This window comes from Balaenoptera acutorostrata, chromosome 6 (assembly GCF_949987535.1).
Source record: "Balaenoptera acutorostrata chromosome 6, mBalAcu1.1, whole genome shotgun sequence".
In the NCBI taxonomy this organism is placed as follows: Eukaryota; Metazoa; Chordata; class Mammalia; order Artiodactyla; family Balaenopteridae; genus Balaenoptera; species Balaenoptera acutorostrata.
Genome location: NC_080069.1, coordinates 117,830,173 through 117,889,230, shown reverse-complemented (window position 1 = coordinate 117,889,230; position 59,058 = coordinate 117,830,173). Strand labels below are relative to the sequence as shown.

Genomic DNA, 59,058 nt, shown 5'->3' with positions numbered 1-59,058 from the left:
GGTTTTATCCGATTAGTAACTATTCTTTAAGCATGTAGTGGGTGCCGGGCACCTACTGTGAACAGCAGTGAGAAAGCCAGCAAGTACCCACACCCTCTAGTTAGCGGGGAGAAGTGCAAGGGAGAAAAACAAACGGGGTGGGAATGAGCTGGGCTGCGGGGTGGAACAGGACTGCCATTGGAAGTAGGGTGGCCAGGGACAGCCTCTGTAAGAAAGTGACATTCGATTAAAGACTGGAAGGAGGGATGAAGGAACAAAGGAAGGAGGTTGGCTTGGTGACACATCAAGAGTCACCCACCTCAGAGCACCTCCCAAAATTAACTTCTGTGCTGGAGAAGCCCCACTCCCAGCTGGAAGGAACTGAGGACCTGGGAACCTGGGACCCGGCCACCGTCCCAAGGAGAAGCCTGGACGGGGTTGGGGGGGGAGGGGGACACGACCAACTTGACAAGACCCAATGGTTAGGAAATGGTTTATGCCTGTTACCCTGGTAACAAGCTGACGCAAGTGGCATATTAGTTTCCTACGGCTGCCGTAACAAATCACCATGAACTTGGATGGCCAAAAACAATAGAAATGAATTCTCTCACCGTTCAGGAGGCCAGAAGCCAGAAATCCAGGTGCCAGCAGGGTTGGTTCCTTCTGGAGGGTCTGAGGGAGAAATCGTTCCTGCCTCTCCCCTCGCTTCAGGTGGCTGCCTGCGATCGTTTTCTTTTTGGCCGCACCCGAGGCTTGCGGGACCTTAGTTCCCTGACCAGGGCTCAAACCCGCGCCCCCTGCAGTGGAAGCATGGAGTCTTAACCACTGGACCACCAGGGAAGTCCCAATCCTTGGCATTTTTTGACATATCGATGCATCACTCCAACCTCTGCCTCTGTCCTCACGTGGCCTCCCTGCGTGGTGCTCTCTTGCCTGTCCAGATTTCCCTCTTTTATAAAGACACCAGTCATTGGACTTAGGGCCCACCCTCACCCAGGATGACCCCATCTTGACTTGATTACATCTGCAAAAACCCTACTTCCAAATCAAGCAACATCTGAGCTTCCCAGTGAACAAGAATTTTGGGGAGACACTGTTCAACCCAGCACAAGTGGTATATGCGTTTCACGCAAGGGCACACTTCTGTGTCTCCCTACAGCCTCTGAATGCCAGAGCCCCCCGGCACGTTCCCCATACAGTCCCCCACCAGCCAGTGGCACCGAGGGCTGTCAGTGGGGGGATGGCGACTGGGGTGTCGAGTTATTTAATGAACATTTCACTGAGCACTCTGTGCACTGGGCACTGCCTTAGGTGCTAGAGGTACAACTGCAGACACATTCCCTGTTCCCAGAAAGCGAATAAAGGATGTCCAGGGGGGCCCTCCAGCATCTCTAAGCCAGAAGGATGGGCAGGAGCCAAATCTGAGGCTGGGGAGGGGCAGCCAGTGAAGTGAAGAGAGGCACAGTGGTGTCTGGAGGTGCTTCAAGCAGGAGACAGGGATCAACTCTGCTCGACATGGGCTGAATCAGGGGAGGGCTGAGGAAGGACCAGACTCACTATCTCCTGGGGCACTGGAGACCTGTCAGAGCACCCCAAATCCAATGAACATCCATTCTAAAGAGGGGGTGCCTCCAGAAGCCCAGAGTGGGTAGCTACTCTGAGGGGTAGCTTTCTCATGTTCTCTCATGAGAAAAAGGGATTTGTAGTCTAACATGTAAACAGCCCCATGCCACCCAAGCCCAGGTCAGGAAAACCATGGCTCCGTCATCAGCTCTGAAACAACTTTATTAGAAGGCTGTTTTAAATGACAACTTCCAATTCTTTCTTAATTTGCTTTGTCACCAATTCCAGTTATAACTCTAATCATATATAACAATAAAGCTTGCATTGATCTTTGCATCCTATTTAAATTGTCCTCATCAGGCCGTTCCGGTGAATGGAAGTGTGGCTGTGCAGTTGCACGTTGACCAGCATTACTGAGCAGGGGTAGCGGGGGGCCCAGGACAGAGGGAGCCCGCTTCACGGGTACGGGTGGGGAGCCGGCCGCCCTCTCCTCTGGCCCCCACCCCAAACTCACAGTGATAGGCACCTCACTGCCTTGTCTTTCAAAAAGTGTGAATAAAGAAATCCCTCCCAGTCCAAGAAATGATTTGGACTTCCATCTTCAACAGGGTTGAGATTTCCCCCACTCTTCCTGCCCCCTGATCAAACCCTCAGATCCTAAGGCTTCCTATTCCTAGGTGCTGGCCCTGCCCTGACCTGCCAAAGGACTGTCTTTCCGTGATCAGGGCCCTTCTGCCTTCTTGCCTTTCTTCTGTCACCAGTTCCGAAAGGAATTTCTTTGGACAGACATGGTGCAGCAGCGAGAAGGGTCACTCCCACGGCCCCCTTCTTCCTCTTCCCACCCCACCTCACAGGTGTTGGGAAGGTGCAGTCAACCAGGAACATAAATATGAATAAAAAATGAACTTGAAAATGACAGGCTATTAATTAAACAAATCTATAAAAATAGTTAGGACATAACTCTGTTCAAATAAATACAAAATAAATAGGCTCCAAGCAGTGTGATACGTTGCATCAGTGGAATGTGAGGCTGGTCCCACTTTGCCCCAGTTGGGATTGGACACGAATCCCCGGGGCGTCAGAAACAGACTTTAACACGGTCAGCCAAGCCATTGGCTCTCTTTGTCTTCCCCCTGGAAGAACAGAACTTGTACATTTGTCCAGCTTGTCTTTCTGAACAAAACCCTTTTTCCAACAATACATAATTAAGGCCTTGAACACCTTTTCCTCCTCTCACCAGGGCGTGCAGACTCAGGGCAGAAACTGCCCTTCCTGCTTCAACACAATGCCCACTGCCCTCATGCCAGCGGGGAGGGAGAGGGAGTTGGTTCTGAGCTGGTGCCAGTCCTGACAGAGGCCGGGGCCAGCTCAGAGCCCCATGAGCCCCCCAGCAGCAGGGAGCAGAGGCCCTCTGGGTTCCAGGACCCATGAAGCCATGCACCAGGGCGCCAGGCAGCCTTGCCCTCGTCATGCACACGGGCATCCAGGTGCCCGTCTGCGGGGCAGCTCAGAAGCCAGACTCCTCCCTCTTCCCTGCCAGTGGCTGCGCTGCCGGCTGGGAAGTCGGGCCGAGGTCAGGTAGAACTACCCTTCCCCACGGACTGGGCGGAGAGGAGCAGCGTGGCGGGGGGAGTGGGCTGCGGGCCCTCCTCCTACCGTTTAAAACAGCAGCAAGGAAGGAAGCAAGGTGGGCCCGGGGAGGACGCTCAGCAGGCCCGCAGGCGCCCCGCGCCAATGGTCTGGCTGCGAGGACGCGATGGAAGAACTAAGCCAGCCTCCCAGCCCAGCTATTCGGCAGGCAGCACAGGAAATGTCCTGTCCCCACGCACGCGAGCCTGTGTCCTGCTGAGCCCTGGACCCTGAGGAACACCCACAGGTCTTCCCTGGAATGGGCACGAGGGTCAGCCAGGGCCAGCAGGACAGACCCAGTGGGCCTGCCGGCTCTGCCCCCACCCCTGCAGGTGCATCCCAGGGTTTTCACAGCTTGGCTTAAGTCAGCTTAGTGTTGGCACATTCACAGAATGAGATGGCTACACATCCCGGGGCTGCAGGCCCAGGATCAGCGAGTCCGCGGGCGGGCTGGCCTCCCTCCCGTCACCGCGACTGCACGCCCAGGGTGATCTTCAGGTTCTCGTACACCACATAGCTGATGCTCACGGCCGGAATCACCTTCATGAAGTTGGGAGCCAGCCCCCGGTACAGGCCGAAGGCCCCCTCGGTCCGCAGGATCTGTTTGAAGAGGCTGCTCATGGTCACCTCCGGAGCGCCCTCAATGGAGGCTGCAGGGAGAGAGGTCGCCCGTCAGGGGCCTTTCGCCAGCTCCTTCCTACATCCCAACCTGCCCGGGGAGATGGGCCCCTGGGGACTGACTGGCCTAAGACCAGCCTTACCTTGGGCCTGCATCCGGGTCCTGACCAGGGCCAGTGGGTAGCTGGCCAGCTGGCCACAGGTGCTGGACATGGTGCCACAGGCCAGGAGCACAAACACGCCGGGGTCTGCGCTGTTCACTGCATAGCGCTGCAGCCAGGCATTCTTGAGTGTCTGAAAGGGCAGAGGGGGGCGGGGATGAGCCAAAGGGCCTGCAGGCCCCAGGAAGGGAGGGCTTGTGAGGCAGTGAGAGACTGGGGGGCTGAGGGGACAGTTATCGGATCCACACAGGAGGCGTTGCCCCATCACATGGGATCCGTGAGGCCACTGTAACCTGATTCACTTGGCCTGGGCCGGCCTGGGCTGGCCTGGGGCTGGCTGGGCTCCCGGCCTGCCTGCCCTTTGTTTCTGCTGTCACTGGGGATTTCTGGATAGGATGGGGAGCAGGGATGACGCAGGGGCAGCTCCTCCCTTCCCTCCCCCGAGAGCCGGACTCCTGTGCTCCAGAGTCTGCTGGGGGCCCAGGGAGCCCCCAGGGCATCGTGCTCTGTAGATCTGCCTGCCAAGCCCCCGGGGGTACAGAACCTGGGGGCTGCCAGGGGCAGGCAGTGTGATGGGAGACCCCTGCAATGGACAGATGAGTCTGGAAGGAGACAAAGGGGGACGGAGGGGTGACACATGGCCAGGAGGGGGTTTCTGAATCTCTCCTGCTGCTCAAGGGGCCTGAGTCCTCTAGGGCCTCACCTCGTAGACGGCCAGGTCTATCCCAGCGTAGGGGATGATCCCCAGCATGTTGGGAACATAGCCTTTGTAGAAGGCGGCCATGCCCTCTCTGGCCAGGATCTTCCTGGCGCAGTCCAGCATGCCCGAGTACTGGCCTGTTTTGCGCAGGGCCATCCGGGTCTTCAGGACCTGCAGAGCCCAACGGAAGCGACGGAAGTGTGAGCCCAGCCCACTCCGCACCCTCACCTCCACACGCACTGCCCGCCCCAGGACCAACATGGCCCTCACCTCCATCGGGTAGATGCTGCTCTGGGCAATGGCCCCTGCCAAGGACCCTGCCACAAGCCTCTCGTGAATCCTCAGAGTCTCTTGGTCACTCCCAACGAGACGCTTGATCTGGAACAGGGAGCAAACAGACTGATACCCCCCAGAGACCAGCACACCTGCTCCTGCCCCGCCCTTCCTCCCGGAGCCTGTCAGGTTTAGCCGAGACCTGGTGTCCCTGGCACTTTTGATGCTGCCCAGAAATGGAAGGAACTGGCCCCCAGTGGAACTGGTTGGTGGCAGAGCTGGGGTCAGGCTCAGGCCTTCCCACCCCCCCGCCTGGCCCTGCTGTCCCTCGGGTACAAGGACTGGTTCCAGGTTCCAGGGAATCAACAGGGCAGGGACCTCATTCCAGGGGAAGCTCAGGAAGCAGCTGCTGATGGGCGACTCTCCCTGGGGAGCTGGGTCCTCACCTGTTCATAGGCCATGAACTTGATGGCCGACTCGGGGGCAATTTTGAGGACGTTGATGCCATTGCCGCGCCAGAGTGATTTGGCCCCTCCTTCTCGAATCATCTGGGTGAAGCCACCCACGATGCACATGTTGTTGCTGCGGGAGGCGTGCACCTGGGGGGGAGGACAAGCGGTCAGAAGGAGCTCAGTGGCCACAGGGCCACTGTTGCCTGACAAAGAGCCAAGATCGAGGTTGGCAGGCAGGCTCCGCCCTCGTGGTACTCTGAGGCCAGCTCGGTACCCTGAGAGTCTAACGTGGCTGCTCTAGGTCCCACTAGATTCTGCTGTGCACCTGCTGGTGCCAACCCCATGCTAAACACCTCCACAAGGACTACTTTAAAAAAAGTTGAGCTTTTTGGACTCCCTTGGTGGCGCAGTGGTTAAGAATCTGCCTGCCAATGCAGGGGACATGGCTTTGAGCCCTGGTCCAGGAAGATCCCACATGCCACGGAGCAACTAAGCCTGTGAGCCACAACTACTGAGCCTGCGCTCTAGAGCCCGCGAGCCACAACTACTGAGCCCACGTGCCACAACTACTGAACCCTGCTGGCCTAGAGCCCATGCTCCGCAACAAGAGAAGCCACTGCAATGAGAAGCCCGCGCACCACAACGAAGAGTAGTCCCCGCTCGTCACAACTAGAGAAAGCCCGCGCACAGCAACGAAGACCCAACGCAGCCAAAAAATAAATTAAAAAAAAAAAAATTGAGCTTTTTATTATGGAAAAATTTCAAACATATATAAAAGTATAGAGGATTACATAATGAGCTTCCATGAACCCATAATGAGCTTCAACCATCATCAAACCAGCCAACTGATGCCCCACCCCCCATTAATTTAAAGCACATCCCTGGCATTTTGTCATTTCACCCAAGGACAGCTTTTAATCTCTACGGAATTCCTGGGGATTTGGTTAAGAAAAACAAACTGATGAGGCAATTTGTTCGAACCCCTTAGCTTCCAGAGGAATAGAATTCCTGGGGGTGAAGTCTGGGTCACCCAGCTGGGACGGTGGGACCCCGGGTCGGGTGCCAGGCCCAGAGCTCCTCTCCCCGAAACACTCGCCTCCCTGATTCAGCACCAGAAGGGAGTTCTCATTCTTCCATACATAGGCCTCAAACCGAGGCAGGCCCAGGGGGCGCTGAGGGGCTAAGGAAAGGATGACGCCTTTTCTGAGCAGGGTTCCTGGCACAAAAAGTGCCAGAACGCAAGTCAGGGGACAAGGGGGTGACTGGCCACTGTTCAAAAGACACTGGAGTCCACTGGTGTGTCCTCAGGCAGCTCGATTTCACAACCTTGCTCCTGACTTGGGTTCAGCATAAGCTGAACCTGCCCTGTGGACGTGGAGTCGGGTGCCCAGCCAAGGGAATGGTGTCCAGGCCAGATGAGGATCCGCTTGCACTGCCCCCCACGTGGTGGCCTATGTAAGGTGCACCTAAGGAAACAGGTTCCTGCCACACCCCAGTTCTCACTGGGGTCATCTGCCCCCAGTATGGCCCCGTAATGTGACTCCTGGCTTAAGGGCCTCAGATAAAATTAGATCAGGCCACCTAGGCCAGGATCTAATGTGCAAAAGGCCACCTAGGCCAAGATCTAATGTCACCCTTGTCTAAGCAATAATTCCAATCTGATTTACTGGGTTAGAAAAGTATGGGCCCAAAGCAGGGCCCCAGATAAGGGAGGGGAAACCAACCCACCAAAGAAACCCAAGGTGGAAACCAGGTGGCTTGGGGCCTGTTTTCCTGCGTACCTGCATGAGCACCTTGAGTCTGTCCAGGGGGGCCGTGCAGGTTCTCGATACGGCCCCCGCCCCACCGCCAGCCACCAGGTGTCTCCACCACATCCCCGTCTGCCTCTCCTCCACCGTGAACTCGTCGGGGACCGTCAGATTCTCACCCACGTCAAAGATCTGTGAGGAAGACCAACAACGATAAATCTAGCAGGCTCCCGACGCTTGTGGCAGAACTGCCGGCAGACAGCTAGGTCCACAGCCTTCTGCCGCCTAGAGTGGACCCCCTACCCCTTCGCTATGTGGAGGCAGCAAAGCTCTGAGCTGTCTGTGGCCTTGGAGAGGCCCAGGTTAGAACTGAGAGCACAGCTGGAAGAACGCAGGTAGAAAACCACGCGGACAGCCCTTTTGGGCACTGCCAGGGGCTCCTGCAAGAACAGCTTACAAAGGCATTTCAGCTGAGGATCACCAGGCTAGCTGTACTGGAAGGTTCAAGTCAGGGATAAAAATTCTTCTGAAACCCGATGTGTAACCAGATCACGTTGGCAGAACATTATGCAAGGCTTCTGCAAACATGAGAGGGTTGTGCTGCCTGTGTAATGCCCTCTCTCCCAGGCGGCCTCCTGGCTCGGCAGGCAGAGCCAGTTCTGCTCCAACCCTGGGGCTGCAGGCCAGACCCACGGGGCAGCGGCTCCTACCCACAGAGCGTCCACCTAATTTCACCCAATGAAGATGCCAGGCGTCCCCTGAGGGCACCTCGGGAGACAGAGGACGAGGAGCACCTGTGGCCTCCTCTTCTGGAGTCGACGGTCCAGGATGGATAAGACTGCCACCAGGGGATACTCAGCAAGGACCAGCAGAAAGGGATGCTTGTGCATGAAGGGGGCTCACGGGCAGGGGGTCAACGGGGCCACTACCGGTGAGGGTGCAGAGCTCTGTGTGTTTCTGACCGGGGGTGAAAGAGCAGTGGGGAGGTATTCGTCTGCCATAGAGAGAAATGACACAAAAAATGGGGTGGCCGGGGGGAGAAACTGAAGAGCTCTGCTACTGGATCTCTACAGAGCAGCCCTCAGGAGGCTCTGGGAGAACAAGGAGGCTCGGGGAGAGGGTGCTTACAGTGGACCTTGAAGAACAGGCAGCACGTGGGGACAGGAGGGCATTGTTTCTAGCAGAGGGAGCCCCGTGTTTGGGGCATGGGCGGGCCGTTCAGGTTGGCCGGCATGAGGCAGATGGAGGGAGCATGTGGAGGGCTGGCAGAGAAGTAGACAGCCCTGCCATTGAAGGGGAGGTGGGCTGGGAACCCCCACCAGGATGGGGGCTAATGCTGGGCGAAGGGGACCCCATGAACGGACGAGGCAGAAACCGCCTTCCGGCCCCGGGAGCACGGGGCTCACCGTGGAATGCTTCCAGTACAGGATGATCTCAGGGATGTTTTCCACGGGATGCAGGAGGTGATAGTCTCGCCACTCGTTCCAGTCGATGGTCATCGTGCCATTCTTGTCCATGCTGCAAGACAAATGCGTGGGTCGCCCAACTGTAAACAGGCCCCATCTGTCAGCCGCACTTCCCACCTCCAGGGGAGCCGAGGGCAGGCGCGTGGCCACCAGGAAACCACAGAAGGCGCCTCTGCCCTGGAGGAGAAAAGGCCAGGTGGCTCCACATCCCACCTGGCACAAAAACGGGATTTAAGGGCCCACGAGAACCCCGTTCTGATCAGGCACAGAGGTCAAGGAGGGAGGTGGTCCCGAGAGTGACAACGGATACTTACTAGGTGACAGGGCCCCAGAAGTGGCCCGTTCGTATTCTGACAGACAGACAAAGGAGGATGCAGAGGAGAGAGGAGAAACAACACAAATAAGTGCTCTGAGCGGAGGTTAGTGACGCAAGCACATGCCACGGCACAGCACGAGGACGCACCCTCCACGCGGAGGGGAGCGAGGGCCAGAGGCTGCTGTCCCTGACCAGCCGGCTTCGGGCCCCTGGGACTTGGGAACGCTCGGGAGGACAGGAAGTGGCTCTGGGGCTGTTCTGTGCGAGTTCCCAGCACAGCAACGATGCCAGTCCCCAGGACCACCCCTGGCCTGCGGGATGCCTTTCGGGGCAGCACATCTGAGCGTTGTGTTAAGAGAAGTTCCCCACAGTGGAGGGCGGCCACGTGAGCCCTGCCCCTGCATGACAGGGCAGAGAAGGGTGTTCCTTGCTGGCCTTTCACCTACTGAAATCCCCCACTAGTCTTCTCTCTTAGCGGGTGGCTGGCGCTCAGGTACTCTGCCAGGTGATCTGTGATTCTACCACCGGGAGCTTACCAGGAACCCGGGGAGCGGCTGGTCTCTGGGAGGGGTTACTTATTCATCCCTTCCAACCACCAGAAGCCAAAGTTCGTGGAAACAGGGTCAATACAGTGAACGGCACGAGGGAGTGAGTCCAAGAAACTTTCTTTCGTCACACTTTTGTTAAACCAGACGCAGGGGCTGGCTACGCACTCACCTCTTGAGGATTTTTTCTGCCTGCTGTTCAGATATCTTGACTCCCAGGTCCCGCAGGGACTGCATGATCTCCTGCGCGTCGATCCGTCCTGGAACAACAAAGGCCGTGAGCCGGGAGCCAGCCCTGAGGAGAGGCCCAGGACCGCTGGGCCCGCCGCTGGCCCCCGGGGGCAACGCTCACCATCATTCTTCTTGTCCAAACTCTTGAATACCAGCCTCAGTTTCTTCTCGTGATCTTGGAGATAATGGACAAACTCTTCAAAGTCTAGCTGCCCATCGAGGTCTTTGTCGCCAGCTTGTACAATTTTCTATAAAACAAAAGTGAGGTTTTGTCCTTCAGCTTTTCCTGTCCCTCGTGGTGTCCCGTTCCCAGGAAACAACTGCTCAACCGTGAACAGAGGTGGCCCCATGACCCGAGACACTTCCCCTCCTCCACTCCCAGGGCCACCACCACCTGGATCCCCTAGGGCCAGCCAGAATCCAGCCAAGAGCCTGCCGCGTTTCCCTCGTGAGCAAAGAGGAAAAAGAGCCCGCAGGAGGAGCCCTTGACAGAGGCCGGCAGCGGTGGGCTTGGTACTTCCACCAGGCCAGCTGCCCGGCTCCTCTGCAGCACTGTCCCTGGTGCCAGGTCTCAGCACCACATGCTCTCTGCCCAAATGTGGGGTGGCCCCGGAGCTCCAGATTCCATCAGAAACTCTGCAGCTTGCTCTTTTTATCCCTAAAAGTGGCACTGGCCCAAGAACAATTGGGGGTGACCAGGGTAAAGGTACAGGGCAGAGCTGGCCCCTGCCAATGCCTGCTTGGCAGAAATACTGCCAGAGAGAACTCTGGAGGATGGAGAAGTGGTAAGAGCAATGGGAACTGTTCTTGGGCCTGTGCTTGATGGCGCTGCCTGTCTCTGATCTCAGGGGAGCCAGATGCTATAACCAACCTCAGCTGCCTTAACCAGGCACTGAAAAGCAGGGCAGCTCCACTTAGGAATAGTTCAGTGACCAAAGGAAGCTTTAAGAGACCCTTTCCTTGGCAGTGAGGTTCCAAAAATCTGCGCCTGCCCTTAGAGATGAGCTCTGTTCAGCAGCTGCAGTCCGTTTTGGATGCTCAGCAACTGGAACTTTTCCACAAAAGCACAAGCACTTGGTTTGTGCCCGGGGTCCTGCTAAATGCTTTATCTCTAGTAACCCGCTGAATCCTCGCAAACAGCCCTAGGAGGTGGGTACTATCATTTCCCCCATTTTCCAGAGAAGGAAACAGAAGCTCACGGAGGTTTAGTAATTTATCCAAGGTCGCACAGCTAGGGAAGTGGTGGGCAGGATTCAAGCCAGGCCTGTTGGACTCCAGAGCCACCTCCCTATAGGGTCTGCTGCCATTCTAAAGGTTAATCTCAAGAAGGTGGGGAACATACATGAGTCACTCCAACCCAGCAACACCCCAAAACCAGGACCAAAAATCTCCTAAGGAAAATGGTTATAGTCTCCCTGTGTTGCCCAATTCTCTCAGCAAGAAATACCGTCACTATCCACAAACCAATGTGGGTTTCAAAGTCTCCTGAGCCAGTGGGTTTGGAAATTGATGGACCATTGGCTAGCTGGTCCTCTCCAGATACTGTGTCACCTAACATGATCCAAAGAACAACTCAGGGATGGTGTGGCTGGAATGTGAGACAGAGGCTGGCACGTGTTCTATCAGCTGTCTGGAGTTATGTTAACTTCCTGCAGACATTTGTGCTCTCCACCAAAATACAGATTACATATAGGTTAGCACCCTAGATTTATGAGAGGAGCGGAAATAGAATCTGCCTGTCATTTAGAGAGGAGGCGAACACTAGGCACGAAGCTCGTTGGTATCTGGGTTGCTCTGGCACCAACGCAATCCATGTGCCTTGTTGGGGTGGGTGCCCGGGATACAGAAAACTCAAGGACATGCTCATGCAGCTGATTTCAAAATATTCTAAGTCGTTGCTTCTACCTCAGTCCTGTCTCCTTCCTAGGATATGCAAATCACCACGCCCTGCACACCATCTGACCTTCACTGCCCTCGTGAGCACTGGGGGACAGCACAGGATCTGATTAATGGAGAAGTTGGGGTATCCCTTTAGGAGGCAGGCGACCCCCTCAGACTCTGTAGCTGTTTCCCCATATTTAAAATAGTAATGGGGCTTCCCTGGTGGCGCAGTGGTTGAGAGTCTGCCTGCTAATGCAGGGGACACGGGTTCGAGCCCTGGTCTGGGAAGATCCCACATGCCGTGGAGCAACTGGGCCCGTGAGCCACAACTACTGAGCCTGCGCATCTGGAGCCTGTGCTCCGCAACAAGAGAGGCCACGATAGTGAGAGGCCTGCGCACCGCGATGAAGAGTGGCCCCCGCTTGCCGCAACTGGAGAAAGCCCTAGCACAGAAACGAAGACCCAACATAGCAATCAATCAATCAATCAATCAATCAATCAATCTTTAAAACAGTAATGATTTCTGCTGCCTCCTGCTCCAAAGAGACACCTAGGAAGGTCCCCTCACCCCTGCCCGTTGGTTTGTTTCACCCAGGGCACAGCCCTGTCACCTCCAGCCTCCGCAGCCACGGTTCCAACTCCTGGGCCTCCAGTGAGGGGCCTCTCCCCTCCCCTCCTGCCCCCCAGCTCAGAGAAAGCAGCTAGACTGTGCCCCCACTTCCTGGCCCTGCACTGCTTAGAACCCCGCCCTCCGCAAGAAAATTCCTTTCCATCTCCCACAAGTGCCTTCCCTATAATTCCAGCCTTCCTTGGAAGTCACATGAGAGCCAGTCACTCCCGTGACGTACGTAGCCCTTTAGCCGCCTATAGTTATGCGACAGCTGGGGTAAAAACTGGCACGCTTAGAAATGGGGGGGGACCTTTGAGGTATGCGGACCCTCTACCAGCTCATCCATTCACTCAACCAACACTGATGAAACGCCCGCTGCCTTCCGCGGTACAGACCTGCTTCCACTGGCGGTAGGTGGAGAACTCCTGGGAGGGGATAAAGACACTGAGTTTGAAGATGGACTTCAGCTCGGCGGGAAGCCCCTTGGACTCGAAGTACTGGAACTCGGTCTGGGCCTCCCCGATGAGGGGCACGTACAGGCACAGGCAGAGCATGCTGGCGGGAGCTGTTTCAGGCGGCGTGGATCCCGGGAATGCTGCCCGGCCCAGCACACTTGCACAAGGTACCCTGGGACGCAGCTGTCATTGGCTGCCTCCGCCCTGTCCTTTCACTTAATTGAAAAAAGTCTGCTCACTGTACCTCCCGCCCACAGCCAATGAGCACAGAGCCTGGCAAGGAGGCGTGCGTTGCCCGAGTGCAGAGGGATAAAGATCAGGACTGACGTCACCTGCTCCCCAGTTAACCCTTCGGAGACGGGCAGAGCATTCTGCCCTGCCCTGGGATCTGCCCCAGAAACCTTCACCCTCTGGCTGCCAATCCCTCCAAACAAATAGCCTTTGGCCTGTTTTTCCACAAGGTCCCCAAACGCGTCACACAATACAGTGATTTCTCTCCTTGGTAAATCATTCCCAGCAGAAAAATAAGTGGAGGTAGAGAATGAATCAATGCTCACCTGAAACGGCTCCGTTTCGCTGTGAGGGTAGAAGTCAGTGGTGGGCGGGGGGGGGGGGGGAGTAGTCCTGGAAGTAGCCCCTGGGGGGGTGGGGAGGGGTCTTTCACTTGCAGGGGAGCTGCCCCTCAGCCGGCTGCCTGGGCCACACGGCCTTCCAGGTACAGCTCTGGCTGGCTCTAGTGACCTTCCCCAGGCCACCCTGCACATGAGCACCCCCTCCCCTGTAGGCTTTGCCTGGGGACCCCACAAGCACCGAGAGGCTGAAATGATGGGGGCAGGAAGAGGACATTCTAGGCCACAGGTCACTGTGCCGGGGCACTCCGGAGCAGCACCAATCTGGGGTCAGCCTGGGCCTCACTTAAGATCCACGGACGTGGTCTTCAGAGCCCACATTCATTCAGGACACTCTAAAGTTCAGTGCATCGGAGCTTTCTGGCCTACAACTGTGCTGCTCATTACTTTTATTTTATTTTATTTTGCCACGCCACGCAGCACGTGGGATCTTAGTTCCCCGACCAGGGATCGAACCCGCGCCCCCTGCACTGGAAGCGTGGAGTCTTAACCACTGGACCGCCACGGAAGTCCTCAATTTTAAATAAACTAAAATTCAATGAAAGTAAAAATTCATTTCCTTGGTCGCATGGCCACACGTTATTTCCATCATCACAGAAAGTTCTACTGAGCAACACTGCCCTAGAATGTCCCTTTTAGGTGAGGATGAGAGGAAACTTCAGGTCTTGGAGAGTCAGGATCTGATCTTTATTTAAGGGCCATCCTGCCACCTCCACCTCATTCCTTCCCAAGGAAGGTGTCAGATTCGTGCTGCAGAGGAAGAGCCCACGTCACAGAGATGATAAAGGAATCCGTCTCGCCGTGTTCCATCTACAGTGCACCACTTCCTAATATAGACGAAACCTCACGACCAGGATGGATTAAAAACAGATGGATATCATTTGGAGATCCACCAAAGTAAAAGGAACTTCTTAAATTCACTAAAAAGCTTTTGGTTAAGAACTTGAAAAAGGTTCTGAAAATAAGATGCTGATGCTTATATACATCATTATGAAACAGATTTTAATAACTTATATGATATTTCAGCCCTTCTAAAAGAGATCTGATGGTGAGTCTGTAAAAACAGGTCTTGGGCTGCTTCATCCATCCACTAGGGAGGATCCGATGAGGTATCCAGAGGCAGCTCAGGATTATTCAGGCAAATTCCTGCCCAGACTCCACCTAAATCCATGATACTCAGCTGTCTCTTAAGCTACCCAATCCAGAATGTCCTGCTTTAGGGCTATTTTTACGTACATCTTATCTCAACTGCTGGGGTCCTGAAGGCAGGGCCTTTGTACCTCACGGAGGTGCTTGACATAAGCAGTTTCTGAATGAATGAATGAATCGTGCTTGGCAGGCCTCTGAGACCCCAAAAAACAAACATGACCACTCTTGATGAAGACAGTAGGTTTGGTTTCCCAAGTGCCAGCAAATAGAGTCCTCAGGGTATTTTGTCCACCTCAACTCAACAAGATACTGTATTATTATTTTTATTTTAAAGGAAGTTCACATTTATAAATAAAAGAGCTGAATTTTAAATGCTGATCTTCCTTTTTAAAATTATTCATGATTGCTTCTGAAACGAAAATAAATTACACAGATCTGTTGAAGTGTCTCATTTCAATGACAACTGCAGTCCTTCCAATACAAAATGGCAAATATTTTGACTGAATAAATAAGTTGTTCAATTGGAGATGTTCCTTTCCTACTAAACTATGTTTTTCAAATAATGTTGGTAAACATAATTGTACCATTGAGGGGTTTTTTTTGGTACCATTGAGTTGTATGATGTATTTACAAGACAAATCTGAGAAGAGATCTGAAAACAATACCAAATGAAAGTGAAATCAACACTCAATATATAAGGAACAATTATTAAAGCATTATCAAACAAGGGCAACTATCTTCTAGAATAAACAGAATGGAATGTCCTTGAGTATAACAGAGCTCATTACTCTACAGACCAGTGGTATCACAGGGCCAGGAAATGTTCTCTGAAGAGTTCTGCACGTGCTTGTCAAGACGTTATTTTACAATGCTTACATTAATTCTATTCCAATGTTAATCTTAAAAAAGGGCTCCAACGTATTTCTATTTTGCAACTGTGTTTGAGTCCAACAGAATGTCTTCATTGGACAAACGTAAACTGGCGTTTGCTTATTTATTTAAACCACCCATCTTCCTGAGTTGCATAGGTCATGCAGAACTCTGTTGTCACACAGAAACCTTTACTTCTCAGTTGAGCCAATCTCCAGGCACCTGGTGTCCAAGGCAAATGCTCTCTCCCTGGAATTACAGACACTGGGCCCCAGAGGGGCCCTGGGGTCATCTCTGAATCTCTGAGATGAAGAAACAGACCAGGAGAGGCCACCTGGTTTGCCCGGGCCCCAGAGCCAGCTGGCGGAGGCTCACCCAGAGCCTGGCTCCTGTTACAATGTTAAAACAGCATCCAAGCCTGACACTGCCATAAAGAGATTTTAGAATTCAGCTTCCAAAGAACACTTGTCAGCCTGACCCTGAGAATTACAGTGAGCAGTACCTCACATGGGAAGGCAGCAGTTGCGGGGGAGTAATTTTAGCCTTAGCTAAAAAAAACCACAAAAAACTGTATGTGTTACAGCTCTGAACACATACGTGAGAAATACAAATAAGGAAGAAGAATATGGTAGGGCTCAGGACTTCCCTGGCGGTCCAGCGGATAGGACTCCGCGCTTCCGCTGCAGGGGGCACAGGTTCTATCCCTGGCTGGGGAACTGAGATCCCGCATGCCACGTGGTGTGGCCAAAAAAAAAAAAAGTTCATAAAGCAGGGCTTGTGCTCCGTTCCTGATGTTTCACACCAGCTCCCGGTGCTTTTGGATCCCCGAGTAAAGTGCTCTCTCCCCCTCCTGCCATCGACACGTCTTCTCTGCTATCTTTACCTGTTCTAATTTTGTGACCCAGATCTACTTTTGTTTCCTTTCTTCCAATGTCCGTTCCTGTAACAACTAGTACTCAGAAACAATGGCAGCCACTCCAGATGCCTTAGAATTCAGTGGCATTCGATTTCCCTTAATCTGCTAAGTAGCAGTTCCTCTCACAAGCATCTTCTCACCCTCAGATCTGCACATGCCCCCACCCCACCAGCTTTCCTTGTTCTACCACTGTTTCATGCCAAAGATTCCCGTAAGTGCTGGAATACCATGAGTAAGAACAGGGCAGGTAGAGTACCTCTGGGAGTGTGGCATTAGCTCATACAGTATTTCCACCGCCCCCCCCCCCGCCCCCCACCAATGCCTCAGACCAAGCCAAAAATATTAATATATTGCCAGCATCCAGCTATTCTAGCCCCACCCACCCGTAAGGCCCTCGAGCCTCATTTGCTGCTGTAGCCGTAGTGTCATTTGATGATCGGGTTGCCATGACAGCCCAGTGGAGCCGGTTTCCAATGAAACCTGCCTGCACTTGGCAATCAGACACACAATGAGCAAAATTCTCTGAGCTTCTGAGAAGACAGCCCCTCAGGATTTGAAAGCTTGAATGCCGCTCAGGGCACCTCCCACTCCAGACTAATGGCTTTCTTCTCCAACTGCAGATCGACTGTAAGACAAAGATAAAGGGGGAAACTGGAACAGTTCCGACAATAAAAGCTTGCCGGAACCTGACTCACCAGCAGACATATTTAAGAGAGAAGTGAGAGTCGAACAAAGTAGCGCCACTGGGAAACTGAGAAGGCTGAGAACCAAATTGAACGTCTCTACGAGGTTTCCATGAGGTTGTGGCAGCGTCTGCCGGAAAGAAATGGCGAGCCAGGTCCCACCGGCCCGCGATCCCAACCTCCAACCCCTACCTTACAGAGCAGCTGCGCTGGAAAAGGACGCACGCTGCTGAAACACTCTTCCAGTTCTTAGTCTGTCTGCCTTTAAAGGGTCCACACCGCCCAGATGTGCTTTCTTGCTTGTTTCAAACCAAACCAGCTGACGCACCTCCCTCTTGGGGCTCCCCACACCCCCAGGCAGCTGATCCATCTCCCTTCTGGGGAGAAGTGTCAGTGAGAGGTGTGGGTCTCAGGTTCAGCCTGCCTTGCTCCCGATTCTGTAGGCCAGGAGAGAAGCCGTTCAGAACAGTCCTGATGCCAGGCCAGCCCAGGGGGAGGGCTGGCAAGAGGTGCCAGTCGGTGTGAGTCTGGGAAGTGGAGCAGTTAATTATTAAAGTCAAAAGAGGGTGAATTTAAAAGGAGCCAGCCAGCCCCTTAAGCCCTTGGCCATAAGGCAAGCAGGTCTGGAGATAAAAGTTCCTCACAATAGAAAACGCCACGGCCATTTCCGAGCTCCTGTAAAATGATCAAAAGGTAGAAAGCGACACCTGTCACATCTCAGGCACAGTACAGATGCCGAGACCCCTGTCGCCCCAGATGAGCCCATCACAGACTAAGGATTCTCCTCAATGCTTAACCTGAAACCACTGCAAAAGTTGTTGCATCAAAAGTCCCTCCCACTTAGCAAAGGAAAAATGAACATCCATTTCTTAAATGCAGTAGTTCAATTCAGCAGAACCTTTTGTGGACTCTACAGTGTGCCACACACAGGGCACAATCTCCTTCCTTTTTCCAGTTGATTTTTATCCTGAGAAAGGAGAAAAGATTCAAAATAACCAAGCCTCAGGAGGTGAACAACGTTCTTCTACCACAGGCAGGAGAAATCACAGCCAAATAGCCTTTCTGTTCTAATCCTGAGAACTCGACTGGTCCCATTAAAAACGGCTTTCTTAAGGGAAGGTGAGGGCAGTACATGGCAAAGTTCCAGGTAGACTGAAATGAAATCTCACCTCTACCCCTTCTTAACTGTTTAATCCCTGGCAAATTACTTAACCTTTCTGCACCTCAGTTTCCTCATCTGTGAAATGGGGGTGCTACCACTTACCCTGGTTCTTGTGAGCTTCAGATGACATAACCCATGCTCAGGGCACGAGATGGATGGAAGGCCCCGGCGCTCAGCAGACCCGCAGACCCGTGAGGAGCACCGGCCTCCGTGCACTGAGACTCCAGCCTCCACTCTGCCTCATCGCTCCCTTTCTCCCAGAAAGAAAGGCAAGATGGGTCCCCTGCCCACCAAGGCAGAGGGTCTGACCTTTGGGATGCAGGGCAGGCTGGTCCTCCCCAGCTCCCGGCAGCTGGGTTCACCTTTGAAGGTTTGCTCTGTTGCCCGCTGAGCTCTGTCCTCCCTGTGCTGTTTAAACAGGCTAAGACCTAAGACACGGTGTAACTGTTTGTCCCTGCCTTTCAAATGGCTTTCTGGGGCCAAAGAGACAAATCCTAAGGTAAATCTTCCATTGCATTCAACCTTCCTTCTTCAAATGGCCGCACTGAAGTGGTCACAATAGGGTAATAAAGCTTTTGCAGTGGCCACAGAAAGATTCTGGACTGGAGCTGGGCTTCTTCATTGTCTAACACTTCTCCCCAGGCCCCCGGTACCAAACGGATTCATTCATAAGTCCTCTCTTCCTCCCCCACACTCCAGCTTTTTCCAGGAAAATGATCCTAGGCTTAGCCTCTAACCTAGGAGGTCCTCTCGACGTTGCCATTACCTTTGGAAACTGCTCTGCGGGTCCGACCACCAGCAAGATGGTGGGTCTCTTTTCCGTGGCCTCAGCCCTTCCGTCCTGTTTCCCCAAAAAGCTTGGCATCTGGGCTCCCCGCGCCGGAGCCGGGGTGCCTCTGACTTCATTCCCGCTCCCCTCTCTGGAGCCTTGGCACCTGGCCCTGGGGAAGAAGCTAGACAGAAAATGCCACAGCATCTGCAACATCACGGCTTCCTCCCCACGTCGCCGACGGTGACCGTTCACTTTTGAGGAGGGATGTGACCACAATACCAAGGGTCTCTGGCTACACAGCTGCTTGGAAGACTAGCCTGGGGAGTTGTAAGGCTGGCAGCTCTGTATGCAGTGGCTGTTTCCTGCCTTCTCAAATTTGCTAGCACTGCTGTCGTGCCTGGCCTGAGAAGCAGCTCACTCTGAAAGCCCCGCCGGGTTGCTGACAACGAGAGAGCAGCTGGAGCTTCTTCAATAAAAACTCACTTTTGCAGGTGGACGGTGATCAAATGCTTGGCTTTTTGAAAAAAGGAAAAAGCGATAGCCCAACAGACCTCTCCCGGAGGCAGAAGCAACTTCGAGCTCCCAATTATTCCGCTGTCCTCGCTCAACTAATGATCATCACGCAAGTGAGGAGCCGAGCATCCAGCCTGCATTCTCACTGCAGCAGGGCGCGGCCAATCACCTCTGCCGACACTACCGAGTTCATTATCCCTACCAGCAACATCCCTCCAATCACAGCCGGCTGATTCCCTGCATGCAGCCGGCAGTTCTGCAGGGAGGTGCCCGCGGTAACCTCCAGAGGAGCTTCCAGTCTCACAGAATCCACCTTGAGCTGGCTGGTCCTCAAGAGTCCAACTTCCTTCTCTCCACCTGGCTGTTTCCGGGATGACATTCCCCATCAAGTTTAGCACAATCAAGAGATCCTGGCAACACTTCCTAAGACATCTAGCAACACTTTCCCTTGTTCCATTATCCCATTCTCTGCAACTGTGTGTAACACAATGCACACCATATCACAGCCACTTCTCTGTGTCTCGCTCTACAAGATGAACTTCCTGGGGACAGGGACCAAGTCACAGATCCTTCTACCCCTAGTACCCAGAACCAGGCACAGATGAAGTCTGTGGACTGAAATGAGTAAATGATCATGAATAAAAGGGAATTAATCTTTGGTCATTTGTTTCTTTTTTTTTTTTAAAGGAATTCCTTTATTTTTATTATTTATTTATTTATTTATTTATTTTTGGCTGTGTTGGGTCTTCGTTTCTGTGCAAGGGCTTTCTCTAGTTGCGGCAAGCGGGGGCCACTCTTCATCGCAGTGCGTGGGCCTCTCACTATCGCGGCCTCTCTTGTTGCGGAGCATAAGCTCCAGACGCGCAGGCTCAGTAGTTGTGGCTCACGGGCCTAGTTGCTCCGTGGCATGTGGGATCTTCCCAGACCAGGGCTCGAACCCGTGTTCCCTGCATTGGCAGGCAGATTCTCAACCACTGCGCCACCAGGGAAGCCCCCTGGTCATTTGTTTCTTAACTTACTGGAAGACAAATGCAGTGCCGGGTCATCCCTCACAAAGGTAACCCTTTGATACGGTGTTCACAACCATTATTTTAAAAACAAACACAGCATGAAAAAAGTTTAATAGACTGTGTTGGGGAGAGTATGGAGAAACATATACCCTCATACGCTGCTATGAGAGTGTAAATCAGTATAATCTCTCTGGAGAGCAATTTAGTCACAGCTACCAACACATCAAAAGCACAAACGCTCTGACACAGCAATTCCGCTTTTAGTGATTTATCCTGCAGATATATTTGCACATGTGGGAAATCACATATACATATGTGATATATATGGGATACATACGTGTGATAAAATATAAGGATATTTTTTGCAGCCTGATTTACAATAGCACAGGTTTGGAAACAATGTAAAGTTCTTTAGAAGGGGAGTAGGTCGTAAATTAATGCACAACCACAATGGAGCCCTAGGCAGCTGTCAAAAAGAGTAAGGCAGCTCTACACCTACTATTATGGAATGACTTGAAAATATCTTGTTAGATGAAAAGAGCAAGGTGCAGAAGAAAGGGGATAGTTTGCTGCCATCTATTTCTAAGCTTGTGTACGTGAAGAATCTCTCTGGAAAGACAAACTAAAATTGAAGAGACGGTTTGGGGTGGGGTGGAGGTGGGGAACTTGGGGGTTTGGAGGAAGAAAGATAGATGGGAGGTTTATTTTCATTGAATATCCTCTTATATCTGGTGAAACCAAATCATGAGCATATATGACCAGGCACACGTGTGCATACATACAACCGTTATTTAAAAAGAAAACACGACAAGGGAAAGCAAGACAGCATGCTTGTTTGAAAGCTGAGGAGCCTGCATCAGTTGCCCTCTCACTGGATATACAGAACAACTTTACCTGGAAGCAGTTTCGTGTGTTGATTAAGTGTCTAGTCTTTGGATCTAGACCCCAGGTTCAATCCTGGCCATCACTTACTGGCTGTGTGATCTTGGTCAAGTTACTTTACCTCTCTGTGCTTTAATAGCCTCATGTGCAAAATGGGGATAGTAACAGAACCGTATCATTACTTCACAGAGTCGGTTAAAGACTACATGAAATAATGTACAAAGCTCTTAGAACATATTAGCTATTTTATCTAGAAAATGACTGTGAGGGACTTCCCCGGTGATCCAGTGGTTAAAACTCCACGCTTCCACTGCAAGGGGCATGGGTTTGATGCCTGGTGGGGAAACCAAGATCCCACATGCTGTGTGGTGCAGCAAAAAAAAAAAAAAGAAAGAAAAAGAAAAGAAAATGATTGTGAGTTCAGGGTCTTCCCTGGTGGCACGGTGGTTAAGAATCCACCTGCCAATGTAGGGGACATGGGTTCAAGCCCTGGTCCGGGAAGATCCCACATGCCATGGAGCAACTAAGCCAGTGTGCCACAACTACTGAGCCTGCGCTCTAGAGCCCGTGAGCCACAACTACTGAGCCTGTGTGCCACAACTACTGAAGCCTGGGCGCCTAAAGCCCGTGCTCCACAACAAGAGAAGCCACTGCAATGAGAAGCCCGCACACTGCAATGAAGAGTAGCCCCTGCTTGTAGCAACTAGAGAAAGCCCACGTGCAGCAACAAAGACCCAATGCAGCCATGAATGAATGAATGAATGAATAAATAAATAAATAGAAAATGATTGTGAGTTCATAGAAATAAATAGTTTTAATACTAAAGAAGAGCCAGTCCAGAGCAAAAATCCCTATATAAATAAATAATCCTTTAGTGAAAATTAATCTTTTTTTAGGCACTGAAAATCTGGTGAGTTGGGGGAGATGGTGATGTTTTAGGCCCCCATCTACAAACGTGAGATAAATCCCTTATTGAGTAGGTTACTGGCTTTTCATTTAATGGACTACTCTGTACCACGGAACTGAGTTATGAACTCAGGGGGGGTTCTAGCCAAGATGGAGTAACAGGAACCAATTCACCTTCCTGCCTGTAACAACTTAAATTTCTGAAAAAACAAATTAAATTTCTGAAACCCAGTGATAAAAAGGAAAATCTTAAAAGCACCTTAAGAAAAAGACCCATTACTTACAGAAGAACAAAAACAAGAATGACAGGGGGCTTTCTATCAGAACCTGTTAATCTAGAATTTTATACTTAGAAAAATACCTTCCAAAAGGAAGGCAAAATATATGAGAATGGTTTTCAAGACACTGGACATTAGGCAACGAAGGGCAGTGATTCCTGAGATTTCTAAACATATGAGCCCCTCAACTGCCCAAGCTTCCTGCCTGAAGTTTCCAGGCTATGGTGCAGAGAGTGGGTACCCAGCAGAGCCCAGTAGTCTCCCTATGTTGAAGAGAAGGAGCTGGGAGGCCAGGACAGCTAGAGTTTGCAGGACAGAGTACCAGAGAAGACGGAGCTACACAGAGAGCAAGCTCTGGAGCTCTGCTGAGGGCCCCCAAAAATCAGAGCAAGTGAGTATGAGGAAAACTGCCTGTGGGTGGGGAAGGAACCCGCCAAAGGCATCACAGGGCTAAGAATAGTTCCTGTTCCCACCAGCTGGAGTGGAAAACCTCATAATATAGGAAGGTTCCTCAGAGGGTTTTGCCTCAATAGTGGGGCAAAACTGGCCCTAGACTAAATGCTGTCCTTGCCTGACTAACAAAGCTTTAAAAAGCAGGCTCGGAAAGGGTCAAACTGTTTCCGAATAACCGCATCCCAGAATAAAGCTCAAGAATATTTATAGGAATACAAAGATATCCAAGCTAAAAATCCCATAAAAAATTAACAGCCTAATGCAAAGAAGCATGAAAACATGACCCATGATGAGAAATCAGTCCACTGAAACTGATCCAGAAATCACATGTATGATAGAATTAGTACACAAGGATATTACTAGTCATAACTGTATCCTACATGCTCAAGAAATATCAAGAACGTTAAATAGAGACATTGCAGATACTCTAAAAGAAAACTACAATGTTTGAGACGAAAAACACACTGGATGGTTTTAATAGCAGATTAGACAATGCAGAAGAAAAGATTAATGAACTCGAAGACACAGCAATAGAAACTTTCCAAAATGAAACACAGAGAGAAAAAATAAAACAATACAAAAAAATGAAAAATGCATTAGTGAGCTGTGGGAGAACTACTAATAGACTAATATACACCCAACTGAAGTTCATGGAGGTGGGGACAGAAAAAATATTTAAAGAAATAATGGCCAGATTTTTTCCAAATTTATTAAAACCTACAGATCCAAGAAGCTCAGCAAACCCCAAGCATAAAAAAACATCAAAACAAAACAAAAAACTATACTCAGGCACATCACAGTTAAATTTCTGAAAACCAGTGATATAAAGGAAAATCTTAAAAACGCCTTGAGAAAAAGACCCATTACTAACAGAAGAACAAAAACAAGAATGACAGGGGGCTTTCCATCAGAAACTGTTAATCCAGAATTCTATACCTAGAAAAATACCTTCCAAAAGGAAGGCAAAATAAACACTTTTCAGACATACAAAAGCTGAAAGAATTTACCACCAGCAGATCTGCATTAAAAGAAATGTTAAAGGAGTCCTTCAGACAGAAGAAAAATGATAACCAGATGAAGAATGGAATGAAAGGAATGAAGAGCACTAGAAATGGTAATTGTGTGGGTAGATAGAAAGAACTTTTTTCTTATTATTTAAGTCTCTTTCACAGATAAGTGACAGTTGGGACTTCCCGGGTGGTGCAGTGGTTAAGAATCCGCCTGCCAATGCAGGGGACATGAGTTTGATCCCTGGTCTGGGAAGGTCCCACATGCCATGGAGCAACTAAGCCCGTGAGCCACAACTACTGAGCCTGCGCTCTAGAGCCTGTAAGCCACAACTACTGAGCCCACGTGCCACAACTACTGAAGCCTGCGTGCCTAGAGCCCGTGCTCTGCAACGAGAGAAGCTACCGCAATGAGAAGCCCGTGCACTGCAATGAAGAGTAGCCCCTACTCGCCGCAACTAGAGAAAGCCCGCGTGCAGCAACGAAGACCCAACACAGCCAAAAATAAATAAATAAATAAATTTTAAAAAAAGATGTGACAGTTTAAAGCAAAAATAAAACAATGTATTGCGGGTTTATAACATACGTAGAAGTAAAAATGTATGAGAATCATTGCATAAAGGCTGGGAGGAAAGAAAAGAAAGCATACTGTTTAAGATTCTTAAACTATTTATAAAGTGGTATAATATCAGTTGCGGTAGGCTATGATAAGTTAAAGATGTATACTATAATTCCGAAAGCTACCATTAAAGAGAGAGAGAGTTATAGCTAGTAAGCTAACAAAAAGACAAAATGGAATGATAAATAATATTCAAGTGACCCAAAAGAAGGCAGAAAGAGAAAGGGAACACAGAACAGATGGCGCACATAGAAAACAAACAGTGAGAAGGCAGATTTACACCCAACCAAATCAATAACAACAGATGTAAATGGTTTAAACATCTCAATTCAAAGGTAGAGATTGTCAGGTTGGATAAGAAAAGCAAGATCTAGCTATACGTTGTCTATAAGAAACACTTTAAATATAAAGATACAAGTGGGTTAAAAGTAAAAGAATGGACATAACAATCCTAAATGTTTTTGGACCACATTACAGAGCTTCAAAATACTGGAAGCAAAACCCAACAGAACTGCAAGGAAAAGGAGACAAATCCACAATTATAGTCAGATCTTAACACCCTCATCTCAGTAAATGGTGGAACAAGTAGGCAGAAAATCAGTGAGGACATGGAAGACTGGAACGACACTAGCTATCTACCAACTTGACCTACCTGGTCTTTATAAAACACCTCACCGAACAAGACTAGAAAGCACATTCTTTTCAAGTACACACAGAACATGTTCTGGCCCATAAAACAAGCCTCATTAAATTTAAAAGGATTCAACTTGTACATTTGTCAAAAAATGTTTTTTGACCACAGTGGAAATTAACCTAGAAATCAATGACAGAAAGGTATCTGGGAAATTCCTAAATATTTAGAGACGAAATAACACAATTCTAAATCATCCATGTGTCAAAGAAGAAATCAAAAGAGAAATTAGAAAGTATTTTGAATGGTGTGAAACCACAACACAGCAAAACTTGTGGGATGCAGCCAGAGCAGGACTTAGAAGGGAATACCTACATCAGAAAAGAGAGGTATCAAATCAATGACCTCAGTTTCCACCACAAGAAACCAGAAAAGAACAAATTAAACCCAAAGTCAGCAGAAGAAAAGAAATAATAACTAGACAAGGAAGAGACCAGGCCTTATTTATCCTAAAATCTTCCTTGACCAGCACTTAAGACAGCGATCGATGAAAATCTGTTCAATTTGCATACTTTGCCAATATTTTTATTTTAAAGCACCTTTGATTTCCTTGTGGGTTAACGCAGTACATCTCTTTCCTTACACCACAGCATTGCCTAAACCACCAATATCTGGTAGAGATCATTAGTTTCTTTTGCTATTACTATAATACAACTCCACCTCACTTAACTTTCTTGGGTATGAGGGACCACCCATATCCAGAGACAGGGCTGGCAAGTATGACCCTCCAGTAACTGTAGATTTATAAACATCCACAGAACCTGGTTAAGCTGAGGGTAATCACCTGCAGAAGCAACCCACTATTCCAAGAATCTAGAAAATAGAGACTTGGGCATAAAACTGTGTCACAGGATCTCCCGTACTTTTCAGAGAAAACAAATTCTAATGGAATGAACCCCCGGTGGGAACCCATTCCAAATTATCCTGATGAATTGCCCAGGGTATAAAAGCCCCTGGGACATCACACAGAAGGACAACTGGAGATTCCCGAGGGCATCTTATAACAGGGCAGAGAGCTCTCCCCATGTCCGTTGTTTACAAGTTTCACTACCTATTACCCATCTATCTATCTTAGAATTACAATTAGCATTCAGAAGAGATGTTGTCAAAGGGAAGACCACTAAGACTTTCTTTTTTAACTGAAAAATGAAGTCAGATTTTATTTGACAGAGAGCCAAATGGATTTGATTTGAAAATGAAGACTGGCTTGGCCAATAGGTTATATGGAAGGCATTTTCCATAAATTGCATGAGTCAAATCTGCAAAACTCTAAGGTTTTGATCAAAACCAAAACCAACAAACTAAAACATTTAAGGCAGATACACAGTATGCCAGAAATTATATCCTCTGAAGCTATTAAACATATGACAAAAATTTTTAGATGTCAACTTAACGTGCAACGGGGTACACTGTTTTTTAAAATCCTCTTCGGGGACTTCCCTGATGGTTCAGTGGTTGAGAAACTGCCTTCCAACGCAGGGGACACGTGTCCGATCCCTGGTCGGGGAACTAAGATCCCACATGCCGTGGGGCAACTAAGCCCGCGCGCCGCAACAAAGATCCTGTGTGCCGCAACGAACACCCGAAGCAGCCAAATAAATAAATAAATAAATTTTTTTTTTTAAAAAAAAGAATGAAAGAAAAAAATAAAATCCTTTTCGGATGGTACAGGAGCAAAAGAGTTTGAAGGATATCTTTATACGTTGGTAGTAACGATTTGTTATTTCAAAGGCACCACTGTGGCAGCTGACTATCCTCTGAAATGAGTCAACTGGAGAATTTAAACACTTAGATCCTGGGTGCTGTCCTGTGCCGTCCCATGGCAGCAGGGGTTTCAGGATGTCAGGCAGGACTATGAAACAGCCTCATGCCCTCGACTCAGCCCACAATTAGACAATGAAGAGGAGCCAGGCACCAGCCTCGTTTGGCACTGAAGACGACAAAACTGCAGTAATGAAAAAGGTGAAATCCCCTAATCTATTTCCATTTTAGGAAGTAAACCCAGAAAATCTAGCTTTGGCCAAAACTCCCTGAAGGGGACTCCTGTGACTGTGGAAAAGAGAAGTGCCCCACAGAGAAAACAGTCTCTTGGACGCTTATTTATTCCTGGTGAAAAGCCAGTCTCCATTGAGGTCCCAAGTTCAAGATCAATGCCCGCTAACAAAGATGTCTGTTTCTTTTCTCTAAAAGAAAGTTAGGGGCTTCCCTGGTGGCGCAGGGGTTAAGAATCCGCCTGCCAATGCAGGGAACAGAGGTTCGAGCCCTGGCCTGGGAAGATCCCACATGCCGCGGAGCAACTAAGCCCGTGCGCCACAGCTACTGAGCCTGTGCTCTAGAGCCCGCGAGCCACAACTACTGAAGCCTGAGTGCCACAACTACTGAAGCCCGTGTGCCTAGAGCCCGTGCTCTGCAACAAGAGAAGCCACTGCAATGAGAAGCCAACGCACCGCAACGAAGAGGAGCCCCCACTCGCCACAGCTAGAGAAAGCTCGCGTGCAGCAATGAAGACCAAAGGCAGCCCAAAATAATAAATAAATTAAATAAATAAATTTTAAAAAAATAAAAGAAAGTTAGGGGTGTAGAAAATTAGCCTGATTTTAAGTATAGGATTTTGAGATGTAGCACGTAAATTAAAGATCTGTAGAAACAAGAGACCGCGTAGAAACACAGCATAATTTCTCTTCTTTTTCTGCTCTTATAGGAGCCTGATTCTCCTTTCAGATTAGATAGATGCCAAGGGGGGCAGGGGGAGAATATGGTATCGAGGCCGGCATGTAAACACCACCCAATCACCTTAAATGATCAGAATTTCCCAACCAACCCAAAATTGACCAGTGGGAGCCAAACCACTGGTACATGTTCAGCCTACTTGTGGCAGCCACGCTTTCCTTATTCGCTCTTTCTCTGCTCCCACGTGAAAAGGCAAACTAGCAGATTTATTATTAAAGCAACACTAAATGTTTGTGGTTTCTTAAAGCTGATTTCAGGATCGCACTCTAAAACTGAGATCATCTGAATGAGTGAGAATGGAGCTGTCACCAGCTGCTTACTCTGTCTTGGGGGAGGACCTCAGAGAGAAGAGCCCAGACACAGGCATGAAGCCCACCGGATGGACAGCTGCCTTCAGCAAACATACATCAGAGCTGCTCAGGGTGTGAAGGGCAGCTCGGAGAATTCCGTGTAAGAATGACTGGTTTATATCGTCAGCACTTAGAAACAATTCAGAAAAGGCATTTTTTTAGCTGTAGATCTATTTACCAGATCCTATTTTTACTGCTTATATAGGTTAAAGAAGAGACTCTAGCAAAAAAAAAATACATCCAAGACATAAAGGAAAAAAGGAAAAAAGTTAACCACGTCCATAAATGCATCACCAAAGGCTTTTATAAGAATGTAATCTCTCCCTGCTTCTGTAAGACCCTGGACAAGTCATTTAATCAGAAGCAACGGTGGGGAAAGGCCAACAGGATGGTGAAGGTGGGCACAGTAGCGGGTTGGTTTTAACCAACAGGACTCTTCAACTGTGTCATACCAAAGACAAGGATTCAACACTTTGTGCTTATTCTGGGTGATCTAAACCATTCTCTGCCCTTTTTTCCCCCTTTTTTTCCATCACTGGCATTTCAATTTTTTTTTTTTTTTTTTTTTTTGCGAGTTTTCTCACACAATGGAGGTGGTTTTCCCTGTGTTTGGTAAGAAGAGTCACATCAGACTCCAGCCCAGGAGGAGGGAGGGCTGGAGGAAAGGAGGCACAAGGCCAGGGGTAGATGGAATGTGGAAAGCTTCACAAAGCAGCAGCAGAAACAGGGACAGCCACCGGCTCCAGTTTCCCCTGGACCCTGGGAAAATAAGCCATGACTCACCTCCTTTTCAAGCTTCCCGGCCAAGAGTTTAAAGCAGATAAGAAGCTCCTTCTGTCCTACCTTTGTTATTCATTTATTTTAAAGGAAGGCGCACTTTAAGACAACAAATTCTTTTTTTAGGTATTGTGTTGAGTCTTTTATAGCCCAGAGCATACCTACCTATCTTTTCAGGCCCTGTTTCCTGAGCACCATTGGGGGTCTTAAAACGCTCAGCTGGTGTCATGGCACAGATACTTCCTTGTCACAAACAGTGAAAATAAAGGTCTCAAAGTTTTTATATTATTATTATTATTTATTTTTATTTTTTATTTTTTTTGGCTGTGTTGGGGCTTCGTTGCTGTGCGCGGCCTTTTCTTTTTTTTGCGGTGAGCAGGGGCTACTCTTCGTTGAAGTGCACGGACTTCTCATTGTCGTGGCTTCTCTTGTTGTGCAGCACGGGCTCTAGGCACGCAGGCTTCAGTAGTTGTGGCGCACGGGCTTAGTTGTTCCATGGCATGTGGGATCTTCCCGGGCCAGGGATCAAACCCGTGTACCCTGCATTGGCAGGTGGACTCTTAACCACTGCGCCACCAGGGAAGCCCAGGCCTCAAACTTTTAAGGATTAGTTAAGTACCTCCAGCCACGGAAGGAAGGAGGCAGTGTATGTTGAGCTAAATTGGGCAGAGTCCAAATCCTGGGTTCTGCCACTGCCTTTGCTTTCAACCAGCCTCAAGCCCACTTCTACACACTAACGAGGTGAGTGACATAATCTCCAAAGGTTTTAATTAAGCTCTACTTGAAGCTTCCATTTTCACAACCTCAAAGTGAACTCCATATTTGAGAAAAGACCATCTATGGCTCATGAAACAGGCAACAGGCTGACAAGAGCGGTGCTCAAGGGGGCCCATTTCCATCCAGGGAAACATTTGGGTCAAAGACATCATTGGGTGTAGAGTGACATGACCACTTCTTAGAAATCTCCTGCCACTGGGGTTTCTTTTTCTTCTCTTTTTTTTTTTCTGTTTTAATCTTCCTAAAAGCTATAGGGCCCAGGCTTTCCGCAGCCCTGTCAGCTGACAGGAGACTGTGCTCTCCCTGGGTGCTACAGACCCTTTATTACTGACACACCCTTTATTACCCACATCCCCCAGACCTTCTCCTTCTTTCTAGTCCACTTTTCACCTTAGCAACCTAAGAAAAAAATGTAGAGGATATGACCAACTGTGGGCATCTTATTTTCAGACTCGATGGGGGAAAAGTCACTTTGTATTGAACCGTGTCCCAGGTTCTTTATGTACTTCTTCTAATTCAATCCCACAAAAACCCACTGAAGTAGGTATTCCTACCACCAGGGTAAGGAGGCTGATAAGACTTGGAGAGGTTGGGTAACTTGCTCAAGGTCACACAGCTCGCAAGCAGCACAGACAATACTTGAACCCAGGTTTATACCACAAAGCCTGTACTGGGTTATTTAAAGAAGTCTTACTGAGATATAACTTGCATACCATACAAATCACCCATTTGAGTGTACAATTTGATGGCTTTTAGTATATTCATAGATACGTGCAACCACCACCATGGTCAATTTTAGACCATTTTCATCACCTCAAAAAGAACCCTTGGGCTTCCCTGGTGGCACAGTGGTTAAGAATCCGCCTGCCGGGCTTCCCTGGTGGCACAGTGGTTGAGAATCTGCCTGCCAATGCAGGGGACACGGGTTCGAGCCCTGGTCTGGGAGGATCCCACATGCCGCGGAGCAACTGGGCCCGTGAGCCACAATTACTGAGCCTGCGCATCTGGAGCCTGTGCTCCGCAACAAGAGAGGCCGCGATGGTGAGAGGCCCGTGCACCGCGATGAAGAGTGGCCCCCACTTGCCGCAACTAGAGAAAGCCCTCGCACAGAAACGAAGACCCAACACAGCTGTAAATAAATAAATAAATAAAACTCAATCCCATTTAAAAAAAAAAAAAAAAAGAATCACCTGGTGAATTTGACCTTAAGATGCTACCCCCAGAGATTCTGTTTAAGTGGGTGGTATGGGGCCAGGGTTTGTATTTTAAAAAAAAAAAGAATCCGCCTGCCAATGCAGGGGACACGGGTTCGAGCCCTGGTCCGGGAAGATCCCACATGCCGCGGAGCAACTAAGCCTGTGCGCCACAACTACTGAAGCCCGCGTGCTGCAACTACTGAAGCCCGCGTGCCTAGAGCCCGTGCTCCGCAACAAGAGAAGCCACCACGATGAGAAGCCCACGCACCGCAATGAAGGGCAGCCCCCCACTCGCCGCAACTAGAGAAAGCCCGCACGCAGCAACGAAGACCCAAAACGGCCGAAAATAAATAAAATTAATTAATTAAAAAAAAAAAAGAACCCCCCCCCCCAAAAAAAGAAACCCCAGACCAATTATTAGTTATCCCCTTCCTAGCTCTCCATTCCCCTCTGCTCCCAGGCCTAGGCAACCATTAATCTACTTTCTGTCTCTACAGCTTTCCCTATTCTGGACTTTCATAGAAAATGGATCATGTAATATATATGGTCTTTTGTGACTGGCTTCCTTCACTTCGTGTAATGTTCCCACGGAAAATCTGTAGTCTTAACTCCAGGGCACACTGCCTCAGGGAAGGGACCATGGAGTGTGGACAGCATACCATGGGAGAAGTGCATGGTGAAATCTACTGCTTTGGCAGCAGCAGAGATCACAGGAGGATAGCTGTTTTCAGATAAGACAGCTGTTCTCAAGGACCCTTGGATCACGTTTCTGGGCTGTTCCTGAAGGTACCCTTGGGGCAAATGGGTAGCAGATGCAAGCAGACAGACTTCAGTCTGATCTAACAAAGAACTCACAAGGGCCCCGACTAGGTCCACAAAGGAATGGGCTGGGTGACCCTCTGTGAAGGATGCCACAGGAAGAATGCCTCCCACACTGGGTGGGAGGCTGGTCTATGATGGTCAGTGACCCGTCCGAGACTAAATTCTTCGGTTCTGCCAAATTCACACTGGTAGAAGAAATGGTTAACAAATGAAAAGTCTGCTCAGATTTAGTTTAATGAGACTAGTCCTCTCTGAGTACAGTTTTGTTCACTGAATTCATCCCGTGGCTGTGTACTCAGCTGGACTAGAAATGAATACCAGCAAAATATTTGTTCTTCTCATTCCCCCGTGGTTTCTGTGAGGCTTCAACAATTGATGGCTCTTTGAACACCAAAGGAATTCATCCACTGAAGGTCCAGACCAGGCCCACTCTGGTATATTCTTATTTATTACTCAGTCTTAGGATCAGGGTACTTGGCTCCACCTTTCCAGATATCAACTAATTTTTTAAAAAATATTTATTTATTAGTTATTTTGGTTGCGCCGGGTCTTAGTTGCAGCACGCGGGATCCTTAGTTGTGGCATGCAGACTTCTTAGTTGCAGTATGCGGGATCTTTCAGTTGCGGCATGCGTGCGGGATCTAGTTCCCTAACCAGGGATCGAACCCGGGCCCCCTGCATTGGGAGTGTGGAGTCTTACCCACTGGACCACCAGGGAAGTCCAGATATCAACTAATTTTTAAAAATATCCTCTAGTTGACTTGATGATAATTCCTCCAAGCCAGGAATTTTACAATACAACACAATCAGTTTAATATGTGAACTCAATCCAGTCTGCAAAGAGCATTTTTCTTTTTCTAATGTGTCATTCTATTATACCAAATTATGCCTGCCCCTTTTCTACGGAAAAGGTTCTTTTTCTGTAGACTGTCTTACCTAAGTCCAGCTACTTATGCAAATACCTGCCCCACAAATGGCCAAACACTGAAAAGGTATAGAGTTCAACAGTACTGTCTGATTAAGCAATACCAACTTGATATTAATGACCTTCCATTCGATTATTTCAGGTCAACAGAGACTGCCTCCTATACACTGCTCTGGTCAAGGAGAGAAGTAGGGCAGGGCAGGTTCTCATTTTTGACAGGATAATCTCTGGATAATCCTGAAACCTATTTTGGGAATAACTGATGTGGTTCTAAAAGGATTGCTCCTCAAGTTCTCCCCAAAGCCCAGTTTGTGAGGCTCAAACTAGATGGCGCATATGCAACCTCAACCCCTCCATCTTCTAGAATCCTCACCTGCATCAAACACCAGCCCCTTAGGAGAGCCCCACAAGCCTCAGCTGAAGGAACAACTGCCGACATGTAACACAGCTTGTGTTCTTTCCCTAATTGGCTGCCTGAGCTCTAACCTATGTTTTAAATTTGTTTTCAGACAGAGATTTTGTTTGGTCACATGAAAATGCCTTAAATAGGCAATGCTATAATTAGCTCTAGCTGAAGTCTCATCTCCTAAAGTTGCTACTGTTGTCATCATCTTTTTTCTGTCTTTAATAAACTCTGCCCTTCTTTTGTCCCAGGACAGGCTTCTTGCTCACATGCCCTTTACAAAGAAAATTTCTCTGGCTGGCTGCCATTGGTTTCTCTGCCCACTGCCATTTTAAGTAAATTTTTCTTGACTGTCCCAATTTCTTCTGAAACAAAGGCAGATGCCAAAAATCGCTGGTTCTTTTCTAAAGAAAACTTGACCCAGTGGTGGTTAGCTAGTGGGAGGCTTTGTGTAGTCACAAGGCCTTGGTTCACCCATCACCCACTGATAAGCCCTCACAGCTGATTCCTGTGCAAACCCTAGCTCCTCAGACTGGTCCTGTGGGTTACATGAAGCAGCTACCGAAGTCTGATGTTGTGTTTTTCAATGCCTATTCCCATGGCAGATAACCCATTTTGAACTGAAGGGCCCCCAAATTCTCTTTTGCCTTTGCTACTTCTGCAAAACTGCAGCACTACTTTTTCTGCATGTAGCTAATACTGATACTATGGCAACAGGAAGTGGTATGGGGTTCATGAGGCAGGGTGTCTTCCTGTCGCCCAGCTATTCACAAAAAGGCAGGTTCTCTCTCTAATACTTAAACCATTCGCCACAGACTAGCCTGTGCTCCGCCACAGGTAATAAACAAATAAAATGGATCATTCCCAATCTCTCAAAGCCGTATAATTTCCCATTCATAAGCTGAAAGTAGAAGTAGTCCATACTAAAGCCATACACCGAAAGGATAAAAAAAGAATTGTTTCAGATGATAGAACTTAGTCACAGAGTTAAAGATTTTAGAGCTAATGCGACCCTGACGGGCTAGGCTCCCTTTGGTTAATCTAAAAGGTTTCCTTTCAATACTGGAAAGAAAAATGATCACTTTCTCCTTATTTGCCCTTAGAAATTTACTGCCAAAAAAATGGATTAGGATCAATATCAGATGTACCATGAACTGAAAAAACACTGTGACTCCAGGTGAGGCACAAAGCATGGTATAAACACCGAATACACTCCCGTAGCCAAGAGCCCTCGATGCGCCTGGTGGCATATGCCAGGTGGGTAGGTTCATAAAAGCAGAAACTCCTAGGCCCACACCTCCCGAAGCCCATAAGACACAGACCCTCTGAGTTTAGCCATCCTATCTTCCCAAGTGGCTTATTCATCAGTTATGGACTGGAAAATATCCAGCTCACAACACCATTTTGTGTAAAACTCACTTGAAAAGATTTTTAAAAAAACTTGTCTCTAAGCCTGTTGGACTTAACCCAATGATTCTACCTTGCCCAGTGTTAACCTTGGTCGTCCTAGGCTTATCCTAAGTAGGTTAAATAGCTCGGATGTTGATCCAAGATATTCTGGACATGAGTTAAAAATTTTATGTACACCTACCCAACAAACTAATTGGTTTAACTCACTGCCGTTTTACCAAAAATTTGTTTCACACTTAGCTATGAGATTCTGTAATTGGGGTATGTACAAATGGACCAAAGGAACTAACTTAGAAGAGAAACAATTTACTTAAAATACTCAGTAGTCTTCCTCCAGGTTATAAATCAGGCTAAGCCACAATAAATAAAATACTTGGAAAAGGTCAGCTACAGCTACAAAGTCAGATAGGAAAACATACCATGAGAGACAGAAAGGGAAGAAACAGCCTCTGCTTGAGGTTTTTATACACAAAGGACAGCACATCTCTGTCCCCTCTTCCCCCTTGGCCAGGTGCCCACTCCAGGACAAGGGGAACAAAATCCCCTCCTAGGTGGGCCACACTTTCACTTTTACGAAGAATTTTCCCCTAGATTCTTTCATTCTAATCTGCAACCCTGTAAGAGATCACGATCCCATTTTCTGGATAGGCATGTCAATGGGGATGAGTCTAACCCATGAGAACTGTCAGTTCTCACCACCCACATGTCACGATCGGCCTGAAACCTCAGTTCCCATTTCTTCCAACTCCCACATGCTTCTGAGAGGAACCAGATCAGGGCCCGCCACTGGCATGGAAACGAGAGGGGAGGGAGGGGTGCTCCTGGAGGAGGATGGATGAAACCATTAATGATGGGTAGAGGGGAGCATCAAAGCTTAGTCCTGAGGTCAGAAGGTGACATAAGCCGGACTCTTGAGACTTGGCCTTCTAATTTGGGGAAAGCCCCAGAAAAAAGGGGCTTTTCTATCATCAGAATGCCCAGAAGGTGCCCACCTGTACCCAGGGAGAGCCTTTCCTCCTGGCCCAAGCGCCCACAGAGGCCAAGAAGGAGCTCTACTCCTCACAGGGCATAAATGGGGTGTCCGTCTGTCACTCAGGAGGTCCCAGACAGTCCGAGAGGCCGTCCACCAAGCCTGCCAAGCTCCAAGGTACTGCCAAAGAAGCCGGTCGTGCAGACCAGGCCTGTCACCTGGACCTCCCGTAGGTGCGGGGGCGCGAAGGGGTCCCCTCCCCGCCCATGCGGACGGTGAGTGTTGCCCACCTGGAGCTCGCCCTCTGTGCGGTGCAGTCCCAGGCGCCGAAGTCCCACGGCCAGGTCGTTGACACACAGGCCGCCGTCGCGGTTGACGTCGAGAGTCTGGAAAAGGCTCCAAAGGCGCAGCCGGTGGTCCGGGCCCCCGCAGACGGCGCCGCCGCAAGGGTCCACGGACGCCGGCGATGAGGCGGACGACGAGGCGGTGGCGGCGGCGTCCGGCGGCGGGGAAGCCACGCAGCGGCACAACACACTGCTCACCATCGGGCGTGAGGCAGGGGTGACGGGCCGGCGGGGAGAGCACGGAAGACACGCCAGTGTCCTCAGTCCACTAGCGCGGGCTCCGAGGTGCCGGCAAGCTGGCGGGACGGTCAGCTTCCGGGAGCCCCGCCCCGACGCGCGCCGCCTGGATGGCCGCGCCCCCAGGCACGACGCCGACCAGTCACAGACCCGGAGAGCCACCCGGAGGGGCGGAACCTTCCACCGAGGACTGCCCACGCAGCCCTTAACTACCCGAATCAATGGAGAGGGCGGGGCGATCCCGGCTCAGCCTGCGGCCATTCAAACTGAGGGAGGCGGGGATTGGCTGAGCCGGGCCGGAGAGAGGAAATTACGGTGCGATAGGCAGAAGTCATGTGATTGGCAGGCGGAAGGCCCCGCGTCCTATTTCCATTGAGAAACGCTGTTTAGACAGCGAAATCGTAAGGATGGGAGGGGCCGTCGTGTAAGGAGAGATCGCAATCTCCGGTGGGAAGTAGGATTTGCGTGAGGAGCAACTGTGAGCTGCGGTTGCAAGGCAGAGTTTGCGCCATTGGGTGGAACTGAAAATTAAATGGCTAACGGCTCAAGACCGAAAGCACTAGGAATCCTCAGGAAGCTGGGTTTTGGTAATCTAACTCTCTAAAACCACCAATAAAATAGCTGAATTTAACGGCGTAAAAGTCGTAATACTGATGATTGAACGACAGGACGACTTTCCAATGGAAGTGAGTAAAGGCTAGGTTGGGTGGAGCGCTCTGTAGCGACAGACACACCTTTAGACCAATGATCAGGCCAATTCCAGTAAGTAGGCATGCTCTTTAGCTGAGCGACAGATCGAAAGAACCAGTGATCGACGTGATAGCTGAGCCGCGACCAACTGGGAGGGCGGGTCCCCCTGGAGAAGGGCTGGGAGGCGGGAAGAGGGGAAGTGGGCGGATCTCCGCACATCCCGGCGGAAGAGGCAGATTCAGGAAGCCATTACGCAGCTGGCTGGCAGCAGCTGGGCCGGTCGGGGCTGGGCCCTACGCACTTTGCGTAGCAAGGGGGGTTACCAAAGGCCTGGTACTTGGCCTTGGGCAAGGCCGGCCTATCCCCTGTTGGGGGGGTGGGTGAGGAGCAAGGCTGAGGAAGGCAAGAAGGGGAATTGGGGCAGTTAGGGAATTATCGTTTCTTTAAAAAGCAAGGTGGGGAGAGGCCATGGCCGTCCCAGCCAAGAAAAGGAAGATGAACTTTTCTGAGCGAGAGGTGGAGATCATCGTGGAGGAGCTGGAACTGAAGAAGCACCTGCTGGTGAACCACTTCAACGCTGGGGTCCCTCTGGCTGCCAAGAGCGCGGCATGGCATGGCATCCTGAGAAGGGTCAATGCCGTGGCCACCTGCCGCAGGGAGCTGCCTGAGGTCAAGAAGAAGTGGTCTGACCTCAAGACCGAGGTCCGTCGCAAGGTTGCCCAGGTCCGGGCGGCTGTGGAGGGTGGCGAGGCCCCAGGGCCCACTGAGGAAGACGGAGCTGGTGGGCCTGGGACAGGTGGTGGCAGTGGCGCTGGTGGCCCAGCTGTAGCCCCCGTACTGCTCACCCCCATGCAACAGCGCATCTGCAACCTGCTGGGTGAGGCCACCATCATCAGCCTGCCCAGTACCACAGAGATCCACCCCGTGGCCCTTGGACCCACGGCTACTGCAGCCGCAGCCACGGTCACCCTGACACAGAGTGAGTGACCTCTCCCACCCAGTCTGGCGTGCCTAAATGGGAAGGGCCAGCAAGAGCTGGGGCAGCCCAGGGAAGGTTGGCTGCCAAGGGTCAAAGGTCAGATGGGAGTCTTGGAAGACCATGAGGCCTTCCAAGAGATCCCCAGACAGAAGTGATCCTGTTCTCTCTGGGACTTCCTCAGCACGCAGTCTGGACTTCTGACGGGCTGGCTTGCTCTCCACTGTTTTGCCACCATTCATGTCCATGACTGAACTTTGTGGTCCTTGAAGACAGAGACCATGTTTATATCTCCACAGGACTTAACACAGGGCCTAGCACCTAGTAGGCAGTCAGGACATATTTGTTGAATGAATAGGTAGGTGGACATCGATTCTGGACAAAGACATTCTGGTTTTCAGTGTGGTGAACATTCATCAGGCACTGCTGAGGAACCTCATGGTTCCAGGTGTTAATCTACCCTTCTGTTCGCTCATCAACCATTAGGGCAATTCTGTGCCAAACCCTGGGCTCGGCACTGGGATTACCAAGGTGTTTAAGAGATAGGCCAGTTATATTCTAGTAGGACAGATAAGACGAATATATGAATAACTGCCCTGTCAGTTGGGAGAACCTAAGGACTCAGAAGAGAAAGGGGGCTTCCTGGTGGGGTTGGGGGCACACAGTGGATGTTGACATTAAAGGGTGGAGAAGACTGACCTTTTCCACATGCTTGGAGGCCCAAACAGTCCAGCTAGAATGGCTTCAAAGGTTCTCGGCTATGAATGACAACGAAACTGGTTGGTTGGACTTTTTAGTTCAGATAAAGGTTTGCAGCAATGACTGTTAAGTGCTCTCTGTGATGGGCTGGGAACTGTTTCGATCAGTGATTCTCAATGGGGCTTGGGGGCATTGGGGGTGTGTGTGTGAGTGCCATAACCCCACAGTGTCATATTTCTCAAGGATATGGAGGTGGGAAAGGGGATCAAACACTGGTCTAAATCAGTTGCTATTCTAGAAGAGGAAGGACCTTTAGGTATTCCATTGACCAAGGTGGTCAAGGAGACAGGGAGGCATTTATTGGGCACTTTAGCTACTGCCTTCCCACTCCCACCTCCTTTTCTGCTTGGCCGCAAAAGACATGGAAGTCAAGAAAGCACTGAAGGAGGCTGGACCAGTGGGGCACTTTGGGGAGCATGTGGCCCTGCCTTTATTAGCCAGAAGCAGCTCAGTGGGGTGATTATGAACACATTGGACTCTGGTATTGGGGGGAGACCTGCATTTCTTCCTGGACCTGATGAATCAGCTGACCTTAGGCAAGTCATTCCATGTTTCTGAGTCTACCTCCTTCTCTCTGAAAATGAATGTGACAGTATCTACCTCTTGGTGTCATTATGAGGATTCATGGAGCTAATGAGTGCAAAGGGTTAGCACATAGTAGGTGCTCTACATTTTTTGCTAGTCTTACTATTAGCATCTTTGCTTTTGCCAGATCTGGGGCTGGCCCTTTGGTTATTAAGTAAATTAAGATTCTAAACCCCTTAGATTCTAGATTTATATATGAAAGGCTGTAAAGCCAGGGGAGGGCTTAATGGCCTCCTCCCCACCCCACATGGCCAGCCTCACTCTTGCTAGAAGGTGACCTGCCACTGCCTTTGCTCTTTCTTCCCCACAGTCCCCGCAGAGACTGCCTATCACACGCTGGAGGAGGGAGTGGTAGAGTACTGCACGGCCGAGGCCCCCCCACCCCTGCCCGCGGAGGCCCCCGTGGAGATGATGGCCCAGCATGCCGACACCTCAGTCAAGCCGCAGGCGCTCAAGAGCCGCATAGCCCTCAACTCAGCCAAGCTGATCCAGGAGCAGCGGGTCACCAACCTGCATGTGAAGGAGATTGCCCAGCACCTGGAGCAGCAGAATGACTTGCTACAGATGATCCGTCGCTCCCAGGAGGTGCAGGCCTGTGCCCAAGAGCGCCAGGCTCAGGCCATGGAGGGCACCCAGGCGGCCCTGAGTGTCCTCATCCAGGTCCTCCGGCCCATGATCAAAGATTTCCGCCGCTACCTGCAGAGCAACATGCCCAACCCCACCACTGCCTCCGACCCTGGACAGGTGGCCCAGAATGGGCAGCCAGACAGCATCATCCAGTGAGGGCAGGGGTCGAGCCAGCCTTCCGCTGTGAATGGATGACACCACGTGGTCTTGTAAGTGGCTTGTGTGGTTGGCCTCAGTCTAGGCCTGGCCATGTGGACGGCTCCCAGTTTGATAGACATTTAGGGGTCCACTGTTTCCGAGAAATGAAGGAGACTGGGAAGAAGAATTTGTTGGGTTCCTGGGACCCAAACTCTCTTCCCCCTACCCCTTGAGCTGTCCTGCTAAGAACCTGAAGACTGGATAGGTGGGGGTCAGGTGCTGATGATGGGACCCATGTTGTCATGAGCCAGGGCTTGTGACATGACCCAGACTTGGACTAGGACATCTGTCGGCCCTCACTGGGGACCATCTCACAGCTTGGGGGTCTGTGCGGAAATACCCGCCCCCCGCCCAGGTGCCATCCTTTGGAGTAAGATAACATCAGTGGTGCTGGCAGTAGCACAAAAATATCTTCTTCCTCCCCTTGGGAGGCAGAGTGACAGCTGGGCCTGAGGAGGAAACCCCACCCTTTTCTCCTTCTCACTGTGCCTCAGTTCTCAGGGGACTCTAGTTAGTGCCGTGCTGTCCCCCCAACCCCACTGCACCCGGGCACAGCAGGGGCCCTGTTAGTGCCCTGGGCTGCCCCTGCAGGACACCCAGGCTGCAGCCCGTCGGGCTCAGGAGTTCTGTGTGTGGTGGGGACGGCTTGGTCGCCATCTGGTCTTCCACTGCGTCCCCGGGCAGCCCTTTGGTGGTTTGTCCCAACAGCTTTTGACTCAAGTCAAGCATCAGGCTTTGGGTGCTGTAAATTTTACTTACTGCCCCACTGCAGTGGGTCTGAGGCGACCTGTTGGCTTCTTCCAGAAGGCTTGCTGCAAGCCAGGTGTATTTATTCTGTCCATGAACCCCTCTGGGAAGGCTTCCGAGGGCAGCTCTGGCCACGCCCTGCCTCCTTTCCTCTCTACTGACTGTGCATTTCCAAAACTCAGTGCAGAAAACAGCCTGCTCAGCGTCACACCCTGGACTCCCTTCTCACAGTATTCAGCGCCTTGTGTTCTTGTGAGACTCCCACTGACTGGTTAGGTGACTCGGAAGGCCTGATTGGCCCTGAATGTATGCAGTGGGAGAGTTGAAACTGACCTAAAAAGTGGGACCTTGGACTTCTGTGCTCGGGGAAGAGCAGACCGACCTCGGAGTGCCGAAGGAGGTGGTGTTCCCTGTTCTGTCTTGATGCTTCCTCCCCATTTGTAAGGACTTTACCCAGATGGCATTTGTCTGTTTCATTTTCAGAATCACCATCAATTACCAAGACCCTTGCATCTTTCCCGATCATTTCCCAAGTTTGTCATTTTGCTGCCGAGGCCTTGGCCACACGTGACCGATGGTTACAACTCAAGGCTCCAGATCTCAGCTAAACAACAAAGGTGCTGCCCTTCTGGGCACATTAAGAATCGCTCGGCTCCATTGTTGCAATTATGGGAAGATGCCCCCAAAGATGGTTGGGAGGTGACTGCTTTACCGCCATCCTCTCTGCGGCAGACATGTGCAGTGCCAGCTACAGAGCAGTGGAGAGGAATCAGGCTGGTGAGGGAGTTGGGTGGCAGAAGGAAAGGTCTTCTCAGTGCAGCAGCCCCTGGCAGCCCGGGTGCCCTCCCTCCATGGAGCCTGATGGCCTCATCAGGGTAGCTTCGGGGACTTCCTGGTTTGGTTTTTCTCTGGGGTTGGCAATCTGAGCCAGTATTGTGTCTGTTCCAACTGGGTATAAAGAGGAAGCTTGGATCGCTTCAACTGACTGGTTCTTTCCAGATCATAATTTTAAATTAAAGAAATATCACTTTTTTTGATATACATGTCTGTGTCTTCACTGGTTATATATAGAAGAGATAGGGGCTGGCAGAGAGCAGAGGCTCACAGGTCAAATCCGGCCCCCCCACCTGTCTTTGTAAATAAAGTTTTACTGGAACACAGCCATATCCCTTCTTCTGCTTAATGTCTGGCTGTTTTTCTGCTACAATAGCAGAGTTAAGTAGTTGTGACAGAGCATCTGGCCCACAAGCCAAAAGTATTTACTCTCTGGCCCTTTCCGGAAAAGGCTGCCTATCCCTGGTTTAGGGCAGTGTCTCAAACTCTGGATGAGAATTACATGGGGTGCTTTTAATATAACCAATCCCTGGCCTCATCTAAAACCTAGACGAGACTCCTGGAGGGAGAGCTCTAAGAATATGCATGGTAAACAAGTTCTCTGGGTGATTCTGATATTTTCTGAAGGTTAAGATCTTTGGCTCAGAGACTGGAAGACAAACTCAGCTGGAATCAGGATAATGCCCCAGGGAGGGCTGGTTCTCAGGAGTTTCTGTTCAACAGTTGAGCAGTCCTACTAAGCAGAGATTCTCACTTGAGGTTGGCCTTCATTCTGGAGGGAGCCCAGCCTTTCTGGACACAGTTATCACTCTCTCCAATATTTAGTGATAATAAAAACTGACAGTTACCGAGCCCAGGCGTTATAAGCATTACCTTATTGACTTCTTGCAACTGCCCCATGAATTAGGTACTAATGCTGTTCTCAGTTGACAGATAAGGCCACTGAGGATCAGAGAGGTTGAACAATTTGCCTAAAGTCGCACAGCTATCTTATACCCTGGGGTGGCCCATCTCTTTAACCGCTGTTCTTTTTTTTTAATTTATTTTTTAATTTTTATTTTTGGCTGCATTGGGTCTTTGTTGCTGTGCCCAGGGTTTCTCAAGTTGCGGCGAGCGGGGGCTACTCTTTGTTGCGGTGCGCGGGCTTCTCATTGCGGTGGCTTCTCTTGTTGCGGAGCACGGGCTCTAGGCACGTGGGCTTCACTAGCTGTGGCACGCGGGCTCAGTAGTTGTAGCACACGGGCTTAGCTCCTCCACAGCATGTGGGATCTTTCTGGGCCAGGGCTCGAACCCATGTCGCCTGCATTGGCAGGCGTATTCTTAACCACCGTGCCACCAGGGAAGCCCCTAACCGCTGTTCTTAACTTTTACTACTCTGACCCTGCTGCCGGTGAGATGTGAAATCACTTAGAGATGATTTGAGCCTGATCTTGAGTTTCTAGGTCAGATGAGAAGGCCCAAGAGGCAGCTTGTGTTATTGTTCTTCCTGGCACTTGAAAGGGAACACAGTGACTTCTACTTTTTGTAGGCTTTGCACTTATTCATATAATAGGGAAAAGCGTGGTTTAACAGAATTAAACCCACTGCACCTCAGTGGTGCTGGTGGAGAATGGTCACTTATACGGGGCTGATTTACTTGGAATCCTACCTGAAGTGTGGAGTTTTGTGTAGGTGAAATCCTCCAAGCCACTGAAGCTTGCTACTTCAGGTATTGAAACCTTTTACTTTTTTTTTTTTTCCCCACGCCGCGTGACATGTGGAATCTTAGTTCCCCAACCAGGGATGAACCCACACCCCATTCAGTGGAAGCGCGGCATCTTAACCATTGGACCACCAGGAAAGTCCCAAAACTTTTTACATTTTTTTAAAAAATTTATTTATTATTTATTTATTATTTATTTTTGACTGTGTTGGGTCTTCGTTTCTGTGTGAGGGCTTTCTCTAGTTGCGGCAAGCGGGGGCCACTCTTCATTGCGGTGTGCGGGCCTCTCACTATCGCGGCCTCTCTTGTTGCAGAGCACAGGCTCAGTAGTTGTGGCTCACGGGCCTAGTTGCTCCGCGGCATGTGGGATCTTCCCAGACCAGGGTTCAAACCCGTGTCCCCTGCATTGGCAGGCAGATTCTCAACCACTGCACCACCAGGGAAGCCCACTTTTTACATTTTTGATGGAAGTCTCTCAAAAAGATTCCCTTTGTGAGCTGTATTTTATCCAGCTGTTTCTTATTCAGTAGAGTTTATACAGCAGGTCTGGAGAGGCAGTGCTTCTGCGTGGAGAGCCCCTGTGATCAGGCAGGTTTGGGCCCGAGATCAGCTCCACCCCTTATTCACTGCATCTCTGAAGTTTTCTAGGCCTCGGTTTTCTCAGTTCTAAAATGGGGATGATGAGGACTTCCCTGGTGGTCCAGTGGTTAAGACTCTGCACTTCCACTGCAGGGGGCACGGGTTCAATCCCTAGTCGGGGAACTAAGATCCTTCATGCAGTGCAGCCCAGCCAAAAAAAAAAAAAAAACTTAAAAAAAAAATAAATTGGGGATGATGAATAATAGTCCCTACTTGACAGGGGTGTTATGAGATGTCATAATTTATTGAGCACTGACTATGTCCAGATACTGTTCTAAGTACTGTGTGTACTAACTCACTTCATGAGATCATGTACGTAAAACACTTAGCATGAGCCGAGGAGGACATAGCATGTGCCCAATAAATACCGGCTGCTGCCGTTGTTATTACAGTATCTGGTACTCCAAAGGGCTAACTAGTGCATCTTTCTTCCTTTCTTTCCTTCTTTCTTTCTTTCTTTCTTCCTTCCTTCCTTTCTTTCTTTCTTTCCTCCTTCCTTCCTTCCTTCCTTCCTTCTTTCCTTCCTTCCTTCCTTCCTTCCTTCCTTCCTTCCTTCCTTCCTTCCTTCCTTCTCTCTCTCTCTCTTTCTTTCTTTTTCTTTGGCTGCACTGTGTGGCATGTGGGATCTTAGTTCCCTGACCAAGGATCGAACCTCTGCCTCCTGCAGTGGAAGCTCGGAGCCCTAACCACTGGACCACCAGGGAAGTCCCTAGTGCGTCTTTTCTTGACATCACAATGGGAGCTCTGTCAAAAGTGGCTTGGGCAGATTACAAAAGATGCACAGGGAGCAGAGAGTAGGAAGGATTGACGGTAGAGTGGGGCATGGAAACCAAGGCCAGTGCGGGGGAAGGGCTGCACACAGGAGCCTCTGGCTACAAGGGCTCTGAAAGAGGTGGGTTGAACAAGTTGTCAGAGCTGAGATACAGGAATTCCCTGGCGGTCCAGTGGTTAGGACTCGGTGCTTTCTCAGCCAAGGGCCCGGGTTCAATCCCTGGTCGGGGAACTAAGATCCCGCAAGCCGTGCAGCGCAGCCAAAAACAAAAAAAAGAGCTGGGATGCCGTGTGTCACAGTAGGCAACAAGCCCAAATGAGAGTAACAGTCAAGTTTTTAATCACTTACTGTGATGATATAAGCAAGAGGGGAAAGTGCCAGCTCTCCCAGTGTTGCATTTTTCCCCATGGGACGGTGCTGGGCAGGGTCAGATGTGTTGCAGATGAGGAATCATTTCACTGTTGAGGGAAGCCCCTGCTTTACGGACTTGTGTGTGTGTTGGGGGAATGAGAGCAGGAAGGGCCAGGAATGAAAAAGTACGGAGTCAGAGCAAAGTGTCTCCCCACTCCTCCTGATATGAAGGTCTTGGCCGAGGCAACTGAGGCCTCAGAATGGAAGCTCCTGGGCTAGGAATGCAGCTTTGCATAAGAGCACAAGAGGCCTTCCACATAAAGCCTTTGAAATGGCCTGTGATTGGGCCTGAAAGATCACACATTGGTTTTTGGCCAGGAGCTAGACTCCTCACAAGTGTGTCCCAGGTCTTTGGAGTCAGCCTGCTTCTTACTGGCTGTGTGCCCTGGCATGAGGTCATTTACTTTCTCTAAGCCTTGGCTTCCTTATCTAAAAATCCTTCTCTAATGAGGTTGATGTGAGAAGTTAACAAGTTAATGCTCACAGAATACTTAGCACAGTGCCTGGCACATAGTAGGTGCTAAATAATGGTAACTGCTTCAGTGAGCTATTGCTGTGTAACAAATCACTCTAAAACTTAGAGGCTTAAAACAATAATCATTTATTTGCCCATGATTTTGCAGGATGAGCAGGACCCAGAGAGAAGAGCTTGTCACTGTCTCTCAGTGTCGGCTGGGGCAGTTCTACTGGGCCTGGGGGCCCATCCGCTTTCAAGATGGCTCCCTGACATGTCTTGTAAGCTGATGCTATATGAGGACTGGGCACTCTGCTGAATCTGTCATCTGGGGCCAGGGGTGGGGTAGGCACCTCAGTTCTCCTCTACCTGGGCCTCTCCATGTAGCTGCTTGGGCTCCCTCACAGCATGGTGGTTGGGGGTTCCGAGAACGAAGTGGAAGCTGCTGGTCCTCTTAAAGGTTAGCCTTAGATCTGGTACAGCATCACTTTGTAATATTCTCCTGGTCATGCAATCCTAGGCTGGCCCAGATTCGAGGGGATGAAGGAATAGACTCCATCTCTCTCTTTTTTTAAAAAAATATTTATTTATTTGGCTGGGCCAGGTCTTAGTTGCGGCACGTGGGATCTTCGTTTGCCGCGTGTGGGATCCTAGTTGGGGCATGCGGGATCTTTTTAGTTGCAGCATGCAGGGTCTAGTTCCCTGACCAGGGATCGAACCCGGGCCCTCTGCATTGGGAGCGTGGAGTCTTAGCCACTGGACCACCAGGGAAGTACCTAGACTCCACCTCTTGTTGGAGGTGTGGCTACTGATACAGGGAGAGGGGGACCTGATGGTGGCCATTGTTGGAAGTAAGCTAACATGCTGCTTTTATTATAAATTGGTGTCAGGACTCCAGACCCATGAAAGATAACCTCTCCTCCTCGTGGAGGACTCCTTGCGGTCCACCAATCAGGAGGCAAGGGAGCTCCCCAAGTTTTGCAAGGGAATCTATTGAAGTTATTCCATTTCCTGTAGCTTTGAGTCAAGACATTAGAAGAAGAAAATAGAAGGAGAAAAACGTTGGCAAGACCTGGGTCACTTTGACTGTTTTTACTCTGGAAATCTTTATACGTTAGAAAGGAGCCCGGGTCCAAGGTGGGGACCATCTGTGCAGACCCACTTGGAAATCTCACTGAAAAGACTTCCTGACTCCGGGAGAAATTCTAGACAATCGGTTAGGGCCTTGGAGGGTGGCAAGGTGGCTGTTGAGAGGAACAGGCAGGGACAAACTCACTCTCTTGGCTAGAGAAGATGAGCTAAACTTGGTGTGGTATTTACAAAGGGGTACGTGGTTCTCAGAATGGCCTGGCCAGCGACAGAGGCCTAGAGGCTGAGCTGGAATGTACTGGTTCTCTGCTGACTCAGGACGGTCACCCTCTCTGCTCGCCTCTTCCTGGGCAGCCCTCAGGGCTCAGCCTGGATGTCACTAGCTCAAGAGACCCTTCCCCACCCCACCCCCAGCCCAGGTAGGCTCCCCGCTGCTGTGCACTCCCATAGCCCCTGCTGTCGGCTCCCTAACTCTCATCCCACGTGGACTTGCTTGTTTTCCAACTGACCCCTCGCTGGGAGCCTCTTGGCTTCAGCTACCTTGTCCACTTTGTTACCAGCTATAGCCCAGCTCTGCGAATGGCACCGCCCTTCCCCTAGTTGCCCAGGCAGGAAGCCCAGGTGACATCCTTGGCTCCTCCTACTGCCTCACCCCTCGCATCCACTATCTGTTAAGAGTCCTCCGGACATTCCTTAAATCTGTCCAATCTGTCTCTCTCTTCCCTAATCCAGCCCCGCCTTCTCTCTCACCTGGGTTACCCACAGCAGCCTCTTCACTGGCCTCCCTGCCTCCAGGCCTTTCTGAGGATGGTCTTTTGAAGCAAATCTAACCAGGCTTCTCCCTGTTCTATCCCTTCAATGACTTCCCTTAACTCTCGAATTGAAGTATAAGCTCTTGAACGTAACCTACAGACATGGTCTGATGCTGCTTCCTACCTTGTACTCCTTTCCAGCCACACTGAAAGTTTACTTCCTTGTCATTTATATCTCAATAAAACTGGGGGGGTGTGGTCGGGGGCAGAGACAAAAGAAAATTTACTTCCTTAAAAAGGCTGGGCTCTTTCTACCCTCCAAACCTTTGTCTTTGCTGTTCCTCTTGCTCAGAACAACTTTCTTGCCCATCCCTTTCCTAATTCCTATTCATCCTTCACATCCAGCTTGGGCGTCAGGGAGCGTTATTCTTATTCGGTCACAACCCATGTTTCCTCCATCACACTGTGCTGTAATCGCACTTTTATTTTTTAATTTAATTCTATGGTTTTTATTTTAAATTAATTTTTATTGGAGTATAGTTGATTCACAATGTTGTGTTAGTTTCTGCTGTACAGCAAAGTGAATCAGTTATACATATACATATATCCACTCTTTTTTAGATTCTTTTCCCATATAGGTCATTACAGAGTATTGAGTAGAGTTCCCTGTGCTGTAGGTTCTTATTAGTTACCTATTTTATGTACAGTAGTGTGTATATGTCAATCCCAATCTCCCAATTTATCCCTCCCCCCTTTTTTAATTTTAATTTTAATTTTTTCACACTTTTAAATGTTTGGGTCCTGCTATAGGAGGGTTTCTCAAGCTCAACACAATTGTCATGTTGGGCTGGATCATTCCGTGTTGTGGGAGGCTGTCTTATGCGCTGTAAGGTATTTAGTGGCATCCTGACCTCTGTACACTGGGTACCAGTAGCATGTCCCCCCGCTCCAGTCAGGACAATCAGAAATGTATCCAGACATTGCCAAGTGTCCCATGGTGGGGAGAGCAAAATCACCCCCAGTTAAAAACAGCTGTCCTGGGAATTTCCCGGCAGTCCATTGGTTAGGACTTGGCACTTTCACTGCCATGGCCTGTGTTCAATCCCTGGTTGGGGAGCTAAGATCCTGCAAGCCGCCTGGAACAACCAAAAAATGAAAATAAAAAAGAACAACTGTCCTACGGCAATAACATCTGTCTTATTCATAGTTTCTTGTCAAGTACATGGCACAGTCCCTGGATATTTAACGCACATTTTTTAAAGTAATTTTATTTATTTATTTATTTATTTATTTATTTATCTATCTATCTATTTATTTATTTATGTTTTGGCTGCGTTGGGTCTTCATTGCTGCATGCAGGCTTTCTCTCTAGTTGTGGAGAGCGGGGACTACTCTTCCTTGCGATGCATGGGCTTCTCACTGCGGTGGCTTCACCTGTTGCGGAGCACAGGCTCTAGAGCGCAGGCTCAGTAGTTGTGGCTCACGGGCTTAGTTGCTCCACACCAAGAGGGATCTTCCTGGACCAGGGCTCAAACCCGTGTCCCCTGCATCAGCAGGCAGATTCTTAACTACTGAAGCACCAGGGAAGTCCCTAATCCACTTTTTATTGCTGTGTTGGTTGAATTAAATGTCAACAGCATTCCCATAAGATGTTTTGCATTTCCCCATTTGATAGATGAAGAGACTAAAGCCAGGACTCACCTGGTGGCACATGGTTTGTAAAAGGCAGAGCTGGGAGTCTATCCCAGGTGTGTCTGGCTACACAGCCTCCTCCTTATGAGTCAGCCTGTCATGAGAGGCTGAGCATGGATCAGCCTTCTGGAGCTGTGGCCTGGACCCTGGACCTGTGACAGATGTGTCAGGAACCCCACCCTGAGTGGCCCTGCCTCACCTGAGTGTTGTGACTTTGGGCAGGTCACACCTCCCCGCTGGGCTGTGGGGTTTCCCCTCCGGTGCAGCCCCCTTCTGCTGGGAGCTGATGAGAGGATTAAATAAGATAAATGGAGTAGGTGAGTGATGCAGGGGCTGTCTGTGCACAGGAGCTCCACACAGGGCCTGGCCTGTAAAAGGTGATGGATGTGAAAAGAGGAAGAGGCAGGAAGGGGCCTTCCTGAGGACCCCTGACAGCACATTCTCCAAGGATTCTGCTGGTCCTGAGGCCTACAGCCTACAGCCACTCAGATAAGAATCCCTTGGCTCAGACAACAGGTTCCTGCCTGCATCTGCAGGAGGTTAGCTAGATAGAGGCTGTACTCTAGGCTTCAGGCAATCCTGACAGGCAGGAATGTGGGCCCGACCTGCCAGGTAGTCCCTTTTTACAAAAGCAGCCAGAAATCTGGGCTTTTATGAGAAATCTCCCAGTTTAAATATTTCAACTACTAAATATTTGTAAACCCTGTGCAAGGCAAATGAAACACACCTGTGGGCTAAAGTCAAGCCATGGATGTCAGGTTGCAAGCTGTACGTCACCCTTTGGGGGCCGGTCTGTACCCCTCAAGAGGAGCCAGAGGAAGGCAGAGGTTGGTAGGGAGGAGGTCTGGGCACCAGATCCCTCTTTCTCTTGCGCCTCAGTCTCCCCTTCCATATGACGGGTGTGGGCCATCCTAGCTGGAATCGTTCCTAGGAAGGTGGTCCCTCCTGGATACCCCTCCTTTGCCCAGGCTGGGCCTGACTCAGTGGGAGGATCTGGCCTGGGCTCTTTACTTGGCTCCGAGCTGAGTCAGTCACGACACATGTGGCAGTGATAGTCACGTGCCACCTGCCTGTCAGGAACCAAGAACAAACGGGGACTGGCCACTGCAGGGAACGCCCACCAGGGCTGAGGCTGGCAGAAGCACTGTTTCCAGCCAGGCCTCCAACAGGGTCCTGTCCAGGTGCGAGTTTGGGCCAAAAGGCCTCCGTGATCTCCTATGGCTGTTTTTAGTGCCTGCTCAACACCCAGGGCTCCTCCTGGCTGTGGCACTCTGGTTTTTCTTTGAGGAACCATCCCTCCTCCAGTCTCAGTCCATTCAGTTTGAGGGAGAGGTCCCAATTCTGGCTGCAGTGGTAAGGATGTGGTGCAGGACTGGTCCATGAGAGGAACAGCATTCTTCTGTCCACAGTGATTGGTTAAGGGTGAGCATGTGACCCAATTGGACCTATGGGAGTCTGCCCTGGGACTTTTGCTCTTTCCATTCCTGTTTCCAAGCTGATGGGATGAAAACCTGAGGCTCTAGGAAGGTCACCTAACCTAAGCCCACCTAATAATGAAGCCAACCAAGGAAAGGCTAAGCAGCTGAAATCTAAGAAAGATTTCAGCTGGGATTTGAGTACTTGAATCCAGCAATTTGTTTTTTCTTTTTTCTTTTTTAATAGACCCTTATTGGAGTATAATTGCTTCGCAATACTGTGTTAGTTTCTGTTGCACAACAAAGCGAATCAGCCATATGCATACACATGTCCCAACATCCCTTCCCTCTTGAGCCTCCCTCCCATCCTCCCTATCCCACCCCTTTAGGTCATCGCAAAGCACTGAGCTGATCTCCCTGCGCTGTGCTGCTGCTTCCCACCAGCCAACTATTTTACATTCCGTAGTATATATATGTTGATGCTACTCTCACTTCGTCCCAGCTTCTCCCTCCCACCCCATGTCCTCAAGTCCATTTTCTATGTCTACCTCTTTATTCCTGCCCTGCAACTAGGTTCATCAGTACCTTTTCTTTTCTTTCTTTTTTTTTTTTAGATTCCATATATATGCATTAGCATATGGTATTTGATTTTCTCTTTCTGACTTACTTCACTCTGTATGACAGACTCTAGGTCCATCCACCTCACTACAAATAACTCAATTTCGTTTCTTTTTATGGCTGAGTAATATTCCATTGTATATATGTGTCACATCTTCTTTACATTCATCTGTTGATGGATATTTAGGTTGGTTCCATGTCCTGGCTATTGTAAATAGTGCTGCAATGAACATTGTGGTACATGTCTCTTTCTTTTTTTTTTTTTTTTTTTTTTTAAGAATACTCTTTTTTTTTTTTTTTAATAGCTACTTTATTTATTTATTAATTATTTATTTTTGGCTGTGTTGGGTCTTCGGTTCGTGCGAGGGCTTTCTCTAGTTGCGGCAAGCGGGGGCCACTCTTCATCGCGGTGCGGGGACCGCTCTTCATCGCGGTGCGTGGGCCTTTCACTATCGCGGCCCCTCCCCTTGCGGGGCACAGGCTCCAGACGCGCAGGCTCAGTAGTTGTGGCTCACGGGCCCAGCTGCTCCGTGGCATGTGGGATCTTCCCAGACCAGGGCTCGAACCCGTGTCCCCTGCATTAACAGGCAGATTCTCAACCACTGCGCCATCAGGGAAGCCCACATGTCTCTTTCTGAATTGTGGTTTTCTCAGGGTATATGCCCAGTAGTGGGATTGCTGGGTCATATGGTAGTTCTATTTTTAGTTTTTTAAGGAACTTCCATACTGTTTTCCATAGTGGTTGTATCAAGAATCCAGCAATTTCTGAAGCTAGATCTACCCTCCTGGATGTACCAGCTACAGCACCTGCAAATCTCCAGTCATTTTAAGTAGGTGTTTGTCATTAGCATCTGAAAGAGTCCTAATGCTTTTGCCAACCCTAAGGGTCTATGATTCAGATTCCAGGTTAAAGTATCTTCAGAGTACTGGCCTAGACTAGTTGTTTCTCATGCTATAACCTGAGAAGATTTACCTTTAGGATCATCTGGGCTGTTAATGCATATTTCTGAGCCCCACCTCAGACCATCCGAAACAGATACTGGCGGTGTTGGAGTGGGAGTAGGCATGTGGATTTTCAGCAAGCTCCCACTTGACTCTGACTAAACCTCAAGGTGGAGAACACTGGTGGCCTCTGTCCCTCCTTTTTCCACCCTCCTCCCTCCACATTTGAATCACATGATTCCACACATCTGGCCACAGCTGATTGGACGAGGAGAGGATACCTGGTCCAAACTGGGCCAATTGGCTTTCTTTCCCCCAAATTTGGAATTGGGATCCAGAAACCTGCTCAGTTTTTGCGGCTGTTTGAACTTACTTCCACCTCACACTCCAAGAAGTAGAAAAGGTTGCTCAGGGAATTCCCTGGCGGTCCAGTGGTTAGGGCCGTGTGCTTCCATTGTAGGGGGCATGGTTCCATCCCTGAGGGGGGAACTGAGATCCCGCATGCCTCGTGGCGTGGCCAAAAAAATTAAAAAAAAAAAAATTGTTGCTCAGAGGAGGGAGAGGAAGGAGAGAACACGGGAGGGGAGGCGGGGCTGAGAGAGTTCAATGTAAGTGACCACTGTACCATAAGTTTCCCCGCCCTGACACCCCTGCGCAAGTCCCCCTTCCCACTGCCTGCGGAACCCCGTATTTTTACAGCCCCTTCCACTTTCTGCAGTAACTAACTCAGGTGATTTCTGCTACTTGTAACCAAGAGACCTTTACCTAAGCTGTAGTTCATTTCTCAAGGTCTGAGTTTCCTTATCCGTAAAATGACTAGCGCCATAATACATAATACCTTTCCTGGGTATGCAGCGGGTCCTCACAGAGGAGCCTCTGCTTAAACCACTCCTTCCATCAGGAGAGGTCTTGGTGACATGGGGTATAGGTGGCAGAAGGATTTCACTGCAACAGTGCTTCTCAAAGTTTGATGTGCATTGAAATTACCTGGAATCTGTTTAAAATGCAGATTCCTGGACCCTACACTTCCTGGATCCTGCAGATTCTTGGTGCTCCTTTAAAATCATCCTTCCCTCCCTGCTCCCTCTCCCCAAACAATCATGGGTCTCCTTTCTGTCACTATAGATGAGTTTGCATTTTCCAGAATTTTACCTAAATGAAATCATGCAGCGTCTACTGTTCTTTTGACTGGTTTTTTTCACTAAGCCTAATTATTTTGAGAAGCACCCATGCTGATGTGTTTATCAATGCAGTAGTTTACTTTTTTTTTATTTATTTATTTTTTTGGCTGTGCTGGGTCTTCGGTTCGTGCGAGGGCTTTCTCTAGTTGCGGCAAGTGGGGGCCACTCTTCATCGCGGTGCGGGGACCGCTCTTCATCGCGGTGCGCGGGCCTTTCACTATCGCGGCCCCTCCCGTTGCGGGGCACAGGCTCCAGACGCGCAGGCTCAGCAGCTGTGGCTCACGGGCCCAGCTGCTCCGTGGCATGTGGGATCTTCCCAGACCAGGGCTCGAACCCGTGTCTCCTGCATTAGCAGGCAGATTCTCAACCACTGCGCCACCAGGGAAGCCCAGTAGTTTACTTTTTATTGCTAAGTAGGATACACTATAATTTCTCGGTTTTTAAATATTTATTTATTTTATTTATTTTTGTCTGCGTTGGGTCTTTGTTGCTGCGTGCGGGCTTTCTCTAGTTGCGGTGAGCGGGGGCTACTCTTCCTTGCGGTGCACGGTGCTTCTCCTTGCAGTGGCTTCTCTTGTTGTGGAGAACAGGCTCTAGGCGCACAGGCTTCAGTAGTTGTGGTGCAGCACAGGCTTAGTTGCTCTGCTGCATGTGGGATCTTCTCGGACCAGGTCTCGAACCCATGACCCCTGCATTGGCAGGCGGATTCCTAACCACTGCGCCACCAGGCAAACCCTGTAATTCGCTTATCTATCCAATCACATATTGATGGATATTTCAGTTGTTCCAATATTTAGCTATGAGAGATCAAGCTGCTGTGAACCTTGTGCTGTCCTTGTGTACAAGTCTTTGTGGGTACCAATGCTTACATTCCCTTGAATAAATACTAGGAGTGGAACGGCTGGATTATATGGCTGGTGTATGGTTAACATTTTAAGAAACTGCCAAACTGTTTTTCAAAGTGGTTGCACCATTTTACATTCCCACCAACGGTGTATGAGAGCTCTGGTGGCTCCACATTCTTGCCAACATTTGCTGGGGTTTTAATTTTAACCATTCTAGTAGGTGGGAAGTAGTATCTCATTGTGGTTTTAATTTGCATTTCCTTAAGACTAATGGTGTTGTTATTTTCCATCTGTAGATCTTCTTTGATGAGGTGACTATTCTATTTAAATTCTCCTCTTATTAATAAGTGTTGAGAGTTCTTTATCTAGATACAATTCCTTTGTCAGCTATATTTTTGCAAATATTTTCTCCCAGTCTGTGCATGCCTTTTCATTTTTGTAACAAATGCCTTAGATTACTTTCATACACATTGAGTCTGAGAACCTCTCTTCAATGACAAACAGTGCAAATTCAAACAGCAGTAAGAGGTGTTGGCCCATCCAACTGGCAAAAATAAAAAAGAGGGTCCTCAGGCATTGGTGAAGGGGAGTCGCGGGAACACTCCTGATAACTCTGTTAGAAGGAGTGGAAATTGGTGCAAAATCCTAAGAGGACTATTTGCTGATAGTTCATCAAACTCTTTAAATATGGGTTCCTATGACTCAGCGAGTTCTGTTCTAGGAATTTTTTCCTGAAAAAGTAAATAAACAATAGCAGTAAGTTGTCTGTTCCAGGATCTTTGGTCCTGGGGTTGTGCTGACAGGAGGGGGCTGCAGACATGCCTGGCTGGCCTCCCCGGGATCTTGATACTCTGCCCTGTGTGCTCAGAGCCCTGGGTGGAAGGCTCAGAGGGACTGGGAGGTCAGTGAGGCTGAAATTTGACGGGTCCCCAGCAGGGTGGCCGGAGGAAAGTGCAGTATAGGTCTCACCTGACTGCATAAGGAGTCTGGGTCCACCCTGAGCCTGGCCTGGCCTCGGAGGTTCAAACCAGCCACCACCAGTACAGACTAGGAACAGGGGACACTTGGCTGACACAGCTACCTGGGACCTAAGAAAGGACAGCGCTTTGCTCCAAATACCAGTAGTTTCTCTGGGACACAGGGAGGTGGGGCCTTGGTCAAGGCAGGCCAGGACTTGCTGGAGCCGGGCGGGAGAAGGGAGCTGGGAGCCTGGAGACCAGGGCTCTAGAATAGCGCCTGTCTCCTGCTCTGCCACTTGGCCCAGTCTTTTCCCCTTCTGAGCCCCCAGTCTCCTCTGCTGGATAGGGAAGAGGTGGATCAAGTAGTCAGTCCCCTCTGGCCCCTCCAGCAAGGACTGAAAGCATGGGTGCTGGAACCTTCCAGACTTGAGTTCCATTTCTGTCTCCATCATTTTCTGTGACTTGGCATGTTATTTAGCCTCTTCATATCTCAGTTTCTTTTTCTCTTTTTAAAAATTTTTTGTTGAAATACAGTTGATTTACAATGTTGTGTTAGTTTCAGGTGTACAGCACAGTGATTCAGTTATAAATCTATCTATCTATCTATTCTTTTTTGGATTATTTTCCACTATAGGTCATTACAAGATATTGGGTAGAGTTCCCTGTGCTATACAGTAGGTCCTTGTTGGTTATATATTTTATATAGAGCAGTGTGTATATTTTAATCTCAAACTCCTAATTTATCCCACCCCCCCACTTTTCCCGTTTGGTAACCATAAGTTTCTTTTCTATGTCTGTGAGTCATTTCTGTTTTGTAAATAAGTTCATTTGTATCATGTTTTTAGATTCACATATAAGTGCTATCATATGATGTTTGTCTTTCTCTGTCCGACTTACTTCACTGAGTGTGATCATCTCTAGGTCCGTCCATGCTGCTGCAAAGGACATTATTTCATTCACGTACCTCAGTTTCTGTCCCAAATTAAAACCCTGCAATGGCTCCTCACTTTGCTTTGGAAAAAGGCCCTCATGATCTGCCCCTTCCCTCCTCTCCAGCTCCACCTGCCACTCTCTCGGTGCCCCCCCCCCACCTCATTCATCACACTCTGGGCACACTGGAGCCCCTAAACTCCTCCCCCCTGACCCCAGGGCCTTTACATATGCTCTTACCTCTGCCTTGCCTGTCTTCAGCCTCTCTCCCCTGCTTGGTCCCACTCATTCATCAGAGCTCAGAGGTCACTTCCTCGGGGTCAGCCTTCCCTGAGCCCAGACACAGTCACTCCTGGTGCTGATTTCTGTCATCGCACAGCTGTGGTCATTAAACAATGATGTCTGTGATTATTTGTTTGATGCCTGTCTCCCTGTGGCCCTGGGAGCTCCCTGAGAGCAGGGAGGATACAGTCTTGTTTGGGACCGTGTCTCCTGCCCTTTCCACAGGCTAGGCAGAGAGTAGGCACCCCAGTAACTCGGTTGAACAAGTAGTGCTAATGCCCTATATCATCCATTCTAAGATGTGTTTTCACCCCACATTTTAACATCTCTGAAATCAGGAAATATTTTATAACTGCAGTGACCAGGTAGCAACTGAGACATAGTCTCCAATACCTGCACGTGTGCATCAAAACGTGCAGCTTGGAAGGACATCCCCGAGACAAGAGTGGCACACTCTGAAGAAAAGTTGCATCACCCATGCTCTTGATGATACAGGACAATATAGCCTGGGACAACACAGACCTCTGACTCCCAACAAAAAAGTGACATAGAAAAGTCAGATTCTAAATCAACTATACTTCAACAAAAATAAATAAATAAATAACATAAAATCTAAAAAAAAAATTCAGATCCTGCATGTGCAAAAGTTTCAGGAATATCTTCACTAAGTTATTTTGATCATAGCTTCCTTTTTATCTATACCCAGTAATGATATATGATTAAAATGTCTGTTTAAAAGAATGCATTCAATAAGTATAAAAATAAAATTTCTAAGTGATAAGGAAGTGTGTCATATTTTACTTAGTGCTAGAGACCCGTGTAGGGCACAGAGCTCTGGGAGGCCATAGGGGAGCGCTCTATCCACGGGCGCCTTCCCAGTCCAGAGTTTCGGGAATCGGGGCTGGGAGCCTTGTGACATGTCGTTCTCCGTGTTTCCTGTAGGTGGCACTAGACAGCCACTGTCAGGCGCAGCCCTGGGCACAGCCTAGGAAGTCCCATGCTGGAGGGTGGGGACGGGTGAGGCTGGAGGGAGGGGACAGGTGAGGCTGGAGGGAGGCCACAGGAGTGTCCTATACTGGAGGGGAGCAGGCTCTTCCGCCACCCCAGGGAGAAGCCATGGCCAGTTCTACCAGCCCGTCTAGCCCAGAGGCAGATCTGGGTGTGGAGAGAACTTAGGAACAGAAGTCCGCAGCCCTGCCTCGCCTGGGCAAGCTGTGTGATTCTGGCTCCTTGTCCCTTTATGGCCCCAGTCTTGCTCCCACGCAGTGAGGGCGTGAGAGCCTGCCACATCTGACCCCTAACAGTAAAGGTCTGAGGTGGCTGAAAGTCCTCCACCAGCTGCCCAGAAGGCCACTGGCTTACCTGCAGAGCCCCAAGCCCTGTGACATCCCTCTCCTTGTCTGACCTTGCCACCTGCCCCTGAGGTCAAGATGTTTCCCTTACTCCCTGGATTGGGAAACAGAGGCCCAAGGAGATTAAATGACTTTCCCAAGGCTACAGAACTGTGAGTGTTTGGAGCCATGTGTGAAAAGTAGATCTGTTTGCTCCTTCTACCATGTCTGTCTGACCTCTTGCAATGGAAGGGAATGCAGAACAGGGTGGGAGAGAACTTCCCATCGAAGAAAATGAGCTAAGAGAAGTTCCTTGGTAAGACGGTGGATTAATTGTACATGCCTAATTTGTCTCCCTCCTAAAACTACAGTAAAGAGATTTTTTTTTTAAGCCATTGATTTTTTAAAGAAAAGACACGAAAAACACAAATTATAAAAGAAAAACTCGGACTTCCCTGGTGGTCCAGTGGCTAAGACTCCGCACTCCCAATGCAGGGGGCCTGGGTTCGATCCCTAGTCAGGGAACTAGATCCTGCATGCAGCAACTAAGAGTTCGCATGCCACAACTAGAAGATCCTGCACGTGGCAACGAAGATCCCGCATGCCACAACTAAGACCCAGCGCAGCCAAATAAATAAATAAACTTGATAAATTAGACTTTTAAAATTTAAAAACTTTGCCCTTCAAAAGTTGTCGTTAAGAGAATAATGAGGCAAGCCATAGACTGAGAGAAAAATATTTGCAATACATACCTCTGACAAAGGACTTGTATCCAGAATATACAAAACAATGTCTACAACTCAATAATAAGACAATCAGCTCAACTGAAAAATGGGCAAAATATTTGAAAAGTTACTTCACAAAAGAAGATATATGAATAGCCAATAAACATATAAAAAGATAACTCAACATCATTAGTCATAAGGGAAGTACAAACTGAAACCTGTTTGCCCACTGGAATGGCTACATTTAAAAAGGCCAATAATCCCAAGTGCTGATGAGGGAGCGACTGGAAGTCTCATATCCTGCTGGTAGGAATGGAAAATGGAAAAACCACTTTAGAAAACAATTTTGTGGGCTTCCCTGGTGGCGCAGTGGTTGAGAATCCGCCTGCCAATGCAGGGGACACGGGTTCGAGCCCTGGTCTGGGAGGATCCCACATGCCGCGGAGCGGCTGGGCCCGTGAGCCACAATTGCTGAGCCTGCGCGTCTGGAGCCTGTGCTCCGCAACAAGAGAGGCCGCGATAGCGAGAGGCCCGCGCACAGCGATGAAGAGTGGCCCCCGCTTGCCACAACTGGAGAGAGCCCTCGCACAGAAACGAAGACCCAACACAGCCATAAATAAAATAAATTAAAAAAAAAAATTTGCTTTAAAAAAAAAAAAAAAAAAAGAAAACAATTTTGCAGTTCTTGTAAAGTTAAACCTACACTTACTACACACCCAGCAAATCCACTCTTAGGTATTTACACAAAAGGAATGAAAACTTATGTCCGCCTAAAGACTTGTTCAGGAATGTTCA

The 59,058-nt window shown here is 49.4% G+C and overlaps 2 protein-coding genes across 9 annotated transcripts; one reads left to right on the top strand and one right to left on the bottom strand.

Annotated features, from left to right (window-relative positions):
• Positions 1–1,746: 1,746 nt before the first annotated feature.
• On the bottom strand, positions 1,747–36,175 carry SLC25A25 (solute carrier family 25 member 25). 6 transcript variants are annotated; one of them, XM_007194613.3, is made up of 11 exons: positions 35,818–36,175; positions 9,803–9,929; positions 9,623–9,710; positions 8,904–8,939; positions 8,530–8,641; positions 7,157–7,315; positions 5,370–5,522; positions 4,921–5,028; positions 4,654–4,821; positions 3,933–4,083; positions 1,747–3,821 (listed from the first exon to the last, which is right to left on the bottom strand). In XM_007194613.3, the coding sequence occupies exons 1-11, from the start codon at positions 36,070–36,072 to the stop codon at positions 3,637–3,639; spliced, it is 1,542 nt and encodes a 513-aa protein (XP_007194675.1). In that variant the 5' UTR covers positions 36,073–36,175; the 3' UTR covers positions 1,747–3,636. The 6 variants fall into 6 exon arrangements, with proteins under 6 accessions (XP_007194675.1, XP_007194677.2, XP_007194679.1 ...); XM_007194615.2 differs by lacking the exon at positions 35,818–36,175 and adding an exon at positions 18,803–19,036; XM_007194617.2 differs by lacking the exon at positions 35,818–36,175 and adding an exon at positions 12,568–12,850.
• Positions 36,176–36,458: 283 nt separating this feature from the next.
• On the top strand, positions 36,459–41,579 carry NAIF1 (nuclear apoptosis inducing factor 1). 3 transcript variants are annotated; one of them, XM_057549454.1, is made up of 3 exons: positions 36,459–36,794; positions 37,250–37,777; positions 39,429–41,579. In XM_057549454.1, exons 2-3 carry the CDS (start codon positions 37,267–37,269, stop codon positions 39,899–39,901), a joined length of 984 nt encoding a protein of 327 aa, XP_057405437.1. In that variant the 5' UTR covers positions 36,459–36,794; positions 37,250–37,266; the 3' UTR covers positions 39,902–41,579. The 3 variants fall into 3 exon arrangements, 2 of the variants coding, with proteins under 2 accessions (XP_057405437.1, XP_057405436.1); XR_009008767.1 differs by lacking the exon at positions 36,459–36,794 and having other exon boundaries at positions 37,027–37,777; positions 39,429–39,954; positions 41,174–41,579; XM_057549453.1 differs by lacking the exon at positions 36,459–36,794 and having other exon boundaries at positions 37,027–37,777.
• The last annotated feature ends 17,479 nt before the right edge of the window (positions 41,580–59,058 follow it).

Excerpts from the sequence above, each read along its gene's own strand:
- SLC25A25 (XM_007194613.3), bottom strand. The coding sequence starts at position 36,072 with ATGGTGAGCAGTGTGTTGTGCCGCTGCGTGGCTTCCCCGCCGCCGGAC. Across the intron at positions 9,930-35,817 it reads GCACAGAGGGCGAGCTCCAG|AAAATTGTACAAGCTGGCGA; the intron begins GTGGGCAACACT and ends TTTGTTTTATAG. Across the intron at positions 5,029-5,369 it reads AGTTCATGGCCTATGAACAG|ATCAAGCGTCTCGTTGGGAG; the intron begins GTGAGGACCCAG and ends TCCCTGTTCCAG.
- NAIF1 (XM_057549454.1), top strand. The coding sequence starts at position 37,267 with ATGGCCGTCCCAGCCAAGAAAAGGAAGATGAACTTTTCTGAGCGAGAG. Across the intron at positions 37,778-39,428 it reads CACGGTCACCCTGACACAGA|TCCCCGCAGAGACTGCCTAT; the intron begins GTGAGTGACCTC and ends TCTTCCCCACAG.